This window comes from Urtica dioica, chromosome 6, assembly GCF_054948205.1.
Source record: "Urtica dioica subsp. dioica isolate 48M chromosome 6, U.dioica_male_clone48M_v1_H2, whole genome shotgun sequence".
Lineage (NCBI taxonomy): Eukaryota > Viridiplantae > Streptophyta > Magnoliopsida > Rosales > Urticaceae > Urtica > Urtica dioica.
In genome coordinates, this window is record NC_142761.1 from 5346668 (window position 1) to 5418756 (window position 72089).

General features: G+C 36.9%; 5 protein-coding genes and 1 pseudogene across 5 annotated transcripts; 2 read left to right on the top strand and 4 right to left on the bottom strand.

The window, feature by feature from the left end:
- Positions 1 to 1977: 1977 nt before the first annotated feature.
- LOC149393095 (uncharacterized) lies at positions 1978 to 4396 on the bottom strand (annotated as a pseudogene).
- Positions 4397 to 20171: 15775 nt separating this feature from the next.
- LOC149393096 (sulfate transporter 3.2-like) lies at positions 20172 to 20828 on the top strand. The gene is made up of 3 exons (XM_089617747.1): positions 20172 to 20267; positions 20335 to 20411; positions 20499 to 20828. The coding sequence occupies exons 2-3, from the start codon at positions 20367 to 20369 to the stop codon at positions 20685 to 20687; spliced, it is 234 nt and encodes a 77-aa protein (XP_089473873.1). The 5' UTR covers positions 20172 to 20267; positions 20335 to 20366; the 3' UTR covers positions 20688 to 20828.
- A 10617-nt stretch (positions 20829 to 31445) lies between these two features.
- Positions 31446 to 31910, top strand: LOC149393097 (uncharacterized). Its single transcript, XM_089617902.1, has one exon. It carries the CDS (start codon positions 31446 to 31448, stop codon positions 31908 to 31910), a length of 465 nt encoding a protein of 154 aa, XP_089474028.1.
- A 937-nt stretch (positions 31911 to 32847) lies between these two features.
- Positions 32848 to 35984, bottom strand: LOC149393098 (receptor-like kinase TMK4). Its single transcript, XM_089617160.1, has 2 exons — positions 33744 to 35984; positions 32848 to 33444 (listed from the first exon to the last, which is right to left on the bottom strand). The coding sequence occupies exons 1-2, from the start codon at positions 35914 to 35916 to the stop codon at positions 32987 to 32989; spliced, it is 2631 nt and encodes an 876-aa protein (XP_089473286.1). The 5' UTR covers positions 35917 to 35984; the 3' UTR covers positions 32848 to 32986.
- A 9210-nt stretch (positions 35985 to 45194) lies between these two features.
- On the bottom strand, positions 45195 to 48006 carry TPR3 (Tetratricopeptide repeat (TPR)-like superfamily protein). Its single transcript, XM_089618458.1, has 8 exons — positions 47787 to 48006; positions 47360 to 47453; positions 47204 to 47254; positions 46913 to 47086; positions 46434 to 46613; positions 46162 to 46281; positions 45905 to 46038; positions 45195 to 45712 (listed from the first exon to the last, which is right to left on the bottom strand). Exons 1-8 carry the CDS (start codon positions 47915 to 47917, stop codon positions 45640 to 45642), a joined length of 957 nt encoding a protein of 318 aa, XP_089474584.1. The 5' UTR covers positions 47918 to 48006; the 3' UTR covers positions 45195 to 45639.
- Positions 48007 to 51410: 3404 nt separating this feature from the next.
- LOC149393100 (uncharacterized) lies at positions 51411 to 52307 on the bottom strand. Its single transcript, XM_089617903.1, has 2 exons — positions 51716 to 52307; positions 51411 to 51625 (listed from the first exon to the last, which is right to left on the bottom strand). Exons 1-2 carry the CDS (start codon positions 52305 to 52307, stop codon positions 51411 to 51413), a joined length of 807 nt encoding a protein of 268 aa, XP_089474029.1.
- Positions 52308 to 72089: the final 19782 nt, after the last annotated feature.

Consider the following 72089-nt stretch of genomic DNA (forward strand, 5'->3'; position numbering starts at 1 on the left):
AATAATAAAACTCATACCTCCTAAGAAATTACTTCATTCTGTGTTCGAATTGTAACTCTAAATCCTGGATTCTCTGTTCGAATATTCGATTTTGATGACTATCGATGTTTACCCCTTTACCTCTTTTTGTGTTCTTCACAATTAATAGACTGTTGTTTATTTTTTAGTTTTTAAATAAATTACATATATGGCGTGAATGAATAAAGATAATTGGTGTTTATATATAAATATTATAGTCAACGTCAATAAAAAGAATATTCGTGACACTGTTGTCTATTTCAGGGTATAATTTCGTCATTTTAGTTAAGCAGAGGGTATAATTTCGTCATTTTAGTTAAACAGAGGGTATGAACTCGACATTTTTGAAAACCGATGGTTAAACTCGACATTTCACTAAAACACAGGGTATAAATGTGTTATTTTCCCTTTTATAAACGTCCTCATCACTCCAAACGTATATGTCACTTCACATATAAACGACATGTCGTTCACAGATCTGCAGAGATAAAAGGGCAATAATTGCATTTTATTTTTATTTTATATAATGGCAAGTTTTTACTTCTCCTAATACTACCTCATATGTACATAAAATTCACTAAATTTGGATACTCATTTAATAACATGAAATTTAGAATAAGACAGAGAAGGCTATCTCTTAAAAAAAAAAAAAAAAAAAAAAAAAAAAAAAAAAAAAAAAAAAAAGGTAAGTTTTTCTAAAACCTACAAATATGTTAAGTTTGGTTCATAAAAGATAAAAATGGTATGTTTTTTTGTCACCCTTCTTTTATTTGATGAAGACTTACTACCTTTTACTACCATCGTACCCCAAGATATTATCTAAACTCATGTTTTACTCTAATCTAAATCCTTAATTTTGTCATCGATTCTAACTTCTTCTTTTTCGTTGCTATTTTTTGTGCTCGCCATTGTCATTGAGATGCACACTACAACAGTTACGGGCTTTAGCCATAGAACGACATATATAGTTGCGATAAGTCGTGGCTAATTTAAAATTTTATCTCTCAAAAGAGCGTGATTATTTGGTGCCGTTTAGATTCACATTTTAAAATAATATAACTGAACTTGTGGCGGCTACGTCGTTTAATAAAAAGCCAGCTGCAACAAGTCGCTACTAAATTTTAACTTCGAACCGCCATCTTGAGCTCGGATTAGTTCCTTAACGCGACTGAAAAATGGTGTTTTCATTTTCTTAAGCAAAAGCATCCAACACTTTCGCTAGACATAAGGGTTCTCCTTTGATTTTCCGGAAAATATATCCTATATGTGGATTAGACTAGCAAATCATATATGTATATACTGATATTGGAAATTCATTCCTTTGGTTATGACCGTCAATTTCTATAAAGATACTTGCAAAAAGATACATTAGTAATTATCTCTACCCTTAATTACATTAAATGATAGTACCGTATATGAAAACGAACAGCAGCAAAGTTATAGGGTTCCAATTAGATGGAACTAAATATTATCACCTCAAATTGAGCAATGAGCACACAATAAACTTGAATATCAGAATGAACGCCAACACTAGTGGAAAAAAAAAATCAGAACTTTCACTTGTTTTCTCTTACACTACTTTGATGTTGTTTGAGATATAAGATTATTTACGTTCACACATGCAACGGCTTGGCTATACAAAGCTCACTTAACGATATGCACAAAGCCCCCTTAATTATATATATCATACCCAAAACTATGCAAAGACAATACTATTATAGTATACTAGCTCGCGTATCTGAGCTTGATTATAAATATCGAAATAATAATAATAATAAACACTAAGCCATGCTAAAGATATTATGTATGGCATTTTATTTAACTATATATAACTATACACACCCACAGGAGACCAAAAAAAAAAAAAAAAAAAAAAACCTATTATACAAATTATAAAGTTAAAAAGCCGACGAGCGGATCTAGAACTTTAATCGAGTGGGGGCACAAAAAAAAAATTATAATGGGTTGATAAACATAACAAGCAGAATACAATAAAAAAAACTTCATTAAATAATTAAATATCAAAAACTACAATTGTATACGTCGACTTTTCATGTCTTGAAATCGTCGTATAATTGTCTCATTGTCAATCCTATCAAAAATATCTTTTTTGATGTACAGAATTAAATTATCATTCATCAGTTGATCTCCCATTCGATTGCGTAGACGATTCTTCACAATATTCATGCTTGAAAATACTCTTTCGACCGAAGCGGTAGCAACTGGAAGTACCAATGCCAGTGTGATGAGCAAATATATTAGTGGATATACCTGATCTTTCTATGTCTCGACCATCTTTTTTGCAAGATCCCCAAGCCCTCTAAGGTTAGCAAACTCCGTATTAGAACGCATGTCGAAAATATAAGTTTCGAGTTGGTTATCAAGCTTTAAACGATTCACAATAGAAAAGTCTTCAGGATAAAACTCGGCAAGAATGATCAACTTTTGCTTGTCATAAGCAGAAAAAGAGTTGGTAGGACACAAACATGCTACACACAAAAGAAACTCCGTGTTCGCCTCAGTGAAACGATCATTTAACTCCAAAAGTTGCATATCAATGATAGAATAAAACAGCTCGACAAGAAAGTGAAACGAATTCGTTACGCTTTGACCTTTACGCCTTGACCTTCCTCGGGGTATGTAAACATCATCCATGTTAGGCATTCCCACGTTATTCTTTTCACAAAAAGAAAAAACTTCATCAGAGAAATCTTTCCACCCTTTGTCTCGCATCGATTGCAACCTTTGCTTACAAATTTTTTCCAAAGTCATAGCATTTACAATATCTTGGTCCCTCCTCTGCAAAGCTTTTGACAATTCATCTATAATCCCTAATATTGCCTTCATCAAGTGTAGCGTAAATACAAAATCAAAGGATTGCATGATACTTAATAAATTATTTGCTTCAAATTTCTGCGCTGAACTTGACCCCTCGTCAACAATAATCTCAAGAAGATCAATCGTGGATGAGAACATGATGATCAAGTTGATTAAAGAATCATAATGTGAGCTCCAACGTGTATCCGAAGTACGTTTCAACATGGTCTCCTGATTTAATCCTTTTCCGCTACAAATCTCACCATTATCGATGGCCTCAAAAATCTTGATTGCATGCAATTGATGAAGAACGTCGCACCGTTTAGACGAAGCGCTAGCAATGTTTACAATACTAGCAATATAAAGGAAAAGACTTGCAACTTCAATATCTTTTTTTGCTACCCTACAAGAGCAAGTTGGAGTTGGTGAGCAAAACAATGAATGTAAAAAGCACACGGATTTTCTTTCAAAATAAATGCTTTTAAGCCATTGAACTCTCCCTGCATATTACTAGCTCCATCGTATCATTTGCCCCGCAATCTAGAAATTCTCAATCCATGTCTAGAAAATAATCCGTCGATTGCCTCTTTTAGAGATATAGCTGTTGTAGTAGCAGCATGTTCAAGACCAATGAAACGTTCAATTATAGAACCACTTTTATCGACATAGCGTAAAACAACAGCCATTTGCTCTTTCATTGAGACATCGCGAGATTCATCAACTAGAATGGAAAAAAATCCACCACCTATATCTCTCAAGATGGCATTAAGAGTTTCCACGGCAATCACATTAACAATTTCCTTCTGAATACTTGGTGCAGTCATTTTATCATTCTTCGGAGCATTCTTAAGAACAACTTTATCAATATCACTATTATGTTTCGCCAAAAACTTCAAAAGTTCAAGAAAATTACCTAGATTCTTTGAGTTTTCTGTTTCATCATCACCATGAAAAGCAAGATCTTGTCGTAGAAGAAATTGAACGCAATCAATTGTGGCAGTCAATCGTGATGCATAAGTACTTTGCATTTGATTAGTTTGCTTGATGAAAGCATGTTCAATATGTTGCTTCTGTTTTCGTAGAGCTTCAAGCTTATTCCACGCCTGATTGTAAGCACTGCCATGGCCTCCTACATATATATCCAATCTCTTTTTTTTTTCCAGTTTCTGAATCCGTCGCCAACAAAATAATCTCCACCTCCTTGATCCCCGTTATTTTGTTTGAATAAATAACAACAAAGACAATAAGCTGCATCTTTGGCAACACTATACTCCAACCAGTTAGCATATTGGTGATACCAAACATGATTAAAGCGTCTTTCTCTGTCACCAAACTTTGTAGGAGGAAACTTAACAAGCTTCGTCTGACAAGGACCTTTCAACATATAAGCTCTTCGAACGTCGTATTGTAGATTTGGATGATAATCTGATATCGGTATTCTCTTTCCAGGATCGGTCTCAAGAGTGTTTGGATTAAATTCTTCTTTGCTTGATTTTGTAATATCATAATTTTTTCCTGTTTGAAACGGAGATTCTAATCCTCTTTTTAAATATTTATCCATACATATTTAACAAAAAGAAAGAAAATCTATAAAATATTTTAACTAAAAAATCAAAGAGCAAAAAAAAAATATAAAGGGAGAGCTATATAATATATATATATATATATATATATATATATATATATATATATATATATATCTACGATTGACCATGAGACTCTATATGTATTGCTAATCAAAATAGGTCAAATTAGGACTTTCTTTCTGGACTTGCACTTTAAACAAGAGACCTAGTATATAATAAAATAATACAATTAAAAAAAAGAAAAGCAAAAAAAAAAAAAAAAAAAAAGATTTTTTAAAGGCTGAAAAGCTACAGATCAAATAAAGAGTTTATATCACTTTTCACAAAAAAAAATAATAATAATAAATAAAGTGTATATATTGTTAATATAAAAATATGGTGTAAATTGCTTTTGACTTTTTTTGTCATATGGCCATATACTGGTAAGTGGTAACGAAGCAATCCTTTTTTCAAAAAAAAAAAAAAAAGCATATCCCTATATCAAACAATCCTGAGTACAGAGTACATATCAATAATATCAGCAGAGATAATAAATAAAACCTAATAATTACCTTCTTGGAATTCGTGAACTCAAGTATGCAAAACAGAGAAAAACCTCTCGGATGAGCAGCCACACCAAAAATAACAAAAGGTTAAATATTATAAATGACTTAAGTTTTTTATATTGGGTGTGGGTTACAAATAAGCCCAATTTTATAATGATTTGAAATCCGATTTATAACTGACTCCGACTTTTTGTTAAATATATATATATATATTTACATGGAAAAATTAAAACAATTGTCCTGCGAAGAACACTAGGCTCCGACTTCATATTCTTATGAGCAATTTTTTTTTTATGAAATTTCGTCTAAGTCTTATTGCTCTTTACTTATGAGCAAAGACTTAGATATTTTTTGAAATTTTTTTTATGTTATGCTCATACCATCTGAGCACCAACGTGAAATTTCTTTCGTGTATGCTCATACCCTTTAAGCTAACATTTTTTTTTTATGAAATTATATCTAAGTAGCTTTTGCTCTTGACTTATGAGCAAAGACTTGATATTTTGTTAAATTTCTTTTATTTTGTGCTCATACCATCCTGAGCAATAATTTGAAATTTTTTTCGTGTATGCTCATACCCTTAGAGCTAACACTTATTTTTTTTTATGAAATTTCATCTAAGTCTTTTTGTTGTTGACTTATGAGCAACGACTTGATATTTCTTGAAAGTTCTCTTATGTTGTGCTCATACCATCCGAGCACTAACTTTAAATTTATTTTGTGCATGCTCATACCCTATGAGCTAACACATATTTTTTTATGAAATTTCAATTAAGCCTCTTTGCTCTTGACTTATGAGCAAAGACTTTATGTTTTTTTTTAATTTCTTTTACGTTGCACTCATGTCATCTGAGCACTAACTTAAATTTTTTTTCGTTTATATCTATACCCTTTGACCTAACACTTATTTATTATGAAATGTACTCTAAGTCTTTTTGCTATTGACTTAAGAGCAATGACTTGATATTTTTCTAAATTTCTTTTACATTGTGCTCGTACCATCTAAGCACTACATTGAAATTTCTTTCGTATATGCTCGTACCTTTTGAGCTAACACTTATTTTTATGAAATTTTATTTAGGTCTTTTTGCTCTCAACTTATGAGAAAAGACTTGATATTTTTTGAAATTTATTTTATGTTGTGCTCATATAATCCGAGCACTAAAATGAAATTTTTTTCGTGTATGCTCATACCCTTTGAGCTAACACTTATTTTTTTATGAAATTTCATCTAAGTCTTTTTGCTCTTTACTTAAGAGAAAAGACGATATTTTTTTAAATTTCTTTTATGTTGTGCTCATACCATCCTAGCACTATCTTGAAATTTTTTTCGTGTATGCTCATACCCTTAGGCTCCGTTTGGAACCCGGAAAATAAGAGAGAAAGTGAAAATTATAGAGAAAATGAAAATGTGAGAGAAAATAATAGAAAAAGTCAAAATTCTAATTGTATTTGGAAGTTATGGAAAATTGACGGGAAAGTAACGATGAGACCAGTGACGGAGCTAACTCAGGTCAAGAGTGGGCCCCCCTCAATTTTTTTTTATTTACATTTTTTGCCCATTTTTAAAAAGTTTTACATTTTTACCCTAAATTTATACTTTTGACCCATTTTTTTAAAAAAATTTCATTTTTACCATTAATTTTTTTTAATTAGCCCCCTTAAATTTTTTTTATTTACATTTTTTGCCCATTTTTAAAAAGTTTTACATTCTTACCCTAAAAAATTTACACTTTAAACCCTTTTTTTAAAAAAATTCATTTTTACCATGAATTTTTTTTAATTAGCCCCCCTTGAATATTTTTATTTACATTTTTTGCCCATTTTAAAAAAGTTTTACATTTTTACCCTAAAAATTTACACTTTTGACTCATTTTTTTTAAAAAAAAAATTCATTTTTACCATGATTTTTTTAAATTAGCCCCTCTAAATATTTTTTTTCAAATAAGTCCCCCTATTTAGCTTTTCTGGCTCGGTCCCTGGACGACACACACAAATTTGATCCCCTCATAGACAAATTTGGAGAGATTCTCATTTTCCATTTGATTTTCGAAGGAAAATGAAATACTCATTTTAGTTATACACTTTCCCTAGCATTTTCCATCATATTTTTTTCCACCTTATTTTTCTCAATCCAAACAACCCAAGTAAAATAGGAGAGATTTCCATTTTTCTTTCCCTCCTATTTTCCGAGTTCCAAACGGAGCCTTAGAGCTAACGCTTATTTTTTTTTTTATGAAATTTCATCTAAGTCTTTTTGCTCTTGACTTATTAGTAAAGACTTAATATTTCTTGAAATTTATTTTATATTGTGCTCATACCACATGAGCACTAACTTGAATCTTATCTCGTTTAAGCTCACAGCCTTTGAGCTAACACTTTTTTTTTTATGAAATTTCAATAAAGTGTTTTTGCTCTCATCTTATGAGCAAAGACTTGATATTCCTTGCAAGTTATTTTATGTATTGTGCTTATACCATCCGACTACTAACTTGAAATTTATTTCGTGTATTCTCATACCCTTTGAGCTAACACTTGTTTTTTTTTTTTTATGAAATTTCATGTAAGTCTTTTTTGCTCTTGACTTATGAGCAAAGACTAGATGTTATTTGAATTATCTTTTATGTTCTGCTCAAACCATCCGAACACTAACTTGAAATTTTTTTCCTGTATGCTCATACCTTTTGATCTAACACTTATTTTTTTTATAAAATTTCATCTAAGTTTTTTGCTTGACTTATGTGCAATGACTTGATATTTCTTGAAATTTCTTTTATGTTGTGCTCATATCATCCGAGCGCAAACTTGGAACTTCATTCGATTATGCTCAAACCCTTTGAGCTAACACTTATTTTTTATGTAACTTAATCCACGTCTTTTTTCTCTTGACTTATCACTACTACAAATTAACATATTAGGTGCGGAAGGGTATTAGGTGCGACATGTCGCACCTAAATGTCGCACCTAAGCACATATTAGGTGCGACATGTCGCACCAGATAGTTCTCCAAGCGACTAAAAATTTCGCTGATGATTAGTGCTATCCGGTGCGACTTTGTCGCACCCAATATGATAATGTCGCACCTGATACTATTCGGTGCGACATTTGTCGCACCTAATACCTTTAGGTGCGACATTTGTCGCACCTAATGGGTTTAAAAATTTAAAACGGTCAGAAATTCACCCCGAATATTTTTGGTTCTGGAGTTTCACATTAGGTGCGACATTGTCGCACCCAATATGTCTATTAGGTGCGACACTTATGACTATTAGGTGCGACAGTGTCGCACCTAATAGTTTTAGGGTATTTTAAATACCCGAGCGTCTTCTTCCTCGCCCAAACCGCCTCTCTCTCTCTATCTAACTCTGTCTCTCTCTCTCTCCGACGCTCGTTCTTCTTCCTCCGCCGTGACCTCCCCCGCCGCCGTGACCTCCCCGCCACCGTGACCCCTTCGTCGTCCTCCTCCAAGGTACGTCTCTCTCTCTCTCTCTATCTATCTATCTCTCTCTCTCTCTCTCTTATTTTCTGTCCCTCCGACTTGCAGGTCGTCCACCGCGCCGCCCGTGACCACCTCGGCTCAGCCCGGTCGTGTTGGAATCAATCTAGGGTTTAAGAAAATAATTAACGCTTCGGTAAGCGGCGGAATTTTAAAAATTTTCTTTTACAAGTAAAAACGGTTTTTTACTAACCTAGACAAAAGAGCAAGTACACGTAATTAAAAACTAATATGAGCTAAGAAGTTTACTAACCTTTCTTGAAGCTTGAACTTTGAAGAAGCTTTTGGAAAGTTTGCAACGCTCGTCTCCCCTCGCAGCACGTCTCTCTTTCTTTCCTCGGCACCTCGAGCAACCACGAAAGTTTCTATCACTAAATTACTCGAAATAAAGGAATTAGTGAGTGGGCACTTTTAAACACTACGACTTAAGAACGAGTCTTGAAGTCGCAGAGCTAAACACTAGGTCGAGTGAGGACCTAGGTGCCAAAACAAGAAAAATCGAAAATAAACTAGAGAGAGAGAGAAGAGGGGCGGCAACCACAAGTTCTAGAGAGACAAGCTCTCAATCTCTAACTTATGTGGAATGAATAAAATGAGAGGAATGAGGCTCCTATTTATAGGAGAGGCTTTACCTTCAATAAGGTAGTTTCCTCTTCTATATTGAATATCACATATTCATGAACAAATCCCTTGTTTCCCTTTTTCACTTTGGGCGTGTAAGGCATTACCTATGCCACATGGATTTGTTTCCTCATTTATATTCTCCCTCTTTGGCTTAGTTGGCCGAATTTCCTTATGGCATGCATAGGAAATTTGTCTCCTCTTTTTCTTTTGGCAAGTATCTTGATACATTTATGCACAAAATAATCTCTCTTTCTATCTTAGGGTTGGGCGCCCATTTCATCTCTAGAAGGAGCTTCTAGAAGCTTCTTCATTTGTTCATGACAACATGAGAAATGCCCATTAAGAATTTTCAATAAAATTCTTATGAAATGAAATTAATCCACAAGGCCCAATAAGACTAGTATTGGCCGAGTGATGCATGTCATCAAATGACCTTGTCAAAAAATTTAATTTATTGACATTCATTTCATCTTTTGTCTCAAAAGACAAAAATACCATTTTGACAATTTTCGTTCTTGTTTTGACTTAGCTTCCAGTTTAACTATTCCTATCGATGTGATTCGTGACAGTGACCTCATGGACCCAAATGAACAAAGCTTGAGCTAAACACTTGGACTCAAAAGTTCACAAACCTTTTCCAAGTTTAGCTTAATGCCAACTGACTCCACTAAAAAGCTGACACTGAAAATCTCTCGGTTCAAATGAATTTATTTTCTACTCAAGAATTCACCTAATTATAATGAGCGGATCCACTGAATATTATCTATGTTTACCCTTCATGAATGTCATCACCTAGTCGGGATTTACTAAATTACAATTTTACCCTTCTAGCTGTGATTTCCTCAACTCCTTTGTCGCTTGTGAATAAGTTAGAAACAATGTATTTGACGAGGAGCTAACAAGTCACATTGTTTCATCCAAAAGAGTCAGGACTCAATTTGGACACTGGCCAGTTCATTTATTCACACTCCAAGAAACAAAGCATGAGGTGACATACATTGCATTTCAGCAATCTTGTACATGAATTCCATATCTATGAGAACTTCACAAAGTTACTCATGACATTCTCACAACTTAGTACTTCACCAATAGGCCCTGTTCGGAATCACATAGTGAGTCCGAACTCTGACTTTCTCAAATGAGAATACTAAGGTGTGAAATGCCATGTCTCATTTCAGGATTAAGGTAAGCATGATGCAATTCATACATAGTGACTTCGAGACATAAGAGGTTAAATGGTTTGTTCTTATCTTGTCTCTAGAAGTGCACTGGTCAATTCAGTACCTTCGGAAGATACCTAGAAGAACTATAGAGTCTCCAACTCTCAATGCCTCATAACCAGACATCATAGATTCTTCTAACAATCGTACTGAGGTCAATAGTCCTTTGACCCTAAGATTGCGAATATATCGTTTTAAGCAAACTACGAAGAGTTTGTTCATGCAAATCTACATTTGTCTCTTCGTAAGTTGTTAAGTTGTTTATGGACTAAAAGACTAAGGTTTATCATAAAGCTTCAGACAATGAAGATTGAATGAACGTTTCAACTTTTTATTAATGAATAGGCAATTACAAGCAAGAGTCTTGGTAAGACTATATTACATCAAATGTACATAAATAGACACTACTACTCTTCTTGTGGGCACCATTGACCCCCGCCGCCCGTGACCTCCCCGCGCCGCCCGTGACCTCCCCGCCGCCCGTGCGCCTCTCTGCCGCCGTGACCTCCCCGGCACAGTGACGTACGTCTCTCTCTCTCTCTCTCTCTCTCTCTCTCTCTCTCTCTCTTTCTCTCTCTCTCTCTCTCTCTCTCTCTCTTATTTCTATGTTTCTCCGACCTGCAGGTCGTCCCCCGCCGCCGTGACCACCTCGGCTCAGCCCGGTCGTCCCCCGCCGCCCGTGACCATCCCTCGACTCAGCCCGGTCCTCCCCCCGTACCGCTGCCACCCTAACAGCCCTCGGCCCACCCGCTGCCGCCCAAATAGCTCCGGCCTCGCGTTTAGATCGTCGCCTCATCGTCGCCTCGGAAAAGGTTAGATTAGAAATGGATTGAAATTATTCGTTTGAAATGGATAAATTTTTAGTTAATTAGTAATTTTGAAATGGATTGAAATTAATTAGTAATATATATGAAAATAGTAATATGTTAGATTAGAAATGGATTGAAATTACGTGTTTGAAGTGGATAAATGTTTAGTTAATTAGTAATTTTGAAATGGATTGAAATTAATTAGTAATATATATGAAAATAGTAATATGTTTAGTTAATTAATTAATTAGTATTGAAATTGAATTTGAAATGGATATATGTTTAAATTAGAATATTGAGTTAAATGGTTGAAATTAAAATGAATAATATGTTTAGTTAATTAATTCGTCTGTTAATTAGTTAATTCGTATCATATGTAGTTAGATTAATTACTAATATATTTTAAAATGATTAGTAACATGTTACATTTAATGTAATTATTGAAAATTTATTGCGACCGAGCCACAGAGGCTCGGTTTAGTATTTAGTATGTTAATAGGATAGACCTGGTTGGTTATATATGTGTTTTTTTTTTAATTGCAGATTTTGGTTAGTTAATATTTTAGGGGAAATTCTGCCGAATTTTCGGTAGAATAATAACTATATGTAATATAACGAATTCTAACCATTTTTTCAAATTAATATATATTTTTCACAATTTCTCTTTCACTTTCACTAATTCGATCTCAAATCTTTCAAATGTTAACGAGTCACTCTCAATTTCCTAACAATTCATCACTCTCAATTTCATAAGAATTCACTTTAAATTTCAAATATTCACTCTCAATTTTACCTCTCAGTAAAGTTGAATTGAAATGTTTAATTTAGTTTAGTTTTAGATTATCGTAATTATTTGAATTGAAATTGAAATTGAAATGTTTATGTGATTGTTACTTAGTAATTTCGTTAGTAAAGTTGAACTGAAATGTTTAATTTAGTTTAGTTTTAGATTATCGTAATTATTTGAATTGAAACTGAAATGTTTATGTGATTGTTACTTAGTAATTTCGTTAGTAAAGTTGAATTGAAATGTTTAATTTAGTTTAGTTTTAGATTATCGTAATTATTTGAATTGAAATTGAAATTGAAATGTTTATGTGATTGTTACTTAGTAATTTCGTTAGTAAAGTTGAACTGAAATGTTTAATTTAGTTTAGTTTTAGATTATAGTAATTATTTGAATTGAAATTGAAATGTTTATGTGATTGTTACTTAGTAATTTCGTTAGTAAAGTTGAATTGAAATGTTTAATTTAGTTTAGTTTTAGATTATCGTAATTATTTGAATTGAAATTGAAATGTTTATGTGATTTTATATTATCGTAATTATTTGAATTGAAATTTAAATGTTTATGTGATTTAATTAGTTAAGTTAATTTCAAATAACAATTAACGATTAACGATTCACTCTCAAATTCATAACAATTCACTCTAAAACTATTAACGATTCACTCTCAAATTCATAACAATTAACGAAATTCATAACAATTCACTCTAAAACTATTAACGATTCACTCTCAAATTCATAACAATTCACTCTACATTTCAAATATTAACGATTCACTCTCAATTTCCTAATAATTCACTTTTAGAAAATGAATTCTAAAGTTGTCGGTGAAGTTCAAGTGCGGGAACTTAATGTTTTCCGGTTTGAAAATTGTGTGCCTTTCGGGATGATGAAGCCGATAGCTTTAGACAACGACCAAAAAAGAGGATGTCTACTTCAGGTCATGACCCATCAGGAGGAGAGCGTGACCCCCCGCAGATGCCGAGGAAGAAGCGGGGACCAACGACTGGCGTCGTTTCTGCGAGAGCTCGTGTTGGGACCCCTGGAGCGAACACAGTTCGCTACGATCAGACTGCGCAGGCGTTCTACCAAGACGTCAGGGAGCAAAATCCGTTGATCGGGACGTTCCAAAACCGATTAGGAAACCTGATCAAGAGTACCATTCCAGTCGACCTCCCAGACTGGAATCATGTGCCTGCGCAGAGTGTGTCGACTCTTATGAACTCGATTCATAACGAGTATAACTTCGTTTATGAACATTCCGAGAGTGGCGAGCTTGTGCCTGCATATCCAATTCGCAACGAGATTGATATGGCTATCATTCGCGATGCGAAGAGGATGCGCCGTGGCCAGAAGTCGAGGTTGTCGCAGCTCTTCTTCAAGACATTTTGCGGGAGTAAGGTATGAGTTGAACTTCCGATGGTTATTCGAATTTCTTAAAATTAAACTTAACGAATTTATGTCTTGCAGACGAAATCTCTCCGCAACCGGGAAAATTCGAAGATGAAGAAGACGAAGGCGAGACAAGGGTCGCTTAGTTTTTTTGGTCATCGCTCGAGGAACGTAAGTCTCTTAATATTAATATGCAATATATATGTGATTCATATTTTAATGTTGAAAAATTACAGCGAAAAGAAGATGGGAGTATAGGCTCGGCTTTAGCGATATGGTCAGAAAAACACCATGACGTTAAGGGATCGTGGACGACGGACTTCGCGAAGACGCAATACGTAAGTTAATTTTTTTTTATTTACTATATTTAATTACTTTATTTCTTCTTATCTGATAAGTTTTTTGTGGTTTTATTTTGAAGGATCAAGTCACCGCTCAGACGTTAGATATTTTGCGGCAAGCGGAGGAGCAAAACGTCGTGATCTCCGAAGAAGCTGCGGAGATGTACGCGATGCGCGATGTTATGGGAGTGCGCAGAGACTGGGAAGTCGGTTTAGGGTCTTCGATCCCAAGGTCATCGTTGGGTGTTGCCCAAACGCTAGATGGAGGCTCGTCAAGTTCGTCATCTCAGACCGATCCATTGGTTGCCGAGATGCGAGCTCAGATGGATGCCCAACAAGCCGAGCTGCAAGTGATGCGGCAACAGATCGCCTTCCTCAGCCAGCAGCACAACCAGCCTCCCACGACTCCTCAACCTCCGCCTGCATCGCAACCAGGTGGGACGGATCAGCAGACGCCAGGTTCCACGCCGGGTTCTACGCTTGGTTCTATGGATTACTTGCGAGACCGTCCTTACGGAAGCGGCAGAACGAGCGGCAGCGCATCAGGCAGCGGTGGACGAGGACGCGGAAGCGGTTCTCGAAGTTCTGGCAACTTATTCGGTAGAGGAAATTCTACTATCGATAAGTTTTATAGGAAAAAAAATTAGGAATTCATTTTTTTCGCTTTTTTTGGAAAGAATTTGTATTTTTAATTAAGAATTCTATTTTCAGAATATTATTTCTAATTCATTTAGAATTTCGTTAATTAATTTTTATTTAATTTTAAATGAATTTTAATTTACTTTTTTAATTTTGTATTTTTTTTAATTTAAAAAACATATTCGGTGCGATAATGTCGCACCGAATATAATGGTGGGAATGACATTAGGTGCGACATTGTCGCACCCGATATGAATTTACCCGCCAATGTTATTAAATTTGGCAGGAAAATAGGTGCGACATGTCGCACATGAAAGTGTCGCACCTAAAGGTGTACTTATTCGGTGCGACATGTCGCACCGAATACCTTCTGCGACGGGTTATCCGGTGCGACGCTGTCGCACCTAATGTCGCACCTAATAACCTTTTAGGTGCGACATTTTAAGCTTTGGGTGCGACATTCGTCGCACCGGATAACGTTTTTTGTCCTAGTGTATGAACAAAGACTTGATATTTTTTAAAATTGTTTTATGATGTGCTCATATCATCCGAGCGCAAACTTGGAACTTCATTCGATTATGCTCAAACCCTTTGAGCTAACACTTATTTTTTATGTAACTTAATCCACGTCTTTTTTCTCTTGACTTATGAACAAAGACTTGATATTTTTTAAAATTGTTTTATGATGTGCTCATACCATCCAAGCACTAACGTGAAATTTCTTTCGTATATGCACATACCTTTGAGCTAACACTTGTTTCTTTACGAAATTTCATCTAAGTCTCTTTGTTCTTGACTTAAGAGCAAAGACTTGATATTTCTTGAAATTTCTTTTATGTTGTGCTCATACAATCCAGCACTAACTTGAAATTTATTTCGTGTATGCACATACCCTTTGAGCTAACACTGTTTTTTTTACGAAATTCCATCTGAGTCTCTTTGCTCTTGACTTATGAGCAAAGACTTTATGTTTTTTGAAATTTCTTTTATGTTGCGCTCATGCCATCCGAGCACAAACTTAAATTTTTTCGTTTATGCTCATACCCTTTGAGCTAACACTTATTTTTTATGAAATGTAATCTAAGTCTTTTTGCTATTGACTTATGAGAAAGGACTTGATACTTTTTAAATTTCTTTTATGTTGTGCTCATACCATCTAAGCACTAACTTGAACATTCTTTCGTATATGCTCATACATTTTGAGCTAACACTTATTTTTATGAAATTTCATATAGGTCTTGTTGCTCTTAACTTTTGAGCAATGACTTGATATTTTTTTGAAATTTCTTTTATGTTGAGCTCATATAATCCGAGCAATAACTTGAAATATTTTTCATGTATGCTCATACCCTTTGAGCTAACACTTATTTTTTTATGAAATTTCATCTAAATCTTTTTGCTCTTTACTTATGAGAAAAGGCGATATTTTTTTAAATTTCTTTTATGTTGTGCTCATACCATCCGAGCACTAACATGAAATTTCCTTCGTGTATGCTCATACCCTAAGAGCTAACACTTATTTTTTTTAATGAAATTTCATGTAAGTCTTTTTGCTCTTGACTTATTAGCATAGACTTATTATTTCTTGAAATTTATTTTATGTTGTGCTCGGGTGGTATGAGCACTCATACCACCCGAGCACTAACTTGAAATTTCTTTTGTTTATGTGTTGGTGAAAATAGGTTGGTATCAGACATGAACAATCGATCTGATAACACTTGTTGGTAATAACAGTGCATATTAGATAACTAATTACGCTATCTTAAGGTAATCAATTTAAAGGTTATTAAAACAAGATCTAGTTTTTTTAATTAATTTAATAATGAGAGCATTATTTTCAAGTAACCAATTTAAAGAGACGAGTTATAGAAAACTTACGAGTTAGCTAGATAGAGCGAAGTGTGGGTTTTGCAACCCTATATCTTCATCTCTAAAGTGATCACTGAAATAGGTATGACTACCCTCTTTCTGAATCGGGATCTCCTCGAGCTCCTCGTCTTCTTCTCATCTCGTCTCAGCCTCCTAGCGGTCTTCTACGATCAGACCTCCGGGATGTCTCTGAAAAACTCGGGATCTCCTTCTTTACGCCTCGATGACATCTTAGTCTTCTGAAACGTAATCTCCGGACGAATAAGAAGAAAGTGTGCGCACACTCTGGATCTCACTACGACTCTGATTTATGATTTCACATCGTACCATTTTTTATGGGAATTGAATCACGGAATTCCGAGGGAGGGAGGGAGAGAGAGAGAGAGAGAGAGAGAGAGAGAGAGAGAGAGAGAGAGAGATAGAGAGAGAGAGAGAGAGAGAGAGAGAGAGAATTTCGTCCATCACATGGAGAGTTGGTCGGAGTTTTAGCTATCAGTTTTTTTTCATTTTTGCTTTCTCTTAGGCCCCTATTTATAGTGGTAGAAAGGAGATATTCTAGGAATCTCCTAGATACATTTTATGCTCCTTTATTCTTTCATATTTTGTAGTTAAGCATAAACCGTTGGATCTTGACTACAAATCCTATTTTTTCTCTCATCCATCAGATCATAATCTAGTATATTATATTTCCTTATTTTTCCCCTATATTAAAGGAAGTGAAATTTGTTGTAACTAGCCAAGTTTGTCATTCTTATTGGGGGGAATAGCCCAAGTTTCATTTTATTAAGCAAATCGCCCATATTTTCGGCTCAGACCATAACGCCCTTGGTAAATTCGCGAATAGATTAATTTAATTAACCTACTGGAGTGAGTTAGGTTAATTAATTAACTTATTGGTTGAATATTAGTTTAGGTATCGATTTTTTATGAGTAAAGTTAATTTACTAAATGATTGAATTCGGAATTAGGTTAATTAATTGAATGCTTTGAATATCAATTGACTTAAGTTATGATTTTTGTAAATTTTTTATAAATTTCAAATCCTTCACGAATCAGTTAATTAATTAACCTAACTCACTCCAGTAGGTTAATTAAATTAACCGATTCGCGATTTACAAAGTGCCTCTCCTCAATCCCCTCCATCGTCTCCGATTTCCTCTCCGCCACCGATTCCTCTCCCCCCGTCGATTTTTGAGTCAATCTGAGCCGTCGATTCTCCGAGCATCATCGCCGCCAGAGCTCGACGGAATCGACGCCGTCTATGGCGGATCTTGATGGCGTCTATGGCGGATCTCGCCGGCGACGTTAGGGATCAGCAACGAGGATGGACGACGATTAGCGACGACGCGGCGGCGTGAAATGGATCGGCGGCGATCGGCGGCGTGAAGTGGATCGGTGGCGTGAAATGGACGAAGATGAGAACGAGTTTAGGTTTAGGTTTTGGGAAAATTGAGTTTTGCTCTTATATATGACGGTAATTTCGGTAGGGGAATATTAATTGGGCTATTCACTTAATTTATTCAAACTTGGGCTATTCTCCTAATATTGGTGGATTGATTGGGCTAGTATGCTCACTCTCCCTTAAAGGAATCTAGATATTTGAGAATAATGAAGACAATATCTTATTTCTTTATTTAATGGAGAGAATATCTCTACCATTATTATTCTCTTAGATATTAGGAAATTAATTATGAGAGAAAATAAAAGACAATATCTTATTTCCTTATTTAATGGAGAGAGAATATCTTAACCATTATTATTTTCTCTCTTATTTAATTAGTTACCACAAATCTAGCAACTAATTAAAGAGAGAATATTTGGTAATTAGTACTCATACTAGGCGCCCACTTAGACTGGTACTGGACCTAGGAATTTCGCATTTTACAGTGTCCATAAGGCCAAACTTAAAATTCAATTAATTATTTACTTGATCAAACAATAAATAATTAACTCCACAATAAATATTTAATTCGGCAACAAAACAAATTTCCGAATGAATGCTGCTAAACAATTTACAGTTGTGAGATTGTAATAATAATATTCATTATTACCATAGAGTTCTTATTCGTCTTTATCGAAGCCGAATCGGGATTATGGACCTAGTAATTGAAGCTTAACAAATCCGATGAAAAAGACGAAAAAGTCATTTCTCTTTTTTCATCGATTCGTCTAATTTTGGTCAAATACTCAACCATGTAAACCAAGACTGAACTCTCCTTAATACTAGAATTATATTTACTCATTGTGGCGAGTGTCCACTGTTCTAGTCAGTTTGTGATCAAGATCCTCCAGGTTCAACTCGTATCGAGAAATGTCAATTATTCTGTTATACCTTTCTTGATACATATATACCCTAAGCACCGTTGCTTCCCCAACGAAAGATTCTTCCGAACGTTACTTACTTCGAAAGTGCTAGCAATCTATCGATTCTAGAATCAATCCTTAGGTGAGTGAACATTAACCTTCTTTCTGGAAGGCTAAATTCCGTATCTGTCGACCACTTTCTTCTCGGATCATATTCCAAATTCACAAGACATAAGTTTAATCGGCGTCTCAATAGCCTTTAACGAAATGAGTCAAAGAACCCGGCGATATAAACTAGAAGTCCTTGATCACTTCAGGATTTAGATCAAGTCTCATTGTGACCATCATAAGCGACCCCGGCTAGTGCGTCGTAGCGGTACTTAAATGACACATCTACAACCATAGTCTGTCCGGGTCGTACACTTACCAAATGTGCAGAATGCTCACACAAAGTTATCATCCTTCACTCGTGTTCTACATATATGACTATATATACAGCTTTCCAAGCCTGTATCAGTCATCGACCATGTTTTAGTTCACCGCCCGAACTCAGGTGCCCATCACGTGATTCAGTTTAATTCGGAGGCTATGAAAAATAGTTGTTATTGATTCTGATTTCAGAACTCAACCCACTAATTATATGATGCTAATAAAATAAACTTATTATCTAATTCAGTAATCATTCATGTTTATTATCTTCAAGTGGGCAACAATCCTAACATTATACTCATACCCTTTGAGCTAACACGTTTTTTTATGAAATTTTATCTAAGTCTTATTCCGCTTGACTTCTGTTCAATGACTTGATATTTCTTGAAATTTCTTTTGTATGTGCTCATACCCTACGAGCACTAACTTGAAATATATTTCGTGTATTCTCATACCCTTTGAGCTAACACTTATTTTTTTTATGAAATTTCATTTAAATCTTTTTGCTCTTGACTTATGAGCAAAGACCGAATGTTATTTGAAATTTTCTTTTATGTTGTGCTCATACCATCCGAGCACTAACTTGAAATTTCTTTCATGTATGCTCATACGCTTTGATCTAACAGATATTTTTTATGAAATTTCATCCAAGTCTTTTTTTCTCATGACTTATGTGCAATGACTTGATATTTCTTGAAATTTCTTTTATGGTGTGCTCATACCTTCCGAGCACAACTTGATATTTCTTTCGTCTATGCCCATACCCTTAGAGCTAAGCTAACACATATTTTTTTTTTATAAAATTTCATTTAAGTCTCTTTGCTCTTGACTTATGAGCAAAGACATGATATTTTTTAAAGTTCATTTATGTTGTGCTTATACAATCTGAGAACTAACTTGAAATTTATTTCATGGAGCTTACACTTATTTTTTTTATGAAATTTCATCTAAGTCTTTTTGCTATTGACTTACGAGACTTGATATTTCTTCAAATTTCGTTTATGTTTTGCTCATACCATCTAAGCACTGACCTTAAATTTCTATTATGTTGGGCTTATACAATCCGAGCACTAACTTGAAATTTATTTCGTGTATGCTCATACCCGAACACAAACACCATGATATACAGAAGCACCGATCAATACCCAAACACAAAGACCATCCCCGGAGTTCTCATTCTTCAAATCGACGCGTCTATTTACTTTGCCAACTCAAACTACTTGAGGGAAAGGTAATATAGACAAACTGAGTTGTTTTATCTAGATGTTTGATAAACTCTTACTTCTATATGTTTCGATTTTCGCAGGATCTCAAGGTGGGTCTCCGAGGAGGAAGACTTGCTGAAATCCTCTGGAGAAGCAACTTTGGAATATGTCATACTTGACCTAAGCTGTGAGTACAACACAATTATTTCATGATATGTTGTTTGAGATTGTTTTTAATCTGATTCTGAACTCAGCTGTCGGAAGCATCGATACAAGTGGGATTAGCATGCTAGAAGAGGCCAAGAAAAGTACCGATCGAAAGGGTCTCCAGGTATAAATAATAAAATTTTAAAGAAAATCACCTAATAGCTGAAACCTTCATTTCTCGAGTTTCCTAAACTTACCTCTGCGATTTCAGCTAGTAGTAGCAAACCCGAGAAGCGAGGTGATAAAGAAGCTTGACAAGTCCAAGTTGATGGAGGCGATCGGTAACGAGTGGATCTACCTCACCGTGGGAGAAGCTGTTGCAGCGTGTAACTTCATGACACAAAACTACAAGCCAAATGTAACACCATTGGACACAAATAGGCAAGATGAGAATGTGTAATAACAAATATCAACGGTAAATTTTTATGTTTTATCAGTCAGCCATTCGACTCAACAATAGTTAAGAAGAACGAATAGATTCTTCTTGTAATTTTAGAATAATTTAAGAATGGTGGCATATGTAAAACGTAGTTTCTCGTGAGAGCTCAAGCAAATTATGTACCTACAATAAAGAATAAATATTTCAGATTCCGACAAACCAATGCGGAGAGACCAAGATTGTAACAAAATATGTCATATATATGAAGATCTGCAAGCAGATGTAAGCATTTGGTAGTCTCAAAGACTAGAAATGACCACTCAATTTAGGAGGGAAAACATTTTTTCACAGTCACCGAGACACCAAAATCAAACATACCACAGAGTACTATCCCAAAAATTCGGAAAACCCCAAAATTTCTTACAAACAAGCTTCAAACTCCAGAGTACACCGCTGGGAAAACAATGAAAAACCCTTCCCAAAAATTACCAGCTTGGAAGAACTTGCATACCGACTCGAGGGAAAAATACAAGCACTTCAACATGTCAGTATTCTCTTTTAACATTATCCCATTCCCAAAGCATCTCATGCTGGCTAATTTGCTGCTTCCAGCTCAGATCATCTAAAATACTTCTCTTTGAACAGACATGGTAGTACTTCGGGATCCCTAGGAAAGAAAAAAAAAAGATTTAAAAGAAAATTGCATTCAAGTATGAACGAATTAAGATAGTATATTAGTTAATTTTGATTACTTTAGGAAATATAAAATCTGGATGAAAATGAATTTTAGAAATTGTAGCTTAAAAGCATGTATATGTTCATTATATTATAGAGCAATGGAAGTTTCGAATAGTTATTCAGAAGGATTAAGTACCTGCACACTAGAGAAGAAGAAGAAGAAGAAAAAGAAAGAGAATGTGAGTTTGAATAATGAGAAGTTCATGAAGAAGAAACTGCGAAGAAGCTAGGTTGTTGAAGAAGATGTTGCGGGCCATATTGGGCGACATCTGGGAAGAATAAGAAGAGGATGAGCGTTCTAGAAAGTTTCCAAAGTTTGGGAAGCATTCTATTGCATGGAAGAAGCTCTCAAAGATTAATATTCATTCTGCTCATCTGGACAATGTGTCCTTTCATGCCGAAGAGAATGTGGTGAAATAGAAGCTTGTGTACTATAGGAGAATAGTCCATGACAGAGAGCTCTATGAGGAGGCTCAGAAGATTAGTGAAGTCATGGAGCTGCTGGGAGATGCCCAATTACTAAAGATTGTTGTTGGGATTGGTCCCTACTATTCTAAACTTGTTAAGGAGTTCATTTGTAACCTGCCCTATGGTCTCAATAAACCTGACAGACTAGATTTCAGGAAGGTGTTCGTGAGAGGTCACTGCTTCACTCTCTCACCAGCAGTGATCAATGACTACCTTGGTCATGATAGGATCACAACTGCCTATAGGTTGCCCTCTGTGAAGAGTATTGTGGATGAGCTTTCTGGTCGTGGCGACAAGAAATGGCCAAAGAATAGATTGTTTCCCTCTGCCTACCTAAGTGCCAAGTACTTAGTCCTCTATAGGATTATGATTTCCAACTGGACTTATTCGTCTCATGGGTCTTGTGTCACCCCTGCTCTCATCAATCTTCTCTAACAGATAGGTATTCACTCCTCATTTGATTTGAGAGAATTTATCTTTGATAGATGGTAAAACATGCAGAGTCAAATGTTGTGAAACTCCCTATTAGATTTCCTTCATTGATCACTGGAGTCCTTCTCTCTCATAAAAAAGGATATCATAAGAGATTATGATGTTGTTGGAGATGTTCCAATTGAACTGAGTTTCAGTCACAAACTGTTTGAAGGGAAGCATGCTCGTGATATTGTCAGACTCTCTATTGCGACATCTATCGGCTATAGTGAAACTCTCAATATGGCTCCTCTGTCTTGGTATGTGTCTTGTGACATCTTGAGAGCTCTAATCAAAGAGGTCTCTACTCTCCAGGAGATTATCTCACCTTTACTCGTCACAATGCTATCTGTGAAGGGTTGATCAAGGTCATGACCCTTGTTGCTCGCACTGATGGTGCTTCCTCCTCCCAGCATGCCCATCTTGCTAAGGACACCACAGATGCTCATGCTGAAGAAGAAAAAGATGAAGAAGAAGAATCTGAAGTAAGGATGGCAATTTTACCTGTTACCCATTACCCGGCCCGTTACCCGGTGTAAACGGGCCGCGTAAGGCCCTCTCTTATCGGGTAAACGGGTAAGACCCGTTAAGATTTTAGCAGGTCCGGGTAACGGAATACGTGGACCCGTAACCATTTACCCGGGACCCGGTCTGTAAACAACTTGACACTATAAAAATAGTTTTTTACTAAAAATTGATCCCTTACACATTAAGTTATTTCAAGCTTTTACTACAACTCGACTAATATTATAAGTTGTTAATATAGTGTTTTTTAATTATGTTTATGATTTGAAAAATTAATTAAAAAAATCCCAATTAGCTAACTAAATTCACCACTATTAATTAAACGGGTCTATCGGGTCTACCCGACCTGAGACCCGAACACTTTAAACGGGTAATGCCGCACACAATGTAGAATAAATGTATGCGACAATTTGTTCCAATGCAAATGATGTATTATATAAAAGACAGTGCATAAAAGTAAATGACACAAAGAATGATAACTCAGTTTGATGCAACGCCATCTACTCTGGAGGGCAGTGAGCCTAGTGGAAACGAAATCCACTATATGAAAAGTAGTCAATAGTACAACAATGGACTTATATGCAGAACGATCCACGTTTCAATGCCATTTTGCTATTCCTACCCGTGAATTTCAAATCAGGCTTCCCCAGAATCTGAGCTCTCTTCACTTCCGCGCTCAAACACTCCCCAAATGTTTGGTAATCTTTAAATATCAATGCACGTTAATCTTCAATCATGAATACAAAAAACCCACACAACCCTTTAACACTCAAGTGATCTGAAAAAGTGTTTAGAGAGTTACACCGTACACATCACACAAATAGTTTCTCAGTTTGCCGATCGTGCACGTCTGGTTCGGGTAACGGGTCTATTTTTAAACCGAATCAGGTACGGAACAAGAGGACCCGGCCAGACTTGTACCCGTTGCCATTCCTACTATAAAGAAGAGGAAGATGAAGATAAAGAGGTAGAAAATGAACAGGAAGATGATGATGAGGATGGTTATGATCCTCCTCCCTCTACTTGATTTGTTTCTGATTTGTACTATGTGGATATTATGATGGTTGGTTGTGTTCTTTTCGTTCTTGCTTCTGGTATGTACTGCGTAAGACTCTGCTCGTGGCTGTTGTATGTTGATCAGCCTTTCGTCCTCTTGTGTTTGTGTTCAGTCTTGTCTTATTTTGGATGATAGTTGTTTTTGCTGCCTTGTTTCAGTACTCTTGTGTGTTTATCAAATTTGTGCCTTCTTCTGTTTTGGTTTATCTTTGCCTTTGGTCTGTTTTTGAGGCAATCAGGGGTAGAGGTAGTTAAAATGTCATTTGTGTTGACCGGTTAATTACTAGTCTCTGCTTGGATTACTGCTCTGGAAGTGCTTGCCTAAAAAATAGCCAATGAGGGAGTTTGTTGTTACGTGTGATGTTGGCTTATTTTTTACTGCAAGTTTGTATGGCAAGTTGTCTAGCATCATGTTTCACAATGTGCTGAGATATCTTGGCCCTGTTCGCATTTCTGTATTTTTGGCAAGCTTCCTGTTTCGCTGAAAACTTTCTACATTGGTTCTCTTTGCGTGCATGAGTAAGGAAACTCTAATTCGACTTCCAGAGGTGTTGACTACAATAAAAGTAAAGGGCTTCACCCTTAGTAGTTTTGACGCATCCATCATACTTTTAATGTCTCTGACTAAACATAATTTCAATTATGTCAATCATTACAGACTAGAGTGGATTTGACATGAAACTATTGGCAATTCAAGTTTGGAATCTTGATTATAAATACATCATAATTTGTATTTTTTTTTTGTCATGTGTGCTCAGGTGCACCACTGTGGGATGGCTAGATACAGGGTTTATTCACACATGTTTCATGAAGGAACTTTGAGTCATTGACCAAGTACAAAGTATTTCATTTTTTTTTTTATAATTTTGTATGAATAAAAACTTCCCGTTCTATATTTTTTTCCCTTTATTTTTGGGTGTGATTTGTTGAGTATGCTTAGGTGCAACGTTTAGGTGCGACACGTCGCACCTAATACCATTCCGCACAAAAAATGTGAATTTGTAGTAGTGCGAGAGTACAGATTCAGACCATCTCCTTATCCAAGCCAAAACTCTGTTCAGCGTGTCGTCATCTTTGGACACATGAGAAAGGTTTGAATCCTCCTTTTTTTCTTCTTATTTACTTTCGGTATCTGTGAAGTATTCTGCGTAACCATTGCATGAGGTAAACCTCAATAATGTTTGGATTTGACCATGTTTCTGTTAGGCTCAATCAATCTCACTGTAAAAAATTTAGTATAAATAGGTCACTAGGGGGTCATTAGGTTCATGAGAGGAATGGGTGAGTTAATTAGTTATTTTTGTGATATAATAGTTTAGAGGGAGAGAATGAGCTAACTCGCGAATAATAGTGACTTATTGTAAATATGTGTTGTTCACATATTGTCTATCCAACAACCGGCAAGTTATTTTTCCCATCTACGAAACGGTTAGGAGAAAAATTGCAATTGAGCCTTAACGAATTTTTCTTTGGTTTTACGTTGAAAATTGTTGTTTCGGTTTGTTTTGTCAATTCGTTTTAACGCGTCTGTGTTTGTTTGGTGTTTCTTATGAAATATATGTTATATGATTTAGAGTTAATAGTGGCAAAAATACCTAATATTTTTCCAAAATCATACTTACATACTTTTCGATTGACAAGTCCAATACCAATATCTTGATTTCGAATGGCAAGACATCGTGAGCCTATATATATATATCGTCTGCTAATACACGGCAAATCAATGTTTGGATAAAAATTCTTTCCAACATGATTCCTTTTCGAGGACTTACAGAAATTCCTAGGATGGTTCCACAGTCTCTTCTACGTACAAATCTTTTTTTTTTTCGCGGCAACAATACCTAATATTACATTTTAGTTTCACCGTAGATACGTAAACCGTTAAGTTGGATGGAAAAACACTTGTCAGTGTCATATTTTAAAAAATTAATATTTTTTCTTAAAACTAATTAAATATTAATTATATAATTTTATAATATAAAGCAATTCAAAAGAAAAAATATATATCTCCTCATTTATATACAGTAGTCATTAATTTTTTTTCTTAAAATTAATTAAATATTAATAATATCATTTTATAATACACCTTATTGGTAATTTTTCTTAAAATTTATTAAACGTTAATTATATCACTACTTTTTATGAAACTAATTAAACCTTAATCATAATAATATTTTTTTTAATCAATGAGGAGACATTTATAATTTCTTTTGGATTATAAAATGATATAATTAATTTTTATTTAGTTTTTACAAAAAATTAATAATATTTGTATACTAACGACGATAAAAAAAAAACTTTCTTTAGAATTTTTTTGTATTAATAAATTATATAATTAATATTTGATTAGTTTTACGAAAAATATTAATTTTTTCATTAAATCTGAAACTGGCATGTGCTTTTTCATCTAAATTAACGGCTTAGAGACTTACGGTGCAACTAAAACGTTACATTATATATTTTTGCTATCGAAAAATAAATTAGATATCTATATAATATAATAAGTCAGAATGATTGCTTACTATTCATAGACTATTCATTTTGTTTTTAACCAATCTTAACTCGACACGTCACTTACTCTTTTAATATCTTCCCCGAAAATTAACGCTCTCTGACCAGAAGCCCTAGCTCTCTCTCTGCAATCGGTTCTATAGCCCCCAAAAAAACTCACTGACTATGAGATCAAAAGGCTCGAGAACATCTGCCGCTACAGTGAAATGATGGCTTCTCTCATCATCACTGTTCGTTACAGGCAAAAGTTCGGTTCGGAGATCCGGTTAGCATAGTCGGGGCTCGTTTTCTATCCGTGTTGTCTCTTTCTTTTTCTTTTCTTTTCTTCGAAAAAGGGTAACTGGAAAAATACTTTACTTATGACATGAAGAAAGAAGGGAAAAAGAAAAGCTTGCAGTTGTTGATTTTGTTTGATTGGTGATCAATCTTTTTATTTATTTTTATTTTAAATTTATTACCTTTTTTTTTCTTCCTGTGTATGTATCATCAACTTTGTTTCTTCTTGTGAATCATCTTCTCAACTATAAAAAGTGGAGCGACATTAGAATTTGGCAGAAAAATTGGTTTCTAATTTATTTATATAGTAATCGGTGTTACTTAACACTCTACTATGAATTAATTACCTTTCAAATGATGTTTTTCCTTTTTATGTTGAGCTCTTGAGCCATTATCTTGTAAGGCCAAGGCAGATCAAAGAGATTTTTTTTATTTGTTTAATTATGTATCATCTTTTTAAAGGGTCATCGTCGACGATACTTTCCCATTCAGTCGACATTGTGTTAGCTCTTTTGGGACTTCACGAGTGTAAGGGAAACCAGGTAACTTTATTCTGTAAGATAAATGCTTCGACTAGAAACGGCTCTGCCTTTGCCCCAGCTCTACCTCCCCTACTTTGCCTGTATTGCCCTTCACGACTCATCCTCAACCACAAACTTAGGTCTTCTTCTCTCTCAAGCACAAATCTATTTCTTTTCTTTGATTTCAGGTCCAACGTGTGATTTGATTTTGGAAGCATGCATGGCTTCTTTATTGTTTGATTGTAAGATATCTGATAAAATAAAATAAAATTTTAAAAAAATTAAAATATCTCATTCCGGGTTCATATGATGATCAATTGATGGTGAGGTCAGAGAACGATAGAATTCTATATCCCATTCCTCGGGACCCTTCATACTTTGCTTCCATTACCCTTCACGGTGGCACTCTCGTATGTTAAATCTCCGTGTTTATGCATATATGTATACATTAATAATTGTTCAGTCGATTGAACATGATAAGTTTGTTCTTAATGTTTCAGGTACCTTTTCTGTCCGGATGAAGCATCGGGTTGGGGATGTGAAGCCATTGAACTAAAGAAGCAACTTGATGCGACCAAATCGAAGGGGATCAATGCCAGGGCTTTGGTTGTTATAAGCCGTTGAAACCCAACTGACCATGTTAGCTAGGGATTCATTGTTGAAGCAATAATTTTTTTGGGTGCATGTAGTCTCTCACTAGATCATTCAAGTAATATTCTAGAGTCTTGTGTAGGTTCTTGCCGAAGAGAAACAATGTGATACCGTTGAGTTATGCAAAAAAAAGAAGGTCTTGTTTTGCTGGTTGATGAGGTATATCAACGTTTTTTTTTTAATTCTCATTTTTTAACTTGAAAGAGCTATTTTGATGGCCTCTGACCTATGATTTGGTGAACCTTGAAACACAGGTGTATCAAGAAAATTTTTCTGTTCCCAATACGAAGTTTCATTGTTTTAAGAAGGTTTCTCGGTCAATGGGATATGTGAATATAAAGATATCATTTTATTTACTTAAGTCAATTTTTCTTTTTCTTAAAAGTATGTCATTGACTATATATTTCCTTGAAATATTTGCAATTATTATGAGAGTCTCTCAAAAATTAAACTGTCTAAGTATTATGTATGGTTGAAATATTTGATATCTTAATATTCATTTATAATTTCATGCTTTGAAGAAAAACTTGGTCACCAACCCGGAATGGAAACTTCGTTTTCCGAGAGCCAAGGTGTTCCATCTCGAATATTGGAGTTCCGACCACCGTCCCCTTCTTGTGTCAACTCATGGGAAGCGGGCTAGGCCTAGTCTAGGAGGCCCAAGAAGGTTTTTCTTTGAGGAGGCTTGGTGCGAAGAGGAGGGCTGTGGGCAGCGAATACGGAACGCGTGGGATTCTTGTGTGCCGGCCTCCCGGTTCTCATGGAGTCTCTTAGGCGGTGTAAGGTCTCCCTTGCAAGCTGGGGAGTTGGCAAGAAATCGGAGTTGAGAGACAAAATTGAGATGCAAAAAGAGGTGGTTCGGAGGGTCGGGGACTCGAGACTCGGGTACGGACGGGGAAACTTAGGCCGGGATCAACGACAACTTGACGCTCTTGTTGAGAAGGACGAGCGGTATTGGCGTCAACGGAGTAGGATTGCTTGGATGAAGTGTGGCGACAAAAACACTACTCTCTTCCACCGTAGAGCTTCGGCGAGGAAGAAAAGAAACGGCATCCTAGGGCTTATTGACGAGTTCGGGGTTCGGAGGCAAGGAGGCAAGGATCTTGAAAAGGTGATTTCCTCATACTTCACGGGGATCTTCACCTCTACAAGACCCTCGTCGGAGTGTATTGGTAAGGTGGTGGAGGGTGTCGAACCAAGAGTTACCCCCGCCATGAATCGGGATTAGCTTAGACCATTCGAGAAGGAAGATGTGAAGCGGGAGGTGTTCTCCATGGGTGCGATCAAGGCGCCGGGCAGCGATGGTTTTCCGGCTCTCTTCTACCAAAAAAATTGGGAGATAGTGGATGATCGGGTTACGACGGCGTGCTTGGGTATTCTTAACGACGGAGGTCCGATCTCGGATATCAATGACACTATCATCACATTGATCCCTAAAGTCGAGAACGCCAACAAGGTTAGTGAGTTCCGGCCCATTAGCCTTTGTAATGTGATTTATAAGGTTGTTTCCCGGTGTCTTGTGGCGAGGCTTAAGAATGTCATGGAAGTGGTGATCTCGGAGAACCAAGGGGCCTTCGTGGGGGGTCGCCAAATCTTCGATAACATCATGGTTTGCTTTGAGGGGATCCACACGATGAAGAGGGGGAGATTTAAGAATGGGGGTTTTGCGGCTCTCAAGATCGACATGGCCAAAGCTTCTGACCGCGTGGAGTGGCCCTTCATTGAAGCTATGATGCTAAAGCTCGGATTCGACGGGGCTTGGGTGGAGATTGTGATGAGATGTGTCACCACGGTGAGTTACTCTTTCAACATTAATGGGTCGATTTGTGCTAAGGTAGTGCCGGAAAGAGGCCTTCGCCAAGGTGATCCGCTTTCCCCGTTCCTCTTCCTTATTTGCGCGGAAGGTCTCTCATGCCTCATCAAGAGTGGGGAAAGGCGGGGAACGATTACGGGGGTCCGTTTCGGGCATGGCGATCTCCGGGTCTCGCATCTTCTCTTCACCGATGATAGTCTCATCTTCTTTCGGGCTTGTATTGAGGAAAGTGAGACGATTTTGACGAGTCTTGCGACCTACTCCGCGGCCTCAGGGCAACTTGTCAATTTTTCCAAATCCGACATTAGCTTTGGTCGGGATGTTCCGGAAGAGGTTAGTGAAGATATTGCTTCGCGTCTTGGAGTGGCTATCAAAGAGTGCCATCAACACTATCTCGGTCTTCCTACTCTTACCGGCAAAAGGAAGATCGAGGTATTCGCCTTTATCCGGGAGAAAGTTTGGGCGAAAATTAAGTCTTGGAGGGGTATATGGTTCTCTCAATCCGGGAGAGAAGTGCTCATCAAGTCGATCCTCCAAGCCATTCCTAACTACGCGGCGAGTTGTTTTCGTCTACCTAAGACTCTCATTTCCGGCATTCACAAAGCGGTTGCAAAATTTTGGTGGGGTAGTAGTGGTGACGAAAGGAAAATTCATTGGAGTAAGTGGGAAGCTCTCACAAAGCACAAGAGTGAGGGGGGTCTCGGATTTCGGGATTTGGAAAAATTTAACCAAGCCCTTGTTGCTAAAAGTGTGTGGCGTCTCATTCGTAGGCCGGGCAGCCTCCTTGAAAGCGTGTTACGGGAAAGCTACTATCCGGGGGGGATCTCCTCGGAGCTTCTTGTTCGTCGACCGGGTCGAGTCTTTGGCGCGGGCTGGTTTGGGGGAAAGAGATCATTACCGCGGGGATGAGATAGAGAGTGGGAGATGGGGAGTCGGTCTTTTTCATCAAGGATAAGTGGATCCCCCGGCCGAATAGCTTCTCTCTCATTGATCCGCCATTTATTCCGGAGAATATGCGCGTCGCGGAGCTAAAAAATTATGACGGGGGGTGGAATGAAGCCTTGGTCCGAGACATGTTCGGGAGAGACGGTGCGGAAGCTATCCTTGCTATTCCGACTAGTAAGGTGGGGGTGGCCGACGCACTTCGGTGGCATTTCTCCAAAGATGGTGAGTATACGGTCAAAAGTGGGTATTGGCGTGCTAGCTTGAACTCTCCGATGGCGAGTTCGTCTAACCCTTTGGCGTCCTCCAAATGGTGGAATACCCTTTGGAAGCTCTCGATTCCTCCGAAGGTCAAGCTTTTTGCGTGGCGGGTGTGTAAAGGGTGGATCCCGGTGAATGTGTGGCTTCACCGACGCAAGATCTCCGAGGAGTATCGCTGCCCGCTTTGTCATGGTGGCCCGGAAACGGTTCATCACGCTATTTGGGGATGTCGGTGGGTTCGTAAGGTGTGGAATCTCACTAGCTTCGGGGAGGTTATTAAAGAAGCCCACGGGGATGATGCCATTGCCATGTTCTCCAACGTCATGGAGTCGGTTGAGGTTAGTAATCTTGAATTCTTTATCGTGCTGGTGTGGGAGGTTTGGAATCATAGAAATAACACGCTCTCCGGGAAAACCAAGTGGTCACCCGAGGCACTTGTGGAATGGTCCGGAGACTTCCTTGAAGCCTAGAGCGGCAATTAGGATCTCTTCTCCTATGGGCAGCTAAAAGTCCTACGATTCTTGGCCACCTCCGAGACCCGGTGTCATGGCGGTGAGTGTTGACGCAGCCATCGATAACAAACGCAGCCAATATGGGACCGGGTGTGTTCTTCGAGACCATAAAGGGGTGGTGGTGGCGTCGGCGATCTCGGCCAAGGCCCCTGTTTTAGCGCCCCCTCTTGCGGAGGCTTCCGCTATTCTCCGGGGTCTCGCTCTTGCTAGTGATTACAATTGCCAACGGGTGGTGGTTCATTCCGATTGCCTTCAAGTTGTGCATGCTTTAAAGAATGGGGTCTTTCCTACGACGGAGCTTGGTACCATCTTGGAGGATATTAAGGCAAGTTCCCTAGCTTTTCTTGAGTTTAGTATTATCTTCATCCCCCGCACTTGTAATTTTGTAGCCCATAATTTGGCTCGGTTTGCTCTTCATGTCAACTCGGAGGTGCGTTGGTCGGGGCTTGTCCCGCCTTGCGCCGTCCGGGAAGTTCTTAATGATATTCAATCGATGTAACCACGGTTTTCCCCCGCCATACGTGAGGGTTTTTAATAGATTTTGCCGTGGTGCCGACCACGTTCCTTCAAAAAAAAAAAAAAAAAAACAAACTTGGTAAATTAAATCATACATATTTTAATTATTTATTGATTACAACTATAAAGTTTCAAATTATTATAAATATGATTTTGAAAATATATTAAGTATTTTTGCGGCAAGTATATGATTTATTGTAGACAGTTCATATTGACGGATTGTGCCTCTTGGAAGCAATTTCTCTGTTTGCATAACAGTCTCTCTAACTGTCATGTATTCCACAAAATGCCTTGTATAATATTATCCTTTGCTAGGACTCTGAGGAGTGCTTTTGTATTCTCATAAGGACCGTAGAAAGTGAGGATCTGTACGGGAACAAAATCTCAGCATATCAGGAAGGATCGCCGACAGGACGAGCAAGGAGATCAAGGTCGTCCTTCTAGCAGGTATGAATTGGTCAAAACTGACTAAGATTATTCATTCGTTTATTTATTTATATTTTGGTTGGGTGTTTTGCTTACATGTGCTCGGCTATTTTGAATGAAATGTTTTAAGAGGTGGATTTCGAAGAGCGAGTATGACGAGATCGTCCACAAGAAGTGCTTCGTACACGAATTTCCGAGCTGCTTCTGTTGATGGCGGTGAGTTTATCATATTATCAATTGATAAATTAAACAAATTTAGCTAACAAATAATGTTAAACACCAAGCGATTTTTTAATACGATATTTTATCTCATTGATTAATCACGTTCTTGTGTTTGATGGCCTTTTGACTGTTTTTCTTTTATCAAAATGTGTTAATCAGTTAGTATATTGGAGTTTTGATTTCATGATGGTATAGTTTTGATTTCAGTTAGTCTTTTATCAAAAGCTGGGAGAGATTGAGATTGTGTTTTGTTTGGCTTTGGCAGAGAAAAGAGCATAATAATAACCGCACTGTTATTATTGTGCGAAAGGAAAAACAAGTTCAATACAAGATTTTTTTTCGAAATTTCTCTTTAACTCATTCAATCATTGTTTGTGTTTGTTTCCGAATAATATTGCATAATATATCAATTTATAAACTTGTAAAATACATGGCATGTCTTTGAGCGAAAGACATGTCGTTAAACATCCGTTCGCTGCCTTGCCAACTATGCAAGGCTTGAGGGAGGCTCATATGGAAGTCATTCTCTTCCTCTTCTTGGCGACTGGGCTTCCACTGCTCGACGAGCGGGCCCAATATGTTGACTGCGTGGCCCAAATCGGGCCTCTGGTATGGCTCGCAGGCCGTGCAATGGCCCGCCAGCTCAGCCACCTTATATATGCTCTCCAGCGTCTCCTCGTCAAGCTCGAGAATCTGATCGATCGCCTTAGGGATGTTTTCCTTGTTCACAAGGACTCTTTTGAACCACCTGACGAGATGAGACCTCTCGTCTGGGACGGTGTCGTCGAGAGCTTTCCTTCCCGTGATTATCTCCATTAACACGACTCCGAACGCATACACGTCCACTTTTGTTGTTACTCTTCCCGTAGCTGTCAAACAAATATAACCACAATTAGTACTTCTTTTTATCGGGAAAGCGATAAATTGCTGATACGAATCGTCAAAACGTTTAATTAATGTTTCAAAAAAACATTTCTGACAACGAACTTTGACTATTTTGCAAAAACGTAACCGCATCAGTACTTTTTTTTTTGTTTGTTATGCATGTCTCATCAACAATTTTGGCAACGTAACTTTGGCTGTTATGCTGAAGGCTCGAAACTTTGTCTATTTGACTAATCAATTAATTTTGAATGAGTATAATGTATGATTTATATTGAGTGATTACCGGCATATTCTGGGGCAAGATATCCAAAAGTCCCGGCCAGCCTAGTCTCCAGTGAGTACTTGCCGTCGGGGGCGTTTTTAACCAAACCGAAATCAGCGACCTTGGCTCTCATGTCTTCGTTGAGAAGTATGTTCGAGGGCTTCAAATCTCTGTGGATGAAGCTGGTCTGAGCTAAGGTGTGCAGATATTCGACTCCGCGCGCCACGTCCAACGCTATGGTGATCCTCTGCTTCCATGTGAGAGGAGAGAGCTTGTTCTCGTCCCAGTCGAAGAGATGCTGAGTCAGCGTCCCCTGAGGCATGTACTCGTACACCAAAAGCCTCTCGTTGCCGCTGATACAGTACCCCAAGAGAGCGACCAAGTGCCTGTGTCTCACTTTCGTGAGGACCGCGATCTCGGCCTGGAATTCGCTCATCCGTTTCGTGTCCTCGTTGGAACATTCCATCCTCTTCACGGCGATCTTCGTCCCGTCGGGCAATTCTCCTCTGTAGACGACCCCGAATCCCCCTCTGCCCAAGATGTTCTCTTCGCCGAAATTGTTGGTCACTTGCCTCAGCACCTCGAAAACGTTGAAATCGCCTGGATTGCTCTGGCTCTGCAACTCAATGAACTGCCTGTGCATGGTCACTTGCCTCAGCAGCTCGGGATTCTCGATCCCCCTGAACTGCCTGTGCAAGTTCTTGATGTAGCACTTGAACAACACAAACATGACGACAACAAACACGATGACAATACCGGCAACCATACCCGCAGAGACTTTATTGCTCGTTGAATTCAACCCACCGGAGCTCGTATCGTTCGTCCCGGGGCTAGACGCGGACGCACTCCCGGGGCTGATCGGTATCCCGAGCAGACTGTTCCCTGCCGTGGTCACGCTCACATTCGCCGGAAACTTTGGAACCATACCAGTGAGATTGTTGTTCGAGACGTCGAGGGTTTTGAGCTGAGGCATCTTCGTGAGGGCGTCCGGGATCTGTCCCGTGAGGTTGTTATCACTGAGGAACACGCTCCGCAGCGATGTGAGATTCGCCAGAGCCGGAGAGATCGTCCCGAAGAAACGCTGCTTCATGAAGTTGAGGGTTACGACGTTCCCGTCTCTCTCGCAGGACACGAAGGTCCAGCTCTCGCAGGGTTCGTTGCCCTTCCACAAGTCGGCTAATAGGACCGGGTACCCGAAACCCCCGGCCACAGAGATCAGAGCCGAGACCTGAGGATCGCAGTCTCCGGCGACGCCCCGGCAGAAGCTGTTGTTCCCGCTGAGTTCAGCCACTACTCCGGCCGGGAACACCGGCCTCGGGCCCTGAAGCTTATTGTTGGCGAGCGCGACGGTCTTGAGGCTCGGGAGCTTCGCAAGAGACTGAGGAACCACGCCGGTGAAGAGGTTGTCTCTCAACTGGAGATCCGAGAGCAATTCCAGGGCCGTGAGGTCGGGTATCGGACCCGTGAACTGGTTCTTGTGAAGCCAAATTGAGGTTAATTGGGGCATTTTGGCCAAAACGCTGACCTCACCGGAAAGTCCCAAAATCTGATTGTCCAGCCACAGATTCCGAATCGAAGATCCGGCGAAACTCGGGGGGAGAGAGCCTGTTAGATTATTATACGAAAGCCTCAAATCTTGCAGATTGGAAAACGAACCGAAGATATCGGGGATCGGACCGACGATGTTGTAGGACCCGAGGTAGAGCGTGGCCAAGCTCGGCGAGTCGGTGAGGTCGGAGGGGAATCCCCAGGGAGAGAGGTCGCTATTGTTGCTCATGCTGAGCTTCTGGAGGTTGGTGAGTCTGCGGAAGGAATTGGGAGCGACGGAGGTGAAATTGTTGCCGTCGAGGTAGATCTCCTGGAGCTGAGCGTGGTCGGCCATGGAAGGAAGAGCGCCGGAGAATCTGTATTCCTGGAGGGAGAGAGTCGTGAGCGCCGACAAAGCATTGAGGTCCGACGGTAGGGTTCCGGAAAGAGACTGTCTGGCGAGATTGACGGCGGTGACTCGGCCGAATGAGTCGCATTTCACGCCCTTCCACGAGCATGGCTCGCCGAAGGACCATCCCACCGGCGAGGGCTTCATCGACGCCTTCAGCCGGGTCATCACGTCGGCGTCATCGGCGGCAGCGACGGAGAGAAGGAAGATCGGGACGGCGAGGAGAGAGAGTAGGGTTTTGAGCTGTGGTTTCTTCATGCTGGTTTTAGAGAGAGAGAGTCATTCCCTCTCCCTCTCTCCTCTCATAGAACCACGCCAGAGAGAGAGGATAAAAATATGGCGGAAAGTCAACTGGTTTACTACGTAGTCTACATTCTTGGAGTTGGGTTTTCATGGATTTTGGGTGTTTTTTTTTTTTGGTTCTGTAACGTATAGACTACGTAGTAAACCAGTTGACTTTCTTTTTCTTCTCAGTCAACGGCACTGTTCTATGCGTATATCAAACGCCATATTTTTATCCCATGTCATTTTATAAACGTCCTCATCACTCCAAACGTATATGTCACTTCACATATAAACGACATGTCGTTCACAGATCTGCAGAGATAAAAGGGCAATAATTGCATTTTATTTTTATTTTATATAATGACAAGTTTTTACTTCTCCTAATACTACGTACCTCATATGTACATAAAATTCACTAAATTTGGATACTCATTTAATAACATGAAATTTAGAATAAGACAGAGAAGGCTATCTCTTAAAAAAATAAATAAATAAATAAATAAAAATAGGGCAGTGTAGCGAAATAACCAAAATGAAACTATGAAATTTGTTTTTAGCCTATATTTCACAATTTTTAGGAAAATAGCCAACAGACTTGTGTGACAATAATTAAGGTCTGATTTACCCTTATTTATTAATAAATTCATCACTTCTCTCTCCTACTTTTTTCCTACATTATTTTTACATAAAAACTTCAAAAAAACCATATCTATCTCATATGAACTCGAAATTGAGTGATTCCAAATCCTACGGATTCGTGACGCCGAGATCTTCAAAAATAGATCCATTGTGTTTGATGAAAAATCACGTTTAATACCATAGATGTAGAAAAATCACGTTATTACCTTAAATATGGAAATAACTGTAAATTTTTGAAATTATCAAAAAAATAAATGGAAACGTAACTATGATGCATTAAACATAATTTTTCATCAAACACAATGGGTCTATTTTTTAATATCTCGACGCCACGTATTTGTAGGATCTGAAATCACTCAATTTCGAGTTCGTATGAGAAAAATATGAATTTTTTAAGTTTTGATACAAAAAAAATTATTTGAAAAAAATAGGAGAGAGAAAGTGACGAAATTGTTAATAAATAAGGGCAAATCAGACCTTAATTATTGCCACATAAGTCATTTGGCTATATCCCTAAAAATTGTCAAACATAGGCTAGATCCAAAATTACATGTTTAAAGTGGCCTAGTTACTTACAAATCTCATAAAAATAGGGTAAGTTTTTCTAAAACCTACAAATATGTTAAGTTTGGTTCATAAAAGATAAAAATGGTATGTTTTTTTGTCACCCTTCTTTTATTTGATGAAGACTTACTACCTACTACCATCGTACCCCAAGATATTATCTAAACTTATGTTTTACTCTAATCTAAATCCTTAATTTTGTCATCGATTCTAACTTCTTCTTTTTCGTTGCTATTTTTTGTGCTCGCCATTGTCATTGAGATGCACACTACAACAGTTACGGGCTTTAGCAATAGAACGACATATATAGTTGCCATAAGTCGTGGCTAATTTAATTTTTTATCTCTCTAAAGAGCGAGATTATTTGGTGCCGTTTAGATTCACATTTTAAAATAATATAACTGAACTTGTAGCGGCTACATCGTTTAATAAAAGCCAGCTGCAACAAGTCGCTTCATATTTGTTAATTCATTTCTGGAACCGCCATCGTCCATTGAGATCGGATTAGTTCCTTGACGCGACTGAAAAATGTGTTTTCATTTTCTTAAGCAAAAGCATCCAACACTTTCGCTAGAAATAAGTGTTCTCCTTTGATTTTCCGGAAAATATATCCTATATGTGGATTAGACTAGCAAATCATATATGTATATACTGATATTGGAAATTCATTCGTTTGGTTATGACCGTCAATTTCTATAAAGATACTTGCAAAAAGATGCATTAGTAATTATCTCCACCCTTAATTACATTAAATGATAGTACCGTATATGAAAACGAACAGCAGCAAAGTTATAGGGTTCCAATTAGATGGAACTAAATATTATCACCTCAAATTGAGCAATGAGCACAAAATAAACTTGAATATCAGAATGAACGCCAACACTAGTGAAAAAAAAAATCAGAACTTTCACTTGTTTTCTCTTACACTACTTAGATGTTGTTTGAGATATAAGATTATTTACGTTCACACATGCAACGGCTTGGCTATACAAAGCTCACTTAACGATATGCACAAAGCCCCCTTAATTATATATATCATACCCAAAACTATGCAAAGACAGTACTATTATAGTATACTAGCTCGCGTATCTGAGCTTGATTATAAATATCGAAATAATAATAATAATAAACACTAAGCCATGTTAAAGATATTATGCATGTGGCATTTTATTTAACTATATATAACTATACACACCCACAGGAGACATAAAAAAAAACCCTATTATACAAATTATAAAGTTAAAAAGCCGATTGAGCCATATTAGATTCGTCTACATGCAAAAATTAAAACAATTGTCCTAACGAAGAACACTAGGCTCCGACTTCATATTCTTATGAGCAAATTTTTTTTATGAAATTTCGTCTAAGTTTTATTGCTCTTTACTTATGAGCAAAGACTTGATATTTTTTGAAATTTTTTTTATGTTGTGCTCATACTATCCGAGCACCAACGTGAAATTTCTTTCGTGTATGCTCATACCATTTGAGCTAACATTTATTTTTTTATGAAATTAGATCTAAGTAGTTTTTGCTCTTGACTTATGAGCAAAGACTTGATATTTTGTTAAATTTCTTTTATTTTGTGATCATACCATCCTGAGCAATAATTTGAAATTTTTTTCGTGTATGCTCATACCCTTAGAGCTAACACTTACTTTTTTTATGAAATTTCATCCAAGTCTTTTTGTTGTTGACTCATGAGCAACGACTTGATATTTCTTGAAAGTTCTCTTATGTTGTGCTCATACCATCCGAGCATTAACTTTAAATTTATTTTGTGCATGCTCATACCATATGAGCTAACACATATTTTTTATGAAATTTCAATTAAGTCTCTTTGCTCTTGACTTATGAGCAAAGACTTTATGTTTTTTTTTTAATTTCTTTTACGTTGCACTCATAACATCCGAGCACTAACTTAAATTTTTTTCGTTTATATCCATACCCTTTGACCTAACACTTATTTTTTATGAAATATACTCTTAAGTCTTTTTCCTATTGACTTATGAGCAAAGACTTGATATTTTTTTAAATTTCTTTTACGTTGTGCTCATATCATCTAAGCACTACATTGAAATTTCTTTCGTATATGCTCATACCTTTTGAGCTAACACTTATTTTTATGAAATTTCATTTAGGTCTTTGCTCTTAACTTATGAGAAATTACTTGATATTTTTTGAAATTTATTTTATGTTGTGCTCATATAATCCGAGCACTAACATGAAATTTTTTTCGTGTATGCTCATACCCTTTGAGCTAACACTTATTTTTTTATGAAATTTCATCTAAGTCTTTTTGCTCTTTAATTAAGAGAAAAGACGATATTTTTTTAAATTTCTTTTATGTTGTGCTCATACCATCCTAGCACTATCTTGAAAAATTTTTCGTGTATGCTCATACCCTTAGAGCTAACGCTTATTTTTTTTTATGAAATTTCATCTAAGTTTTTTTGCTCTTGACTTATTAGTAAAGACTTAATATTTCTTGAAATTTATTTTATATTGTGCTCATACTACGTGAGCACTAACTTGAATCTTATTTCGTTTAAGCTCACAGCCTTTGAGCTAACACTTTTATTTAAGAAATTTCAACAAAGTCTTTTTGCTCTTATCTTATGAGCAAAGACTTGATATTCCTTGCAAGTTATTTTATGTATTGTGCTTATACCATCCGACCACTAACTTGAAATTTATTTCGTGTATTCTCATACCCTTTGAGCTAACACTTGTTTTTTTTTTATGAAATTTCATCTAAGTCTTTTTTGCTCTTGACTTATGAGCAAAGACTAGATGTTATTTGAAATTTTCTTTTATGTTCTGCTCAAACCATCCGAACACTAACTTGAAATTTTTTTCCTGTATGCTCATACATTTTGATCTAACACTTATTTTTTATGAAATTTCATCTAAGTTTTTTGCTTGACTTATGTGCAATGACTTGATATTTCTTGAAATTTCTTTTATGTTGTGCTCATATCATCCGAGTGCAAACTTTAAATTTCATTCGATTATGCTCATACCCTTTGAGCTAACACTTATTTTTTATGTAACTTAATCCACGTCTTTTTTCTCTTGACTTATGAACAAAGACTTGATATTTTTTTAAACTTCTTTAATGATGTGCTCATACCATCCAAGCACTAACGTGAAATTTCTTTCGTATATGCACATACCCTTTGAGCTAACACTTGTTTTTTTACGAAATTTCATCTAAGTCTCTTTGCTCTTGACTTATGAGCAAAGACTTGATATTTCTAGAAATTTCTTTTATGTTGTGCTCATACCATCTGAGCACTAACGTGAAATTTATTTCGTGTATGCACATACCCTTTGAGCTAACACTGTTTATTTACAAAATTTCATCTGAGTCTCTTTGCACTTCACTTATGAGCAAAGACTTTATATTTTTTGAAATTTCTTTTATGTTGCGCTCATGCCATCCGAGCACAAACTTAAATTTTTTTCGTTTATGCTCATACCCTTTGAGCTAACACTTATTTTTTATGAAATGTAATCTAAGTCTTTTTGCTATTGACTTATGAGAAAGGACTTGATACTTTTTAAATTTCTTTTATGTTGTGCTCATACCATCTAAGCACTAACTTGAACATTCTTTCGTATATGCTCATACATTTTGAGCTAACACTTATTTTTATGAAATTTCATATAGGTCTTGTTGCTCTTAACTTTTGAACAATGACTTGATATTTTTTTGAAATTTCTTTTATGTTGAGCTCATATAATCCGAGCAATAACTTGAAATTTTTTTTCATGTATGCTTATACCCTTTGAGCTAACACTTATTTTTTATGAAATTTCATCTAAATCTTTTTTCTCTTTACTTATCAGAAAAGGCGATATTTTTTTATTTTTTTTTAATTTCTTTTATGTTGTGCTCATACCATCCGAGCACTAACTTGAAATTTCCTTCGTGTATGCTCATACCCTAAGAGCTAACACTTATTTTTTTATGAAATTTCATCTAAGTCTTTTTGCTCTTGACTTATTAGCATAGACTTATTATTTCTTGAAATTTATTTTATGTTGTGCTCGGGTGGTATGAGCACTCATACCACCCGAGCACTAACTTGAAATTTTTTTCGTTTATGTGTTGGTGAAAAACAGGTTGGTATCATACATGAACAATCGCTCTGATACCACTTGTTGGTGATTATGCACCCAAAATTAATAACAGTGCGTAATAGATAATTAATTATGCTATCTTAAGCTAATCAATTTAAAGGTTATTAAAACAAGATCTAGTTTTTTTTAATTAATTTAATCATGAGAGCATTATTGTCGAGCAACCAATTTAAAGAGACGAGTTATCGAAAACTTACGAGTTTCTCCTTAAGCTTTCTGAATTGGGATCTCCTCGAGCTCCTCGTCTTCTTCTCGTCTCGTCTCAGCCTCCTAGCGGTATTCTACGATCAGACCTCTGGGATGTCTCTGAAAAACTCGGGATCTCCTTCTTTACGCCTCGATGACACCTTAGTCTTCCGAAACGTAATCTCCGGACGTATAAGAAGAAAGTGTGGGCACACTCTGGATCTCACTACGACTCTGATTTATGATTTCACATCGTACCATTTTTTATGGGAATGGAATCAACGAATTTCGAGGGAGAGAGAGAGAGAGAGAATTTCGTCCAACACATGGAGAGTTGGTCGGAGTTTTAGCTATCAGCTTTTTTTCATTTTTGTTTTCTCTTAGACCCCTATTTATAGTGGTAGAAATGAAATATTCTAGGAATCTCCTAGATATATTTTATGCTCCTTTATTCTTTCATATTTTGTAGTTAAGCATGAATCGTTGGATCTTGACTACAAATCCTATTTTTTCTCTCATCCATCAGATCATAATCTAGGATATTATATTTCCTTATTTTTCTCATATATTAAAGGAATCTAGATATTTGAGAATAATGAGGACAGTATCTTATTTCCTTATTTAATGGAGAGAGTATCTCTACTATTATTATTCTCCTAGATATTAGGAAATTAATTATGGGAGAGAATAAAGGACAATATCTTATTTCCTTATTTAATGGAGAGAGAATATCTTAACCATTATTATTATCACTCTTATTTAATTAGTTACCACGAATCTAGCAACTAATTAAAGAGAGAATATTGGGTAATTAGTACTCATACTAGGCGCCCACTTAGACTGGTACTGGACCTAGGAATTTCGAATTTTACAGTGTCCATAAGGCCCAACTTAAAATTCAATTTATTATTTACTTGATCCAACAATAAATAATTAACTCCACAATAAATATTTAATTCGGCAACTAAACAAATTTCTGAATGAATGTTGCTAAACAATTTACAGATGTGAGATTGTAATAATAATATTCATTATTACCAGGGAGTTCTTATTCGTTTTTATCGAAGCCGAATCGGGGATTATGGACCTAGTAATTGAAGCTTAACAAATCCGATGAAAAAGACGAAAAAGTCATTTCTCTTTTTTCATCGATTCGTCTAATTTTGGTCAAATACTCAACCATGTAAACCAAGACTGAACTCTTCTTTATACTAGAATTATATTTACTCATCGTGGCGAGTGTCCATTGTTCTAGTCAGTTTGTGATCAAGATCCTCCAGGTTCAACTCGTATCGAGAAATGTTAATTATTCTGTTATACCTTTCTTGATACATATATACCCTAAGCACCGTTGCTTCCCCAACGAAAGATTCTTCTGAACGTTACTTACTTCGAAAGTGCTAGCAATCTATCGATTCTGGAATCAACCCTTAGGTGAGTGAACATTAACCTTCTTTCAGGAAGGCTAGATTCTGTATCTGTCAACCACTTTCTTCTCAGATCATATTCCAAATTCTCAAGACATAAGTTTAATCGGCGTCTCAGTAGCCTTTAACGAAATGAGTCAAAGAACCCGGCGATATGAACTAAAAGTCCTTGATCACTTCAGGATTTAGATCAAGTCTCACTGTAACCATCATAAGCGACCCCGGCTAGTGCGTCGTAGCAGTACTTAAACGACACATCTACAACCAAAGTCTGTCCGGGTCGTACACTTACCAAATGTGCAGAACTCTCACACAAAGTTATCATCCTTCACTCGTGTTCTACATATATGACTTTAGATACAGCTTTCCAAGCATGTATCAGTCATCGACCATGTTTTAGTTCACCGCCCGAACTCAGGTGTCCATCACGTGATTCAGTTTAATACGGAGGCTATGGAAGATAGTTGTTATTGATTCTGATTTCAGAACTCAACCCACTAATTATATGATGCTAATAAAATAAACTTCTTATCTAATTCAGTAATCATTCATGTTTATTATCTTCAAGTGAGCAATATTCCTAACATTATGCTCATACCCTTTGAGCTAACACGTTTTTTTATGAAATTTTATCTAAGTCTTATTCCTCTTGACTTCTGTTCAATGACTTGATATTTCTTGAAATTTCTTTTGTATTGTGCTCATACCATACGAGCACTAACTTGAAATATATTTCGTGTATTCTCATACCCTTTGAGCTAACACTTATTTTTTATGAAATTTCATTTAAGTCTTTTTGCCCTTGACTTATGAGCAAAGACCGGATGTTATTTGAAATTTTCTTTTATGTTGTACTCATACCATCCGAGCACTAACTTGAAATTTCTTTCCTGTATGCTCATACGCTTTGATCTAACAGTTATTTTTTATGAAATTTCATTTAAGTCTTTTTTTTCTCTTGACTTATGTGCAATGACTAGATATTTCTTGAAATTTCTTTTATGGTGTGCTCATACCTTCCGAGCACAACTTGATATTTCTTTCGTTTATGCTCATACCCTTAGAGCTAAGCTTACACTTATTTTTTTTTATAAAATTTCATTTAAGTCTCTTTGCTCTTGACTTATGAGCAAAGACATGATATTTTTTTAAGTTCATTTACGTTGTGCTTATACAATCTGAGAACTAACTTGAAATTTATTTCGTGGAGCTTACACTTATTTTTTTATGAAATTTCATCTAAGTCTTTTTACTATTGACTTACGAGCAAAGACTTGATATTTCTTCAAATTTCGTTTATGTTTTGCTCATACCATCTAAGCACTGACCTGAAATTTCTTTTATGTTGTGCTTATACAATCCGAGCACTAACTTGAAATTTATTTCGTGTATGCTCATACCCGAACACAAACACCATGATATACAGAAGCACCGATCGATACCCAAACACAAAGACCATCCCCGGAGTTCTCATTCTTCAAATCGACGCGTCTATTTACTTTGCCAACTCAAACTACTTGAGGGAAAGGTAATATAGACAAACTGAGTTCTTTTATCTAGATGTTTGATAAACTCTTACTATACTAAGCTTTAGTTCTATATGTTTCGATTTTCGCAGGATCTCGAGGTGGGTCTCCGAGGAGGAAGACTTGCTGAAATCCTCTAGAGAAGCAACTTTGAAATATGTCATACTTGACCTAAGCTGTGAGTACAAGACAATTATTTCATGATATGTTGTTTGAGATTGTTTTTAATCTGATTCTGAACTCAGCTGTCGGAAGCATCGATACAAGTGGGATTAGCATGCTAGAAGAGGCCGAGAAAAGTACCGATCGAAATGGTCTCCAAGTATAAATAATAAAATTTTAAAGAAAATCGCCTAATAGCTGAAACCTTCATTTCTCGAGTTTCATAATCTTACCTCTGCGATTTCAGCTAGTAGTAGCAAACCCGAGAAGCGAGGTAATAAAGAAGCTTGACAAGTCCCAAGTTGATGGAGGCGATCGGTAACGAGTGGATCTACCTCACCGTGGGAGAAGCTGTTGCAGCGTGTAACTTCATGACACAAAACTACAAGCCAAATGTAACACCATTGGACACAAATAGGCAAGATGAGAATGTGTAATACAAATATCAACGGTTAATTTTTATGTTTTATCTGTCAGCAATTCGACTCAACAATAGTTAAGAAGAACGAATAGATTCTTCTTGTAATTTTAGAATAATTTAAGAATGGTGGCATATGTAAAACGTAGTTTCTCGTGAGAGCTCAAGCAAATTATGTAACTACAATAAAGAATAAATATTTCATATTCCGACAAACCAATGTGGAGAGACCAAGATTGTGACAAAATATGTCATATATATGAAGATCTGCAAGCAGACGTAAGCATTTGGTAGTCTCAAAGATTAGAAATGACCACTCAATTTAGCATTTGGTAGTCTCAAAGATTAGAAATGACCACTCAATTTAGGAGGGAAAACACTTTTTCACAATCACCGAGACACCAAAATCAAACATACCAAAGAGTACTATCCCAAAAATTCGGAAAACCCCAAAAATTTCTTACAAACAAGCTTCAAACTCCAGAGTACACGCTGGGAAAACAATGAAAAACCCTTCCCAAATGTTACCAGCTTGGAAGAACTTGCATACCGACTCGAGGGAAAAATACAAGCACTTCAAGCTGTCAATTCTCTTTTAACATTATCCCATTCCCAAAGCATCTCATGCTGGCTATCTAAGATAGTTCTCTTTGAACAGGCGTGGTAGTACTTCATGAGCACCGATGTCTAATCCTTCGGGATCCCTAGAAAAGAAAAGAAAAATGCATTCAAGTATGAACGAATTAAGATAGTATAGTAGTTACTTCTGATTACTTTAGGAAACATAAAATCTGGATGAAAATGAATTTTAGGAATTTTAGCGTAAAAGCATGTCTATGTTCATTATATTATAGAGCAAGGGAAGTTTCAAATAGATATTCAGAAGGATTAAGTACCTGCACAGTGTTCGGCCATGTTCGCTGGAAGTAGAGATAAACCACAGCTTCCGAAGAAAAGGTGACTCAAACTGAACAAAGAAACCATCGCTCTGCCCATGTTTCCACTTCCTTACTCCTTGACCTTTCCAAACCTACAAATAAAGGAAACCACTCATTCGACCTCTATGTGAGTGTGGAAAATGGCACAAACATAATCTAAATGGATCACGTTACAGCGCTACAGTTTGCATTTAAGTCAAGATCTTGAAAATTACCTGCGGATAAGCCATGATACTTTTTGGGGTCACCAAGCAAGCCGCTCTGGAGAAAGAATCATTGGCATATTGCCTCAGAAACGAGAAACAATTCCCATGCGTATGCGGTGATTCAAAGGCCTGTGTAAAAAAAAAAGCACAAAACAAAATTTTAACATTTCATCTTCACCACAAGGATCGTAAAATGAAAATGATGCATCCGCTAATATATTCTCATTACCTGCAACACAATTAACAGGAAAAAAAATGGGGAGCAGCAAATTGGGAATTACCTTATCAATATTCACAGCCGGAGCATATTTATCAGTATCTGTCTTTATCTTATCAAGAAGAAAGTATACTCTAGGGTCGACCTTTGAAGTTTCATGCCATGTCTTTATAGCTGTTTCCATTGTCTCCACAAGAAATGGAAATATCTCCTCCCAACCCTCTTGAGATCCACACTTCTCAGACTGCAAATAGTTATTCTGATAAGTTCCTTCTCATCATATTGGGACTAAAGGCACAATGGTTTATATCATCAGAAGTACAATATTTTTTATTACGTTTGAAAATTTGTACATTTGACGTGTAGGAAGGCAACCGAGTACCCTACAAAAACAGCAGCAACTAAATGTGTACTAAGATAAAATAATAATAAAAACATTTTAACGAAATGAAATAGCAAGAAAGTTCATTCAAGGGTACACAGCAATAAAAATAAAAACGGACAGAAAAAGAGAATCATTAGCATTTGCTCGAAGAAGATTACCAATTCAGTTTTCACATCTTCCAAATGCTTTGCCATGTCAACATTGGTTCTCTTTGTCTCAACTTCTTGAACTCGCTTTTTATCTTTCGCCAGCTGGGAAATTTTCTTGATTTTCCTCGATACCTCTGTACTCTGAGGATTTAATCGCAGAGCTGTTTCGAAGGCAGGTAGAGCCTATAACACAAAAGCACCATGGCTATCAGCAATGTGTAATCACAGCTATAAGCTCACTCTCCAAGTACATGTGAGACAATAATCGAGAAAACAAAACAACCACTAGGCATATCATACATCGTTGTAATTTTCCATGGCCTCTAGCGCGCATCCTTTTCTGAAATAACCCTGCAAGTAAATCAGACTATGGCACATCAAGAAAAACAAAAAATCATTTATCAAAATCGATATCGTAAAAAGGTATCGATGAAGAACAGCTTAGACGAGAATTACCTTGTCCCACTCCGGGCTCAACTCGATAGTCTTCTCGGCATCAGCAAGTGCTTTGCTGAGCTTAACCAACTGCAGAAAAGCCGCAGCACGATTGCTGCATATTATTACCGATCACAGAAATGATTATCTGAGAGATTTAAAGTGAAAATTCCAGAGTTAGCCCATTCTTATTCCACTGATACCGCCATTGAAGCTCACTAAGATACTCCATTTTTTTCTAGATGCTTTGATCAACAACATAAACATTTCGAGAGTACTCTAGCTTTGTGGCAATCCAATTCTTCTTACAACTACAGGTTTCACTAATCCAAAATTGCACCAAATACATATTTAAGTTCATGTCAAATAGCCAAGCTTCACTTCACTCTAAAAGCAACTACGAAAAATAAGAAGAGAAAGTGTTCGTTGAGAGATCAGAGAACAAAACCTGTAAAGAGCGGAGTTATTAGGATCTTTCTTGATGGCCTGGGTATACAGCGCGGCGGCTTTGAGAAAATTTCCGGCTTTGAAGAACCCGTTCCCTTGGTCCTTCAGCGACCCCGCCTCCGAGCTCGCCATTGTCGTCCTCAACGACGAAGCTCTGTTTCAGTGTTCGAATTCTAGGGTTTGATATCGGAGAGACAGAGAAGAAACTTTTATTACTTTTTTGAAATCTTGGACTTTTGAATTTTAAGTGAATAATGAAATCGCTCGAATAAGCTAGTTCTCTGTTAGATTTTATTTTTACTGAGGCAGGTTCTGGAGGAGAAAAAGAGGAGTGATATCCTGTGTATGGACTACGGTATGTTACGCTGTTCCTTGACTAACCACGTGGATCAATGAAATCACGTGAATGCATCCTGATTTGGGCCTTACTCGGCCCGCTGAGGGCTTGGTCTGGGCTGGACCGTCAGGTGTTTGTCTTTTAATGGAAAACTTTGCGGAATTAACTTAAATAGAGTCAAACAAAAGCAAGCGACTTGTAAACATCAATAAAAATAAATAAATAAATTACAACTTCATAACATTATTTTCGAGGTAAAACCATTAAACACGATACTCTTGTAGTAAAATACAAAAATTCATGAACAATTACTACTGAATATTATGTTTGAGATAATACTTTTACCGATTAAAAACTTTTAGACCCAAAAATCATCCTCGGATATAGAGGAATGACTTGGGCGTGAGTAGTGTTGTCAATTGGGTCGGGCTGTCCGTGAGTTAACCGGTCCGACCTTTTTTTCTTAGAGGTTTTGAGTCGATCTGACCTTTTTCGGAAAAGGATCGGGTCGAACCAGGCTTCATGAAGGCCTGGACTGTGCTTAGGGTATAGGCCCTCAAGCCCGGCCCCTCCCGGGAACTTCAAAAACCCGGTCCGAATCATAATTAAGTCTAGTTCGGGCCCAACCTTTTTTAAATAAAATAATATTATACTTTTATTTGAAATTTATGTTCATGTATAAAAATATACTTTTGACAAATAAATTTAATTTTATATTAATTATTTTAATGTTTTTTACTAACATATTTGTTGTTTTGATTAAAATTGTATTTATTTGAATTTTTAAAAATATTTTCATATTATTTTATTATGATTATAATTTGGGTTTTTTAAGGCCCAACTTAAGCCATTTTAAAGCCCAGGCTCGGGCCCGGCCCTCGGCTCTGAGGGTCGAGGGTTTGGTCCTGGGTTGGGCCTAAGGTCATATTTTTAGGCCCGACCCGGTCCGGCCCTCCAATGAAAAGATTTGGGTCGTGCCTGAACCCGGGTCTCGTTTGGGCTTGAAGAAGAAGGGTCGGACCGGTCCGGCCAAGCCCTTTTGTCACCTTTAGGCATGAGTGACAATAAGGCTTTGTTTGGTAGGAAAGAGGGAAAAATTAGTGGATGGATTAAATAAGATGGAAAATGAAGGAAAGAAAAGTGATAGATTGTAATTTTCTCAAAAGTTGATTGGTATAATGAGATGAAAAATTATTTTCCATCCATTTGTTGTTTGGTATAAATAAATAAAAGAGAGGAATGATTAGTGTTTACATATTAAAATTACTTTTGTATCCTTGTACAACACCAAGAATCAGGCGTCTAATTTTTACAACAAATATAATATATTTGTACTAATACGTATATATACATATATACAGACCCACTCACATGTATATATAGATAGATATGTGATATAGAGCATGCAAAGTAAAACCAAATACATATGCAGAATCACGTATAATTATAAAATATTGCAACTTCTTTGTAATTTAAATTCAAAAGATTAATAACTCAAGGCTAAATCAAAATAGCAATGTCAATGATATTTTATCAAGTTATAAGTTGCGAATACAAGCTGATAACGGTGAAAGACCTTGGAATAGTAGATAACAATTTTCATTCAGCATGAGATATAGAAAACTTTTTGAAGAGAAGTATGAGAGAGATAAAAGAAATATATTACGAAATTGCCATCAATTTACAAAGTTATTATTGTAAAATAAAACAAATAAGCTCTCCCTTCTCACAATCCTTCCAAATTAGAGGGGATGAATTTTATGTGGGTTCCACGGATTTAAATCCTTCTTACAAGTCTTTTCATCATCTACTTTATATATACCAAACAAGATAAACTACAAATTCATCCACCCAAATCCATCTATATTAATCCATCCTCATTAAAATCCACTCTACCAAACAATAAAGATAAATAGAGAGAGTGTCATGAGTGGTGGAGATCGTGGTGCCACACTTCGTGGATCATGGGATTGTGGCTCATATTTGGCTATAAATAGTCATGTGTTTACGAGGCCAATACACATCCGTTCATTTATTATAATTTTTACTTAAAAATACTTTATTTAATGAGCCGAGAGTGTATTTCAAAATGAATACATAACTTATTATTGAAGAAGACGTAATGTTTAATAAATAAATAACATGGAAAAAAATAGACAATTATTGAACGGCTTTCTACATTCAATAATTGACAATTTTTATAAACAGTTTATCATTTTTATACAAATTTAATCACAAGGACAAAAATATTCATCGAATTATATACGTTATAATTATTTCATTAATTTTAGAAGAACTTTAATATTTTAATAATCCATTATTGAGATTTGTAAGTAACTAGGCCACTTTAAACATGTGATTTTGGATCTAGCCTATGTTTGACAATTTTTAGGGATATAACCAAATGGTTTATGTGGCAATAATTAAGGTCTGATTTGCCCTTATTTATTAACAAATTCGTCACTTTCTCTCTCCTATTTTTTTTCAAATAATTTTTTTTGCATCAAAACTTCAAAAATTCGTATCTTTCTCATAGTTGTCGTCGGCGCCCATAAAGTCGTCGAAGAAGAAGAAGGTTGATTTTTGAAAAAGCTTAATTCTCATATCCATATCGAGAATCGCAAATAAGTTTAAAAAGTTTTAGACCTTCAATATTAATGGTGGTCTGGTCTTTAATAGTGGTTTGAAGAGTTTTTTTTTTTGTTATATATTAATATGATGAAGACGAAGAGAAGGAAGTGAGAGAGTAGATTTAGACAGTTGGACCCCATTTTTAATTGTACACTTTCTATAAGTAGTCAATATCAAGGATCGCCTTACCGTTACCGTTACCGTACCGGGGCCCCAATTTTAGGGGGATACCGCTTACCGAAGAGGAAACCGAGGGGGATTCAGGAAAAAAAAAGGAAACCGATACCGGTAGGAACCCGTTTACCGGAGAGGAACCCGACAAAAAATGTAAGAACCCGAGGGGGATTCAGACAAACATTTTACAATAATAAAAATAGTTTTCATAGTCCATACTTCATACTTCAAACAAAGGTTCATACCAAACATAAACTGAGTTGTTAAACATAAAATACCATAAGTAGAGTATAAAATTATTACAACATGTACGATAAAACACACTAATTATAAGTGGAGTGCCTCGGGGGTTAAAATCTGCGTCGCCTAGATCTGCGACGTGGTTGATCATCCACCATCATGTTATATTGGTACCACGTCATGGAACTAGAATATGTGTTAAACCACGTACGAAAGTGATAATCGTAGGTCTCCTGACTAAGACTAATAGGACGCGAGTACGGCGGACCCACCACAATAAACCATAATGTTTATTATGCTTAATCTCGTGGGTCCCGTCCATCCATCGGCTATGATAGTGCATCCGTACGTCTGCCACTTGACCTTTTGTTCTTCGACATACGCTCGCATGTCTCGTACCTCTTCGTCGAGTATCCACCCATGAATGTCTTTCGGGCTGGGCACCGGGACATTCGGTCCTACAGGTAAATAATATCAATATATCAACATCACATACAAAAGATTGCAATTTATATTTGTAAAATCGATATAAAAAGTTTTTTACTTACCGACTTCACCGGAAACATGAATCATGTTCAGGAAGTGATGGTCAACTGTCTTGCTTGCGGCAACTTGCGAGTGAATGAAAAATCGGCCAATGGCTTTGGCCAATCTCTTCTTGATGCCGGGTTGTGCTTCATCAACCCTCCCTTGTCGCGCACTATCGCTCCGGTACAATGACGGTGCGGTCGTTGGAGGAGTTCCTGAGGATCCGCCGGGACCTTCACGTTCCTTCCGCCACTGTTCGGCAGCTTGTGCCTCTCGTGACCTCTTCATTACGCGACGAAGTTCCTGTTCTTCGTCAGAGTCTCGACTCCCCCCTAGACTTTTTCGGAGGTCTGCTCGTATCGACTCACCCAGAGTCTGACGTTGCTTTTTCTTTACAAAGTTCTCGTGGAGTAAATTTTGCATTTCCAATTTTACTTCAGGAGGAACTTTGTCGCAAAACTTAACGCTTCTTGTCTTGTCCACGTTCGCCAAGTGGTTCTTCACACGTGTGATTCCACCACCTCCAATGATGTGCCCGCAAAACTTGCATTTGTATGCACGTGCTCGTCCTTCGATGGGGTCGCAATACTTGTATGTCGGGTCGGACGCCATACCTCGTAATAATAATCAATTCGATTCAACATTTTAATCTCGGAATTAATTAAAATTCTACAATAATCATCAATACATATGTGAATTAACAACAATCAACGTAACCACCATCAAATTAACTTTACACTAATACTAATCATCAATTCATAATCATATAACAAAAATCAACAAAAAAATCACCACAATAATCATCCACATAACCATAACAATAATCATCAAATTAATTGTAATCAACACTATTATTTCAACTTCATCATGACAATAATCACTAATTTCAACTTCATCATGACAATAATCACAATAATCAACAATTCATAACTAAAAATTGAAAAAAAATTCCCAAAAATTGAAGAACTCGGGTTGTACCTCTCGGTTCACCGGGATCTGGACAAAATCGGCCTCTCCGAGACTGGATCCGGCGGGACGAAGGACAGACTCGAAGGGTTTCACGGGATTTGGCCGAGATTTGAGCAAAACACGAAGACAGTCGACGGGACCCGGTCAGGACGGGACGCGCAACTCAGTTCCTCGGGAGATAAGGGTTTCGCGAATTTTGGGGCAAGTTATTTATACCCAAAACGAGACCCGGTCTGTGGGATCCGGCCCGGTTCGACCGGGATTCGACCGGGTTTGGTTCACGGGACCGGTTTATGTAACTTCCGTCCCGGTCCTCTCCGGTTCAGGGGATCCCGACCGGAACCCGGTCGGAACCCGCGGGATTGCGAACCTTGGTCAATATAGAAGTAATAATAATAATAATAATAACAATAATTTGAAGCAAAAACATGATAATGATAATAATAATATAGATGTATACACGAATCACGATGGTGTTCTTTTATTTTTTTTATCAGACGATGGTGTACTTTTATAATAGCTAATGATGTACTTTTATATTTTATTATATATAAGAAAGTATTATATATATATATATATATATATATATATATATATATTCGTTTAACTTTATAATTGCTCTTTTTAATTAAATTACAAACAATATGTCATCCGCGTTGCTGCGAAATAATTAAATATTTTAGTCTTGAGGAAGAAATATGTAGAGACATGTCCAGAAATATTTAAGTTTGAAAAAAATGTGTTTAAAGTTTTTAAGAGATATTTTTATCTTTCTGATAAAGAAAAATCGATACGAATGAACACTATTTGTATTTAGGGTTCAATCTCTTATTTTTCCATAAAAAAAAAGTTGTTCTTGAAAAAAAATTCACAAAACCCTGTTCATCGAACAGTGTTTTGTGAGTGTCACCATTTCTTATACTTTATATAAAATATATAATTTCCTATTACTAATAATAACTAATATAATATATTAATAATTATACCATTTCCATATATATATATATATTAATAAATACTAACGTGAATAAATATGTATATAAGTTGCCATTTCCACATTGTTTTCGTTCGATTTGACGATTTTTTGTAAATCAAGATGCTCGAAACCGTCGAAAACGGCATTTCGAACCTTGATACACATCACTTCTTTTTATTTTATTTTTAATTTGAATCAAGGTTGGCCTTACCGTTATCATACCGGGACTTCAATTTTGGGGGCAAACCGCTTACCAGATGGGAAACTGATGGGTATTAAGACAAAAAATGAAATCGGTACCGGCAAAAAACCGCTTACCGTAGAGGAAACCGACAAAAAATGTGGGAAACCGATGGGTATTCAGACAAATATTTTACAAAGGGTAGGAAGAGTAAGACTGGTTTTCGTAAGCGTCGTATGATGCCGTTTGCATTGGATAACCAGTCTCAAATTTGCTAGGTGTAAGAGAAAATGTGTCAAATTCAGAAGTCATCATATCAACGTACTAATAGACGACATTGACATCGCATATTTCATACCTCTTTGGTTCCTTCCTTAATTTCATCCACTTCCCGGAGCTAAAATGAACGGATTGAAGGGCTCATCCCTGTATTGTTCCCCGTTGTCCCCATATTGAGATCCTTCCGCCCTGGATTGCTCCCCGCCGCTGCCGCCCCCTTATTGAAACTCGCCGCCTCCATGTGGTGACCCGCTGCCCCTGTGTGACGACCAGCCACTTCAATATTGATGCCTATGCGACTACCTGCCGCTGTCACACATAATCATTCGAACCATAAGTATTAAAACAATAAAGACAAGAGTAAATGTGGTCATTACCACTATCATCGGAATCATGATCACGGGTATCAACTCCGAATTCGTCACTCAATACTTGTTTGATGTTTATTCCTTCTGCCCGATCATGAGATTTCTCCAAAGAATCGGGCAAGTTGACAGCGCGATCCATGTGGACTGGATCAAAATCCAACGGTAAAGCTCATCGTCGCCCTCATTATCCGCGCGTGATCTATCGAAAGCCATTTTCAATGATGTCAAGATGATTGAGAGGTTCCATTTCATCTGCATACCTCATTCTTTTATCTCTCAAGCTCAACTTCATGTTGTAGCTTGCAAAGACAAGCTTGCCGAGCGTTGAGTGCGCCAAACGGTTCCCTTGCTTCGTGTGGATCAAAGCAAACGTACTACAATTCCTCTCACAGACAGATGAGGACGTCGTTTGCGATAGGATTTGCCTTGCCAGCTTCTGCAACTAGGTGTATGATTCTCGTATAGTTCCCACCACGTAGTTGTAGTCAATACGAATATAGTTAATAAGTGAATAAAATATAAATAACATCTTAATAGAATTGTACATGCGTTCTGTTAGGAATATTTCCCCCTAGAAGATTATGATTACTAAATAAGATAAGAAATTACTTTATTAGCATCATATGATTAGTGGGTCGAGGTCTGATAACATTCAGAATCAATAACAACTATCATCCATAGTCTCTGTATCAAACTGAATCGCATGCTGGGCATCCGAGATCGGACGGTGAACTAAAACTTGGTCGATGACTGATATGCGCCTAGAAAGCCTTATCTAAAGTCATATATGTGGAACATGAGTGAAGTTTGATCACTCGGTGAGAGCATTATACACTTGCAGAAGGTGTACGACCTGGACAGGCTTTGGTTTGGATAGATGCGTCGTTTAAGGACCGTTACGATGTACTAGCCGAGGCTGTTTATGATGGTCACAATGATGCTTGATCTAATATCCTCAAATAATCACTATTACATATATAGTTTTCCGGCGCGGATGACTTTTGGGTGCGACTTTTCGCACCTAAAAGTCGCACCCAAAAAGACTTTCGGGTGCGAATAGTCGGACCCAAAAATCAAATAAGCGCTGGAAAATTTTCGCGAATTTTTGTGAATTTGGGTGCGACTAAGTCACACCTAAATGACCTAAATTTTTCCGCGGCCAACTTCCCCCCTTTTTTTTACAAATATCATTGGGTGCGACTTTGTCGCACCCGAAAGCACTGACACAAGTCATTGGGTGCGACAAAGTCGCACCCAAATTCAAAGTTTTATATAAATTAAGAAGCTGCTCGGTTTTCATTCTATCCGAGCCAAAGACCCAAAACCCTTATTCTCTCTCTCCGATTTATCTCCTGCAATTTCTCCGACCACCATTACACTCCGAACTCCGTCGCCGCCACCACTCCGACCAGCGCCTTCTCTCTAACACCTTCTCTAAGACACTCTCTCTCTCAGCCTCCGACCAGCCCTCCGACGACCATCCCCTCCGCGACCAACCCCTCCGCGCGCTGCTGCCCCTCCGACGACCAGGCCCTCCGCGACCAGCACCGAGCCTCCGCTGCGCGCAGGCCCTCCGACCAGCCCCTTCGCTGCTGCCTCTCCGACCAGCCCCTCCGACTAGCCCCTCCGACCAGCCGCCCCTCCACGACCAGCACCGAGCCGGCACCTCCGCTGCAGCCCCTTCGCGACCAGGACCGAGCCTCCGCTGCAGCCCCTCCGACCACTCCCGAGCCTCCGCTGTAGCCCCTCCGACCAACCCCTCCGACGACCGGTATTTTTCATAATTTGATTAGTATTTTGATTAGAAGTTTAGTTTATAATTAGTTAGTTAGTTTGTAATTGATTTGTAATGAATTAGTTAGTTAGTTTGTAATTAATTTATTAATTGAAATTTGTTCTAATTAGTTTTAGGTTGTTTAGTTTAATATTTACATGTTTAGGTTGTTTAGTTTTAATTAGTTTAGGTTAATTGAAATTGTAATTAGTTTAATAATATGTTTAAGTTGTTTAGTTTTGATTAGTTTAGGTTAATTGAAATTGTCAAATTGAAATTGTAATTAGTTTAATAATATGTTTAGGTTGTTTAGTTTTGATTAGTTTCGGTTAATTGAAATTGTAATTAGTTTAATAATATGTGTTAAATTGTTAATCATGAAATTAAAATTAGTTATGTTATTGTATAATTTAGTTTTATTTCACATATTTTTTTTATAAATGAGTTGAGATTATTGTATTTTTGTTGTAAACGAGCCACGGAGGTTCTGTTTAGGGTTTAGTTGATTATTAGGATAGTTTTGGATGATTTCCAGCTTATTATTCTCAAAATCCTAATTTTTTCAATTCGACTTCAAATAACATAAAATTTATAATCTCATCTTCATTCATTCTTGTCCCGTAGCAATAAGTAATCGACTTCATTCGTCTTCGTCACTTAGCAACAACTCTTAATAATTGTTCTTTTTCCCTTTCGTTTAGCGAAATCAATGTCCAATCCAAGTAGAGATTGGATCACCGAGAACAATCGGTTGTCCTTGCAGTATAAAATCGGAGTTAATGAATTTATCCGCGCTGCAAGAAGATTTCCGAACGATAATTACGAATATCGATGTCCTTGCAAGCCTTGCAACAACGTGAGATGGCACGACATTAGGGTTGTAAGGCATCATCTGCTAAACAAAGGGTTTACCTCGGGCTACACAGAATGGTATCATCATGGCGAGGTCGTGCGTTCCGTCGGTCATCTTGAAGAAGTCCCCATCGGAGAAACAGCCCAGAGAGGAGTATGAGGAATACATGCTGCTGTGGAGGATATAAGAGATCACGAGGATTTCGATGGTGTTACGGAGCCGGCTCCGAACGAGGTGCGTGCGGAGGAGCAAGTGGAAGACTTGTTCACCGAGTTGGAAGCGGAATTGTACCCTGGATGCAAGGAGTTTTCGTCGTTGTCATTCTTGGTTCAGTTGATGCACCTTAAAGTCACGAACCATTGGACGAACAAGTCGTTCACAGAACTGCTGCAGCTTTTGAGCAAGTCTCATCCAGCCGTTAATCGAATACCGGAGAAGCACTACGAGGCAAAAGCAAAGCTGAAGCGTTTCGGCATGGGATACGAGATGATCGACGCGTGCATTAATGACTGTGTCCTATTCCGAAAACATCTCGCGAACGTCGACGTGTGCCCGATATGTAACGAGAGTAGATGGAAGCCAACTGGTAAGAAGATACCGCAAAAGATATTGCGATATTTTCCCTTGAAAGATCGATTGAAGCGACTGTACGCATCTCGACACACGGCGCTTCATATGCAGTGGCACGAAAGAGATCGCGTCAGGGAAGCTGGCGTTCTACGACATCCTGCGGATGGTACAACGTGGAAGAATTTGGACGAGAGATACCCAGGCTTTGCTGCAGAGCCTCGGAACGTGCGGCTTGGGCTAGCTGCGGATGGATTCAACCCGTTTGGGGATATGAACCTATCGTACAACATGTGGCCTGTAGTATTTATGGCGTACAACTTGCCGCCTTGGTTGTGCATGAAGAAAGAGTACCTGATGCTCACGCTTCTGATCCCGGGGCCTCATTCACCAGGAAAAGATATGGACGTTTTTTTGCAGCCTGTTGTTGAAGAGCTGAAAGAACTGTGGGAGAATGGAGTCCGCGTTCGTGATGGAGCCAAAGATGAAGTGTTTCGGTTGCGTGCCGCGTTACTTTGGACGATAAACGATTTTCCGGCTAGATCGTATTTATCGGGATGGAGCGGCCAGGGGTATCTCGCTTGCCCTACGCGCAACTTTGACACGCCGTCCCTAAAGTCAGAAACAGGATCGTCTACTACGACCATCGTCGATTCTTGAAAAGGCGTCACCGATTGAGGAAAAGCAACGATCACTACAAAGATAAGCACGAGAAACGAAATAAACCCGAGAAGTTGACTTCGCAAGACATACTCGCTCAGTTGGCTGGTGTTTCTTGCACGACTACTGGCAAACACGCTGCCTCTGTAGGTAAAAAAACGAAAGCGAGCTGAGTGCGAACTGAATTGGACCAAGAAAAGCATCTTTTACGAGTTGTCGTACTGGTCTGAGTTGCAGTTGAAACACAACATGGACGTGATGCACGTAGAGAAGAACGTGTGTGAGAATCTTCTCGGGACGATGCTCAGCTTGGAAAAGAAGAACTATGACACCGAGAAGGCGAGGCTTGATTTGATGGACTTGGGCATCAAGACCGTTTTGCACTTGGAACCAAATGGGGGTGGGTATTACAAACTGCGAGCGTCGTACGTTTTGACCCTTGAGCAGAGACAACGATTTACAGAGTTCTTAAAATCTGTCAAATTTCCCGATGGTCTCGCTGGGAATTTAAAAAAATGTGACAACTGATGGGAAGCTCATAGGTTTGAAGTCGCATGATTGCCACGTGATCTTGCAAAGATTGTTGGCTGTTGGTATTCGCCCTTTTGTGCCACAGCCAATACATGATACGATCACTGAGCTTTGCAACTTTTTCAAGTTGATAAGTTCGAGAACATTAAGAGCCGAAGATCTTGAAAAAGCGCAAGAGTCTATCGTCGAGATCTTATGTAAGCTTGAGATGATATTTCCACCTGTTTTTTTCACGATCATGGTTCACGTGGCGATGCATCTACCAGAGGAAACGTTGCACGGCGGCCCGGTGCATATGCGGTGGATATACCCTTTTCAGATTCGAGAAGGTAGGTTTCCCGAAAATTTAGATCAAATCCTTTATATCAAACTCGGGAACTGGTTCAAAGGAATCTGATCCGGTTCGATCGAGTTCCGACCGAGTTCTAGAAACGAAAACGGTGTATTTTTTTACCCTCTCGGTCCTCTGTAGTTCGTCAGTTCTCGTCCGATTTCTGACCGATTCTCCCGAAAAATCGGTCCTCTAGATAGTTGTTAATTTTTTTTTTTTTTTTTTTAATGTGGAAAGGAAAAGTAGCTACGTGACTTATATAACCGGCTTGATCATTCACGTAAGATTCCTATGCGCAGATCCAGTGGGACACCACACTGATTCACCTTACCTACAGAAAAACAGATATGCGTACGTGTGAAGCTAAGGTCCCACACGCGACATCTCAGTGCTAGCTTAGACGCACACGCGCCTATCATTCTCAGTCGCGTGTCATTCACGTTCTGTAACTAATTCTATTTAGACGTTGCTCAATATATATATAAGTCAAACAGTATCTACTCTCCCGTGTTCTAATTTATTTTGGAGATTTGAAACTAATTAAGTCACTTTAAAAATGTGATTTTGGATCTAACTTATGTTTGACAATTTTTAGGGATATAGCCAAATGACTTATGTGTCAATAATTAAAGTCTTATTTGCCATTATTTATTAATAAATTCGTCACTTTCTCTCTCCTATTTTTTTTCAAATAATTTTTTTTGCATCAAAACTTCAAAAATTTGTATCTTTCTCATACGAACTCGAAATTTAGTGATTTCAAATCCTACAAATTTGTGACGTCGAGATCTTCAAAAATAGACCCATTGTGTTTGATGAAAAATTATTTTTAATGCATCATATTTACATTTCCATTTTTTTTTATAATTTCAAAAAATTTCAGTTATTTCCATATTTAAGGTAGATTTTTCTACATCTATGGTATTAAACATTATTTTTCATCAAACACAATGGATCTATTTTTTAATATCTCGGTATCAAGAATCCGTAGGATTTGGAATCACTCAATTTCGAGTTCATATGAGATAGATATGGTTTTTTGAAGTTTTTATGTAAAAAAAAGTGTAGGAAAAAAATAGGAGAGAGAAAATGACGAATTTATTAATAAATAAAGGTAAATAAGACTTTAATTATCGCCACATAATCATGTTGGCTATTTCCTTAAAAGGTGTCAAACATAGGCTAAAAACAAATTTTATAGTTTCATTTTGGTTATTTCGCTACAATGCCCTTTCTTTTTCTTTCCCATATTATAATATGCAGACAAAAAGTCAAACACCAATTAAGAATATGATAAACAAACTTATAAGTTATACCTATCTAAAAATCAAATATAATAAATAAATAAATTATTTATTGAACCCTAAATAGATTGTCTCCTCTTATATTTTTGAAGACTCTTAGCCTTTTTAACTTATCATTATTTGTATGTTCCATGTTCTCTCTTTCTCTAACCATTTCCTCTGCTTGAAAGTGTTTTTTTTTTTTTTTTTTTTTTTTTTTCTATAATCAACTTATTATAAAGTTGTATAATGCTTATAAACATACGTTATAATATTTAAATGGTATTCTCATGTTGATATTATGTTCATTTTAATTTATGTTATTCTGTTTGTGATTTATCATGTTTTTGTGATACGAATCATACATATGTAATTAGTACTCTTATCATTTTATGAGTATAAATTTAATTAGTTATTTTTTTTTGCTATACTTCAATGCTCAAATAAATAATTTACAAACAAACTATACATCTTCATTTATGGTTTTACATGTATAAAAAAAATTATTAATATTTTCATTCCATTTTTCTTCAAGAACTTTTCAATCTTTTATTATAGTGATATTGGCATATAGACCCAACGCGGGGTGGGCGTTAAAAAACTGAGATATATGCACGCGCGCGCGCACGCAAAAAGGAAAAAAAAACCTGAGAAGCAGAAGAGATATCAAACTTAGATATTCTATGTATGTACTAAATGTATTCCTATTACTATAACTTAAATGTTGAAAGATACATATATATATATATATATATATATATATATATATATATATCATATTTTTTGCAATATTATTTTCGTTCAGTTTTCTATCGGTATGTCAGTTTTTCATCGAAAACGGCATATCATTTGTTTTTTTCCACAATTTTTCCGTTCGATTTTCCGTCGGCGTGACGATTTTCCGTAAATCAGAGGATTCGAAACGGCATCGAAAACGACATTTCGAACTTTGGTTTGAAGCTAGCTTAGACACACATGGGCCTATCATTTACGTAACTAAAGACCAAAGACCACTCCTGTCCTATTCTCTTCCACCATATTCCTTTTCTTAAGAATATGATAAACAAACTTATACCTATCTAAAAATCAAATATAATAAATACAAATTCTAAACTAAAATCAAATATAATAAATAAATAAATTATTTATTGAACCCTGAATAGATTGTCTCCTCTTATATTTTTGAAGACTGTTAGCCTTTTTAACTTATTATTATTTTTATGTTCCATGCTCTCTCTTTCTCTAACCATTTCCTCTCCTTGAAAGGTTTTTTTTTTTATAATCAACTTATTATAAAGTTATATGATGCTTATAAATATACATTATAATATTTAACTGATATTCTCATGTTGATATTATGTTCATTTTAATTTATTTTATTCTGTTTTGCGTGTGATTTATCATGTTTTTGTGATACGAATCAAACATAAGTAATTAGTACTCTTATCATTTTATGATTATAAATTTAAGAGATTGGTAAGTAACTAGCCCACTTTAAACATGTGATTTTAGATCTAGCCTATGTTTGACAATTTTTAGGGATATAGCCAAATGGCTTATGTGGCAATAATTAAGGTCTGATTTGCCCTTATTTATTAACAAATTCGTCACTTTCTCTCTCCTATTTTTTTCAAATAATTTTTTTTACATCAAAACTTCAAAAATTCGTATCTTTCTCATACGAACTCGAAAATTGAGTGATTTCAGATCCTACAAATTCGTGGCATCGAGATCTTCAAAAATAGATCCATTGTGTTTGATGAAAAATTATGTTTAATGCATCATAGTTACGTTTCCATTTTTTTTTATAATTTCAAAAATTTCCAGTTATTTCCATATTTAAGGTAGTAACGTGATTTTTCTACATCTATGGTATTAAACATGATTTTTCATCAAATACAATGGATCTATTTTTGAAGATCTCGTCGTCACGAATCTGTAGGATTTAGAATCACTCAATTTCGAGTTCATATGAGATAGATATGGTTTTTTGAAGTTTTTATGTAAAAAAAGTGTAGGAAAAAAGTAGGAGAGAGAAAGTGACGAATTTGTTAATAAATAAGGATAAATCAGACCTTAATTATTGCCACATAAGTCTGTTGGCTATTTCCCTAAAAATTGTGAAACATAGGCTAAAAACAAATTTCATAGTTTCATTTTGGCTATTTCGCTACAGTGCCCTAAATTTAATTAGTTTTTTTTTTACTATTACTTCAATGCTCCAATAAATAATTTACAAACAAACTATACATCTTCATTTATGGTTTTAGATGTGTATAATAATAATATAGCTGTATACACGAATCACGATGATGTTCTTTTATTTTTATTTTTTTTATTAGACGATGGTGTACTTTTATAATAGCTAATGATGTACTTTTATATTTTATTATATATAAGAAACTATTATTATATATTTTTTATTATATATATATATATATATATTCTTTTAAATTTATAATTGGTCTTTTTAATATATATTACAAGCAATATGTCACCCTCTATGATGCGGAATAATTAATATATTTTAGTCTGGTGGAAGAAATATATAAGGACATGTTAAAAAATATTTAGGTTTGAAAAAAATATATTTATAGTTTTTTGGAGACATTTTTATTTTTCTGTTAACAAAAAAAATTGGTACGAATGAACATTACTTCTGTTTAAGGTCCAATCTCTTATCTTTTCTTAAGAAACAAGTTTTTCTAAAAAAATAAAACAATGTTCATTGAACGGTGTTTTGTGAGTGTCCGCCTTTTTTTTACTTTATATATAATATATAATATCCTTTTACTAATAATAACTAATATAATATATTAATAAATATACCATTTCCAAATATTATATATATATATATATATATATATATTAATAAATACTAACGTGAATCATATTTTGAGAGTATCACAACTAATATTTTAACATATTCTACAACAAATGAGATGTCCTTTTCCACATTTTTATTCGATTTTTCGTCCATTTGATCGAAACTGTATTGAAAATAGTATTTTGAACCACGGATTTAAATGTCACCGAATTTCCAGGAATTTCGTCTTGAAATTCTTTTTCGGTGGGTCAACGGCCGGCGACTAGCATTTATGTCGTTTCCCCGTTTTGTGTCGTTGGAAATTCGGGGAAACGACATGCCGTTTCCATGTTAAACGACCGGTTGATTTCGCTGAAGTTGTAATATAAAACCTGCATAAAATCCACGAATGTCGACGAATTTTCAGAGAAAAGAAAAAAAAACGACTTCGGCAAGGCAGATTCAACGAAGAAGGAGAACTTGCCGGCGAATTTCCAAGAGAATCGGCGAAATTCCTTGAAATCGTCTCAGCTCAGTTCAAATTCAACAAATAATCGGCGAAATTCGTCCGGTGAGAAGGAATTTCCATTTCGTTTTTAAATCCTAATTTCCGAGATTTAGATCTTGTTTGTGATATGAAAGGGTTTGGAGAGATTGGAAGTTTTACTAGAGTTAGAGATGCAAAACGTCGACGGCGACAAAGCTAAGAGGTCAACTCGAGTCCGACATTTCTAGCACCCCTCACATAGACCTGGGGCATGTATCACTTTTAAATTTGAAACTCATTTTAATGGTTTGGGATTATAAAAATCTTTTTTTCTAGTTGACTAAAACTTAGTGACAAACACTATTCTAGAAGAAGAAGACTAGATTTCGGCAGCAGATGGTGTTGAAGAGTTGAGGCAAGTAGCAACTAGGTCAAAAATATGTTTTTATATCCACTTCGACACGTTTATTCTTCACCGTTGGATGTGGGCTATTCTGATGGCCACAATTACAATAGTGTAAAACGCATGACATAACTAAACACAAGTCATTCTATTCCTGATGTGTTATTGGCATTGGGCTAATTTTTTATAGTAAAAATGGGAGAGTTTATGGGAATTTCCAACAATCTTTTAAAAGATAGTTATTGCTTTTTTAAAACATTTCTCTTAAATACATGTATATATACATATATAGAGTAAAGGAATATATACATTTTGTCAAAAAAATAAATATATTAGACATACATATAATTAAACTTTCAAAGATATAATATATACATTACAAATTTAAAATTGAAGATATATATATATATATATATATATATATATATGTATATTTTTAATATATTATGTCACATTTTTTCCGTTCGGTTTTCTTTCGGCTTGTCGGTTTTCCATCAAAAGCGGCATTTGAAAACGGCATATCAGTTGCCCTTTTCTACATTATTTCCGTTCGATTTTTCGTCGGCGTGTCGATTTTCCGTAAATCAAAAGGTTCGAAACGGCAACGACAATGACATTTGAAATCTTGTTTCGAACAAGCACCACTTTCTTTTATTTTTATTTTTATTATCTGAATCCATGTACACAACTTTCTAGATCGTTGTTAAAAAGAAAAAATTGATGCGAAAAGGAAAAGTGAGTATCACTTATATAACCACCTTAACCATTCAGAAATGCGTACGTACGTGTATCTATAATCTAGATATGTCTGGTAATATAATAACCATTCGGATGCTATTCTCAAATCCAGTGGGACACCACATTGACTCACCATACCCAGATATGCGTACGTGTAAAGCTAGCTTAGAGCATCTTTAATTGGTTTCTTGCTTAACGATTATAGGGATTTGCTTGTAAATATAAAAAATGTTTAGTTAGTTGCTTAACCCTTGTTTTGCATATTGACTATTGATTTAGCTAAGCAAATCTAAGCAAATTGACTCTATTAAGCTAGTTGCTTAACTATTTAGCTCTAGAAAAATCTATGTGGCAAATAGAGCTAATACATTTAGCTAAACCATTAAAGATGCTCTTAGACGTACTTAACTAAAGACCAAACCGCGTAACTAAACCCAGGTGGCATTCCCAAAAATTATATGGGTATGACTGACTCACCAGGCACCAAGCCAGTAAAGAGTCAGGGGGGCTATAGCACCCCCTCAATTTTATTTATTTATTTATTTATTGCATTTTTGCCCTTTTTGAATTTGTTTTACATTTTTTTACCAAAAAAATTTACAAATCAGTCCCCTATCAACTTTTTTTTTACGCGTATTAGCCCTCTCTAACTTGAATTTATGGCTTGATGATACCCATTTCATAAGGGAGAGAGAGAGAGAGAGAGAGAGAGAGAGAGAGAGAGAGAGAGAGAGAGAGAGAGAAAAGGAAAAAAACTGAGAAGGAGAAGAGACATCAAAAAGAGGTAATAAATGTGTAGAAATGATAAAGAGAGAGATAATCGGAAATGAGAGAGAGTGTTCCGAGACTTTTGAATATTTCTTATATTTGATATGAAATTGTATCACCTATTTATACATATGGTGAATACAAGAGAGTGTAATAAATACATGTAATAATTCTACCTAGGAAATAGAGAGTAATAAATATTACACAGAGAACAAGACATATAAAATAGATGACAAATAAATGTAACACATTTCCCGTGTGAGATGAGTTCCAAGGAGTGAGGACTCCCGAGGCACGCTTGTCAGGAGGAAGGAGGAGGTGACGAGGTGAAGCCTAGGTTAGACGAATTGACGAGATGAAGCTTAGGCGAGGTGACACGAGAGGGCGAACTGATGAGCTTGATTTCAACACTCCCCCTCAAGCTTGACTGTATATGTTGAGGAGGTCAAGCTTGCTACATAGCTCGGAGAAGGTTGCTCGAGGAAGGGCTTTGGTGAGAATGTCGGCGAGTTGAAGACCTGACGGAATGTATTTCATATCGATAATTTTTCCTTCAATCTTTTCACTGATGAAGTATCGGTCGATCTCGATATGTTTCGTTCTGTCATGATGGACTGGATTTTTAGCTATCACTACAACAAATCTCACCATTACCGACGATTTTTTCCGTCGCTAATAACCCCTTAATCGTCGCTAAATCTATTTAGCGACGATTTTAACGACGATTTTTATCGTTGCTAAATGTCTGTGCTTAAATATATTTAGCGACGAAATAGTCGTCACTAAATATTTACCGACGATATTAGCAACGATTTTTTCGTCCATAAATGTTTAAACGAGGAGTTTTTTTAAATTATTTAGCGATGACTTTATCGTCGCTAATTTGCGCGGGCTAATTTCGCGCGCGAATTAGCGACGATAAAGTCGTCGCTAATAAGTTAATTTTTTAATAATTAGCGACGACTTTGTCGTCACTAATTATTAATTTTTTTCGATTTTTGAAATCATTAATTTTTATCGTCGTTAATTATTTATTTTTTATTTTGTTTTTCGTTTATGAAATTCTAAAATGAAAAATCAAATAAAAATCAAATTATATTATCGAAATGAACTTATATATAAAATACGGTTACGATTTCGATTATCGACAAATATGTAAATAAAAATCTACTATATACAAAATATGTAATAAAACACTAGTCGCGACCTTTGCTTCGGCTTCCCGCCGCTCGTTTTCCCCCGCCTCGACGTGAAACGCTCTTCTGCTGGCGTTGAAACTCTGCATGGTACGGCGGGTTCGATATCCTCGTCGGCTTCTTCGACGCCATTGCGTACGGGCACCGACTCGCAATAATTCGGGAGACGGGATAGGTAGTCATCCCTGTCTCCGCTGCCTCCGGCTCCTGTAGCCGTAGCCATATGAAATTCAAAACAAACTTTATTTAGTTATGCATTCGTAATAATTTAAATATGTTAATTTAGTTATTAAATGAAAAACGTTATATACTATCGATCAATCATCGTCGTCTGACAATCATCCTACCGAAATTTCGGCAGAACCTCCCCTATAAACTTTACAACCCGGCATCAAGCCTTTAACTTTAAAACCTGCATAGAAACATCGTAAAACTAACGATAAATCGAACCTCAGTGGTTCGATTATTAAAATACATAATCCATAACCAACTAATTAATTTCACATTTTTATTCTTTTTTAAATCTATAAACAACTAATTAATTTCACATTTTTATGCATTTTTAAATCTATAACCAATTAATTAATGTCACATTTTTATTCATTTCTAATAAAAATTAAATCCAATTTCAATTTCAATCCATAACCAATTAATTAATTTCACATAAACTACCTAATTTTCGTTAAACTAATTCATTAATTTAAGTTTGTTATCTTTAGAGAACCGGTCGAAATTGGATGCGAATTAAGCGACAAACTATATCGATCTCCTAGCGTCGAGTTCAACTACACAAAATTAAACAATTTTAAATTTTCTAATCGTAATTAAAAAAATTACATTTTCTAATATATTAATCTCTAATCTACTATACTTATATACATAATTAATCTCTAATCCTAATTTACAATTTTAAATTATCAAACATCCTAAATTATATCGTAATTAAATCCTAAATACTAAATTATATACTAAATTATATCCTAAATACTTATATCCTAAATAATTATATATGTAACTAATTATGTAAATACTTATATCCTATATAATTATATATATAACTAATTATGTAAATACTTATATACTAAATTATATCCTAAATACTTATGTAAATATTTATAATAAAAATAATTTTAATATTTATACCTAATATATAACTAATTATGTAAAGCTAAAATATTTATACTAAATTATGTAAATATATAAATATAACTTATATAAAAAAAAAAAAAAAAACTTACCGGCGGTGGCGGAGGAAGAGCCGTGCAGGCGGAGGAAGAGGCGGACCGGGGAGGACGAGATGGACTTCGGCGTCGGCGGCGGAACGGCGGAGGACGGCGACGAGCTTCGGAGAGACAAATATGAGGAGAGAGAGAGACGTGAGGAGAGAGAGAGATGTGAGGAAAGAGAGACATGATGAGAGAGCGACTTACCGGAGCTTCGGGACGGCGGAGGACGGAGGAGAATCGGAGGAGAATCGGTTTTTTGGGAGAAATGGGAGAAAATGAGATTTTTAGGTCGGGGAAGGAAATGGGGGAAACTAATACGCGACCTGGTATTTAAAGACATTTACCGACGATTAAATTGTCGCTAAATGGTTAAATTTCGTAGCTAAATGATACGTTCATAACCAGGCATTTAGCAACGATTTAATCGTCGCTAATAGTTTTTTACACATTTAGCGACGATAAAATCGTCGCTAAATTATTTCGTTTAAATTAAATTAGAGGGAATTTTCCCTCTTCAAATTTCATCAAAATTTAAAATGAATTAGCGACGAAATTTTCGTCGCTAAATGATTTCATTTTAATTAAATTAGGGGGATTTTTCCCTCTTTAAATTTCTTTAAAATTCGATATTAATTCCAAACTATTAGCGACGATAATATCGTCGCTAATTGTTTTCCCGCGAACTTAGCGACGAATAGAAATAATTAGCGACGATAAATTCGTCGCTAAAAGGGTGATTAGCGACGATTAAGTCGTCGCTAATACTTCCGTAGCTAAATGTCATATTTCTAGTAGTGTATGTTGAGAGCAGCTTGATTATCGCAAAAAAATTTGATTGGACATTCGATGATGATCTTGAGGTCGTCGAGAACTCTATTCAGCCAGATGCCTTCACATACTCCACTTGCTAAAGACCTGAGCTTAGCTTCAGCACTACTTCTTGAGATAACGGACTGCTTCTTGCTTCGCCAGGTAACAAGATTTCCCCAGACGTATGTGCACATGCCTGATGTTGATCGTCTGTCTGAAACATATCCAGCCCAGTCCGCATCTGTGAACACTTCGACACCATGACTTCGTCTTTTCTTGAAGGAGAGACCAGTCCCTGGGGCAGCTTTGAGGTATTGGAGAATCCTCATAACTACGTCCATGTGATTTTTCGAAGGATTACTCATAAATCGACTTACCATACTCACTACGAATCCAATATCTGGTCTCGTGTGAGTTAAGTAGATGAGTTTTCTTACGAGCTGCTGAAATCTTTCTTTGTCGGTGGCGGCCTTGGTGGTGCGAGCTATAAGTTTCACATTAGCATCCATCGGAGTGTCAACTGGTTTACAGCCAAGCATGCCAGTTTCTTTGAGGAAATCCAAAGTGTACTTGCGCTGGGAAACAGAGATGCCCTTTTTAGATCGAGCTACATCCAGCCGAGAAAGTATCGTAGGCTGCCGAGGTCCTTAACTTCGAACGCAGATGAAAAAGTTTGCTTCAGTCTCCTGATCTCTTCTAGGTCGTCTCCGATGATGACTATGTCGTCCACATACACACTCAGGATGGTGTGCTTGCCTTGTGTTGAGATCTTTGAGAAGAATGTTGGATCGGCTTGACTCTGCTCGTAGTTGCAACGCTTGAGTACATTGGTGAATTTCCCGAACCACGCTCGAGGGGATTTTTTTAGACCGTATAGAGATTTCTTGAGTTTGCATACTTTGTTGTTACCTTGATCATTGTCAAATCCCGGTGGGAGTTGCATGTAGACTTCCTCTTCCAGTTCGCCATTTAGAAAAGCATTCTTGACATTGATCTGAATGAGAGGCCAATCTAAGTTGACTGCTAGTAAAAGGAGGATTATGATGGTATTGAATTTCGCGACTGGAGCGAAAGTCTCTTGGTAGTCGATGCCATATGCCTGAGTGTACCCTTTTGCGACAAGACGGGATTTGTATCTCTCCACTGTGCCATCTGGATTATGTTTGATGGTGAAGAGCCATCTACATCCAACAGTTCGACGATATCTCACGTATCATTCTGTTCGAGGGCTTGGATCTCGGCATGACTCGCATCTCGCCACTCGGGACTTTGAAGGGCTTCCTCGATGGAGTTCAACATTTTTTTCTTCATCTAACTTCGCCACATAGGCTTGGTAGCCCATAGATAAGTTCCCATAGTAGACATAATCCGCAATCCTGTATTGACCACACGACCGAGCAGGTTTTCTCAACGCAATTGGTAAGTCCGGAGATAAGGTGTTACCTTGTTCAATAGTGTCGTGGTTCAGGTTCATAGAGACATCTTGCTCGCGAGCTTGTACCGGACTCTGGGTGATTTTTAGTTCGCATGGAAAGGGTTCAGATGCTTGCGAGCTGGAAGTCAGAGACGGACTGGGCGAGCTGGAAGTATCTTGAACAAGTGAGGTCGGACTTTGTGGCGATGTGATCGTGTTTTGGATAGGTGAGGTCGGATTTGGGAGCGAACTGGGAGCGAACTGGGTGGATTAAGAGGCGAGGTAAGTTCTGGGTTTATGATGAGCCAATTTGGGAAGTCATCTCCATTATTCTCCCCCTGACGAGCTGAATTGGCGAAGTAAGGACTGAACTCATGAAATGATACATCCATGGAGACTATGAATTTACGTGACCGGGGTCCATAGCATTTGTAGCCTTTCTGAGTTGCTGAATAGCCAAGGAAGATGCACTTGAGAGATTTTGGTTCAAGTTTACCGTGGTCATAAGAATGGGTGAAGACTGAACAGCCGAATACTTTCGCAGGTAGAGTTGAGATGAGTCGAGAGTGAGGGTATGACTCTAGAAGGACTTGGGATGGGATTTTGTAGCCAAGGACACGAGATGACGTTCTGTTTATAAGGTAGGTGGCTGTGAGGACTGCTTCTCCCCAAAAATGAGATGGAACGTTTGAGGAGAACATGATGGCTCGGGCGACCTCGAGTATGTTTCGATTTTTCCTTTCGGCTACCCCATTTTGTTGCGGGGTGTGAACGCACGAGCTGGAGTGAATTATGACATGTGTTTTGAAGAAATTGCCAAGCTCGGAATTAAAGTAATCTTGAGCGTTGTCGGTGTGGAGAATTTGGATGGAGGTGTCGAACTGTGTTTGGACCATTTTGTGAAAGATTTTGAATAGGTTGGATGTTTCAGATTTTTGTTTCATCATGTATATCCAACTGAGTCTAGTGTGGTCGTCAACAAAGAGAAGAAACCATCGAACTCCAGTGATATTGGGAACTTTTGAGGGTCCCCATATATCACTGTGAATTGTGGCAAATGGGCGAGATGGTTTGTACGAGGTGGAGTGATATGAACTTCGAGTATGTTTAGCGAACTCACACATGTCACACTGAATGGAATTGATATTTTTATTTATAAACAAAGAAGGAAACAGTCTTTTGAGATACATGAAATTTGGATGTCCTAGTCTAAGGTGATTGAACATGATATCTTTATACTGGGGTGATTGTTAGGCGAGCTGACACATGGCGGGCTGATCTCGCTTGATGACATAGAGTCCGGTACTCAGCTCGACATTACCATCTGTCTCCCCGTGAACTGTTCCTGAAACATACATGAACTTTCATCAAAAATAGTTCGGCACTTAGAGTCCTTGTTGATCTTATGCACATATAAGAGATTGTATTGTAGTTGAGGAACAAAGAACACCGATTCTAGCCTCATAGACTTCGTCAAGACCACGGTGCCAACACCAGTGACTTGAGTTTTGGCTCCGTTGGCGATGGTGACTGATATGCTTCTATTACAAACTGGGTAAGTTGTGAATAGACTTCGATTACCAGTCATGTGATCAGAGGCACCGGAGTCGACAATCCATGCTGTGGGATTCTCTGAGCTTACATGGAGGGCTCTAGGAGAGTTACCTAGAAGACCAATGCCCGAGTGTTCTCAACTGAGTTGGACTTGTTGGATAAGCTTTTGGAGAATAACGAGCTGGTCGTTGCTGAAGGGAGAGTCCGAGGTCGAGGTCGA

Excerpts from the sequence above, each read along its gene's own strand:
- LOC149393100 (XM_089617903.1), bottom strand. The coding sequence starts at position 52,307 with ATGGCGTCCGACCCGACATACAAGTATTGCGACCCCATCGAAGGACGA. Across the intron at positions 51,626-51,715 it reads TCATGTTTCCGGTGAAGTCG|GACCGAATGTCCCGGTGCCC; the intron begins GTAAGTAAAAAA and ends ATTTACCTGTAG.
- LOC149393096 (XM_089617747.1), top strand. The coding sequence starts at position 20,367 with ATGCTAGAAGAGGCCAAGAAAAGTACCGATCGAAAGGGTCTCCAG. Across the intron at positions 20,412-20,498 it reads CCGATCGAAAGGGTCTCCAG|CTAGTAGTAGCAAACCCGAG; the intron begins GTATAAATAATA and ends CTGCGATTTCAG.
- TPR3 (XM_089618458.1), bottom strand. The coding sequence starts at position 47,917 with ATGGCGAGCTCGGAGGCGGGGTCGCTGAAGGACCAAGGGAACGGGTTC. Across the intron at positions 47,087-47,203 it reads CCATGGAAAATTACAACGAT|GCTCTACCTGCCTTCGAAAC; the intron begins GTATGATATGCC and ends TTTGTGTTATAG. Across the intron at positions 45,713-45,904 it reads CATGGCCGAACACTGTGCAG|GGATCCCGAAGGATTAGACA; the intron begins GTACTTAATCCT and ends TTTCTTTTCTAG.
- LOC149393097 (XM_089617902.1), top strand. The coding sequence starts at position 31,446 with ATGGCGGTGAGTGTTGACGCAGCCATCGATAACAAACGCAGCCAATAT.
- LOC149393098 (XM_089617160.1), bottom strand. The coding sequence starts at position 35,916 with ATGAAGAAACCACAGCTCAAAACCCTACTCTCTCTCCTCGCCGTCCCG. Across the intron at positions 33,445-33,743 it reads TCTTGCCCCAGAATATGCCG|CTACGGGAAGAGTAACAACA; the intron begins GTAATCACTCAA and ends TTTGTTTGACAG.